The sequence below is a fragment of the Corapipo altera genome, unplaced genomic scaffold (genome assembly GCF_003945725.1).
Source record: "Corapipo altera isolate COAL_440 unplaced genomic scaffold, ASM394572v1 61286, whole genome shotgun sequence".
Taxonomy (NCBI): Eukaryota; Metazoa; Chordata; class Aves; order Passeriformes; family Pipridae; genus Corapipo; species Corapipo altera.
Window position 1 is genome coordinate 2,609,170 of NW_020884907.1, and position 72,089 is coordinate 2,681,258.

The 72,089-nt window shown below is 36.7% G+C and overlaps 1 long non-coding RNA gene across 1 annotated transcript; it reads right to left on the reverse strand.

The window, feature by feature from the left end:
• Positions 1 to 9,919: 9,919 nt before the first annotated feature.
• LOC113951507 lies at positions 9,920 to 26,332 on the reverse strand. The gene is made up of 3 exons (XR_003529174.1): positions 26,292 to 26,332; positions 19,572 to 19,625; positions 9,920 to 10,102 (listed from the first exon to the last, which is right to left on the reverse strand). It is a non-coding gene; the product is annotated as an uncharacterized LOC113951507 (long non-coding RNA).
• Between the last annotated feature and the right edge of the window lie 45,757 nt (positions 26,333 to 72,089).

Genomic DNA, 72,089 nt, shown 5'->3' on the forward strand with positions numbered 1-72,089 from the left:
CACTGAAAGTACAGAGAGCTAATGAAAAAATCAAAAAGCACAAACAAACAAAAACACCCACCCAACCAACAGACAAACAAACCCCCCAAAACACAAAAAGCTAACGAAATTCGTAAAGGTAATCTCTCCTCATCCACAAAGCCAGTCAGCTAATTTTAAAAGGTTATTCTTAGTTAAACACGACTTCCCTGTTGCAAATCCATACTGAGTGAATCCAGTCACTTCCTCATCCTTCCAATGTTTAGAAATAGTTTCCAGGCTTAGTTGCTCCATCAGCTACTGTTATAATGTACACAGAGAAAACTCACCCTGCATCTCGTGAAATTTATGATGAAGCTGCAAATGAGTTTTCAAGGTAATATTTTGAGTCTGTAACTTTGTTACCAGCATATAACATCAAAAGTCTGGTACTGGTATAAATACAAATGATAAAAAAATTTATAAGTCAACATCATGTCCAGATCTGAAAAGAATGTGAACTGAAACATAACACAGAAAAACTGATGTAAAATCAATATTTAATATGTAACCCTGTACAGATATCTTGAAAGTCCTGTTCTCCTTCATGAGACTTACTTAAGCTTAAGCAATTAAATCAAAACATATTTTACACATTCACACATTTTTAAAATTTCCTGTAGATCATATACAATTTCACCACATTACTTCTATGTGGAGCTCAATAATCAGCATTTGTTAAAATAATAATTTCCTGTTTGCTACAGCTGTAGTTGCTTATGAGGATGGTGCAGATAATCACACAAAGGTCTTGGAGTATAGCGGTATATCAGACAAAAGAGTAGTGCTGGCCTACTTTAATGGCACAGTTAGTGTGATGAGTTTCAAAAAGGTGGAGATTTTGCCAAATCTTTAGGATAAATGTACTTTAAGATTAATTTTGAATTCTTCAGTGTGGAGGAACATCAGAGTGATTGGGAGAGATTCAGAGCCTGGAGAGACTTATACAGAGCCTGAAGAAGCTAACAATCCATGGACTTTCATGTTATTCCCCAGTTTTGTACCATGTTTTTGTATTGGTCCCCTTGGTTTGTATTGCCCCGAACATGCCTGTACCTGCCGTTAAGTTTTCCTGCCAAAAGTTGTTTACCACCTTGTCCTCCCCTGTTTTCCAGTTCATCTCTCACTTATTGGCTGATGGGTGCCACAGTGCGGAGTGAGCTCCCATTGGTCCCCTTCCCCTAGATACTCCCAAGTTCCTCCCACCTTTCCCTCATTCCCCAATCCCGTATTCTCTGAGATGTCAATCCCATACTCCGCCCTTGTTTCCAGACCTCCCCTCATCCAAACCCTATTTAAGTCCTTGTTCCCCTCAATAAACTGATCATTGCACTGTCATGGTTTGAGATAGCCCCAAAATCCAATTCCCCAGCTCCATCCCCCCTCCCACATCTCAACCTAATGTGAGATGGGTTTTTTCCAGACAAAACACAACCAGACTCAGAGTGGGGGAAAGGGAATATATTACAATGACTATACAAATAAATACTATAACACATTATACACACAATCACAACTATCTCTACCATGACATACAGTATTTACAATGGATCAGATCTCTTCTCCCCTCCAAATAAAAGTCCAGGAGGGAAAGAAGGACAGATCCCTTCCAGTCCCAAAGCGGGAGTCTCTTCTAAGGCAGCAGGTCCTCCTCATCTCATGCATGCAGCAGCAACTGATAGCTGGATCTCTGCCAGCACTCACGAGGGGGTATCCAAGCCTCCTCGGCCCCGTCGTCAATCAACCAAAGGGGTCTTCCGTGGGCTGCGTTGACCCCAGACAAAGGTCGCTCCACCACGGTCATATCACGAGACGCAGGGGGGTCTTCGTGACCGTCTGGTATCTCCAGGAGATTCAAGCTCCTTGCAGGGCCTCTGTGCCCTGTCTCAGGCTGCGAGCTTCTTTGTAGCTTGCAGCAAGGGAGGGCCCCCAAGGCCAACCTCCCACACCGTCCTGGCTCGTCTCTCAGGACTACTGAGCTTCTCAGCTCCTCTCTGCAGTGCATGTTGCACTTCAAGGCTCTTTCAAGTGAGAGTCCATCATCTTCCTCCTTTCCAGGAGGTCTCAAAGGAGTTTGGGGGGTCTGGTATCAGTTCCTACCCCCAGAACTCCGTAGTTCTGCTGCGGGCTCTCTTTTCCTCAACTCTCCTTCCAGGAGTCTTCTCTGCGGTGCTGCATGTCTCTGTTGCTCTGTCTTATCTCTTCTGGCTCTCTGCCACCGCTTCTCCGGTCAGTGCCAGCTCAGCTGCTGCTTTTCTCCGGCCGCTGCCCAGTTTGGAGAAAACATCTCCCAGTTCACAGCTACAGACACATAGTCCAGTTTAACACTGTTCCAAGTTTCTGTAGCCCCCAGCTGGGGCTGGGGGACCCCAGAGGCCCCAAGGGGCTCCGGGCCCCTTTCCTCAAAGCTCCTACAACATGGCTACTTCTTCTAACCACCAAACTACAACTCATCTCTTCCGGTGCTTGTGATATGTTTACATTTCTACAGGAGCGCTCATTGGACAGAACTTCAAAACTTCCAGGGGTTTCCACCCCTTGGGGGTTACCACTTTTTAGCCTCTGGAGGAAAACAAGGTTCAAACCACTACATGCACCCTGACCTTCTACCAAGTCAGAACCCTCTGTGCAGTGTCGCATCCCTATCCCTTTCTTCTCCAGGCCGTGGCACTTCAGTAATTCACACTTGTCCCTCCAATACCAATCTCCGCTTATGTTCTCAAAAATAAACAAAAAAATCTAATTGTTGTTCCTTGCATACGACAGAATAATTTGCATAATTATCCTTCAGGATGATCATTTATCTGTCATTTGAGAGGTTAGAAGCAAATATAAAAAAGCTTTATTATTATTAAGCAGTGTTGGGTTTTATTCTTACCAAAGGTTTCTTGTATGAATTACTTTGGTAAGAACAGTCAAGTGCGAGAGCAGCGTTCACTATCTAACCTGTGTTATTAATACAGTGGTTTAAAGTGATAAATTTTACTGCATTAATTCAAAAAGTAATGAGTGAAATAAAATCATATTATGTAGTAGTTTTAAACAATACATAAATAACTGAACAACTTAACAGATGTGCCGTGGGTCTGACCAAGTAAAAGTCTCCGTCGCCTTTAAAGTCTTGAAAGCACAGAGATCTAATAAAAAAAAAAAAAACAAAACAAAACCCCCAAAAAGATGCTGAAATTCATAAAATAAATTTATTTCCTTGTGGTCTTTTCCAAGAACTAACCAATTAACCTAAAAGTGGTACTGTTTTCATTGATGAATAACCTGAAAAACAATGATGTCAGAGAGTCTTTGCAGTGTTGTTTGCTTGAGTGTTATCTTTTCAGAGGTTTCTCTGGGTTAATGATCTGTTGTAAAAAAACAAAATATCTGTGCAAAGGACCAACACAGCAACACAATCTTTTCAGGCATTCAAGAATCAGGTATTCTCAACACAAATCACAAACTACTCTTTCATGTTGTTGACCTGTACCAAGTAGGTATTTCATAAGCTAAAGGCCCCCAGGCAGCTAAAGATTTGCTTTTACAGACTGAACAGCTTCAAGCAGTTATCAACCCTGTTGTCCAAAGTCAGCAGGTAGAGCCTTTGGTAAAACAGTATGTCTTTCAAAACATTTTTTATAAAGCATTCCAAGTACAAAATTATTAAAGTAACCCAGTACGTTCAGAGGTTGATTTAAGTTTACCAGCAAAAGCTGCTCTCTTTCTTAACATCATCTGGGCTAAGGAAGCAAAAATTACAGTGCTTCAGGATGAGAAATCTTTTGTTCTTCACTGTGAGCTTTACAAGTGTTTTTGTCTTACCCTCTCTAGTTTCAGTGAAATGTTGAGGCTCAGGTAGGTTGGAATGGATGATACAGCAAGAAGAACAAACCCAATTTTTTGAAAAGGTGTAAGGATACCCTGAGCGATAGAAATAATTATATGACTAGTAACTTCTTTAAAATAGTTTTTGTTCGTTTGACTCGACTGCCAGGAGTTAAATCACTACCTTTTTAATTTTTATTTTGTTTTGGTTAGTTTTTCAACAATCAGTGAAGATGGCAAGACAGTATAGCTCATCACAACCATTCAAAATCTGAATTTCACCAATATAAAGAGAAATATTCTGTGCAGACTAAATCCCAGAATAATACTGGAAAATTCTTGTAGAGTATAGCTCAGCTTAACCACTGATTTTCTGAAAGAAATAATGAACTTCAAGTTATGATGGCCTTCTAAGCTTTTTCTCCAGCACTCTTTTAATTGATAATTACTTTAACAAAATAAATAAGATGTAAGATAAAACATTAAAAAAAAAAATCTAAATAATTTCAGGATAGATTGAAATTAAAAGTTTCCATTTTTACTATAAAAAATGATACATTTAAATTTGCAAGATACTAATCCAAAGTGACCTCTTCAAAGGCTCCCTAACATTAAATTTAGTCAGGGTTTGAACCCACGTTATTTCCAGTTTACCTAAAACAAACACTCATGGCTGGGTTTCGCGAAGGAAGGTTTGGGAAGGCGCTATCCACATTTGTTACAGGTACATTGGTGACTTATGAGGCCAATACGAGATAGACATATCCGATGGCAAAAGGCACAGCAGAAAGACTCCTTAGATGGTATATTCTGCAAAACACGGTTCTTTCTGCGTTACCTTTTCTCCTTGAGAGTGATCCTGTGTGCGTTCTCAAAGAAAACAGCAGTGTTATAGATGGTGTGTCTCCAGACCTCCCGATTTGAAGCCAGAGTAGACCAGTTATGGTGATCAATATGGCCAAGGCTGAGATATTGTTTCAGGGAGTCCTTGTATCTTCTCTTTGGGGCTCCTGTCTTGCGGCAGCCAGTGGCAAGTTCACCATAGAGCAAGATCTTAGGGAGGTGGTGGTCCTTCACACGTCCTGGAGACGTGCCCTGCCCAGTGCAGCTGTGTTCTCATCAACATGACCTCAATACTTGTGACTGCTGCTTGTTCTAGAACAGATGTATTGGTTACATAATCTGACCAGTGGATGTTTAGGATTGTACGGAGGCAACATTGATGGAAGTGTTCTAGGAGATACAGGTAGTGGCAGTAGATGACTCATGATTTGGAACCATACAAGAGAGTAGACAGTACAATGACTCTGTAAACACTGATCTTGGTACTTTTCTTCAAGTGTTTATTATGCCATACTCTTTTGTGGAGTTTTCCAAAAGCACTGTATGCCTTTGCTAACCTGTTGTCTATCTCTCCGTCAATCTTACCATCCGAGGAGATGAGGCTACCTAGGTAATTAAACTGCTGGACTGATTTGAGCTCTGATTGGCCAATGGTGATGTGGGGATGATGGGGGACTTCCTGAGGTGCAGGTTGATGGAGAACCTCTGTCTTCTTTAAGATGACTTCCAGCCCAAAGAGCTCAGCAGCCTCTGTAAAGCAAGTCTAAAACAAACACAGTGAAGCATAAAATGTATAATGTAGTTATAATGAAGACAAAACAACAGTAGTCTATTTGTGTAATAGAAACAGAATTGAAACTAGATAAAGGAACAAGGAAAAAGCAATACCCTACATCTCATTGTGTGCACGAAGTGCTCCTTTCACCTGCAAAGAGTAGGTTTCAGCTTGTTTTGTTTCTTTTAACATCAGTGATGTATTTTTTCTTCCTTGATAAAAAATCTGCTCAATGCTTGCCTAATGACAAGTCTATAAAATGATATCACAGTTTCCACTTTCCTAGAGATAGTTGATCTCTGCTGAGTTTGCAATGTGCATAAATCCAGTGCACATAGCAAAATCCAGTATATTTCAGATTTTCATAACTTCTTTATTTACCTTGTCTGCCTACACAAAAGTGTTTTTGCTACACAGCACCTGGGAAATTTTCTCACTTTACTAACAGCCCACTAAACTGGACAAATAATATAATGTTAGTTTCCCACTCACTTTGGACTAGAATATGGCATTAACTTCACGACAGAGACTGTATTTTTCAGGTACTCTCACTACTTCAACTATTACCACCTTTGTTATGCACGCTATGTGTAAAGTAAAAAGTAATTTTCATTAAAGTGAAGGAAGAGGAAGGAGTATTGAACTGATGTCAGGTATTGGTATAACTTCCTCTCCTACTTCAAATGAATCATAACTAGGAAGTTCTGGTCCTGCTGTCAGACACAGTCATTGTGATTATATCTGGAAATTGTTGCATGGAGTTTTGAGTATTATTATAACCTAAAATAGTCAACACCAAAATACATTAGCAGAAAATACAATAAAGTCTTTTAGTTTTTGCTGAAGCTGAAAGTTTGTTGCAAATTAATATAATGCAAAAGAGAGAAGGAAGCTTCATAGCTGAGATGACTAAATGATGCTTGAATGATTTGATTCAATGTAAACTACAGTAACCATTTGTTCAATTCTACCAAAATAGCACAATCTTTTTGCTTTGTAACAAGCAAGTTATACCTGTGTAACAAGCAAGTTATACCACACTTTATACCTGTGGTCACTAAATGCATGCAGGACTTGTGCTTTCACAATTGAAAGCATTTCGTCTGATGAAAAAAAATTGCCCCCAAAATAAAATTAAATGGGTGATTTTCTTTTCAATACAGCTGACAATCAAGTAGAAAACTTCCAGACTTCGTTTTGTCTGTGCTTCAGTTTTCCATTTGGTTACTGAAATCCTCACCTGTAATAGAGGAATTGTATCATTACAAATACTCATGACATGACACAGCAGTTTATGAAAAAAAGAATAATTTTATCTTCAGTTAAGGTCAGAACATTATGCTTTAATCTACCCTTTGAAATAAAAGGATGCTGATTTTGGCTGGATAAAAGTAAATTTTCTTCACAGCAGCTCGTAGTGGGCTATGTTTTGGATTTGTACTGAAAATTGAACTTGATCATACAGAGGTGTTTTTGTTATCGCTGAGCAGTGCTTGCACAGCATAAAGGTCTTTTCTGCCTCTCACATTGCCACGTTGGAAAAGGAGCTGGAGGTGTATGGGAAGTTGAGAAGGAAACAGTTTGGAGAGCTGATCCCAGCTGACCCAAGGGACATTCCGTACCACTCATTGTGCTCAGCACATAAAACTGGAGAAAGAAGAAGGAGAAAGTGGGGGGAAGTTTTGAGTGATGGTGTTTGTCTTCTCAAAACAACATTAAACATGATGGAGCCCAGCTGTCCTGGAGAAGGCTGAACACCTCTCTGACCATGGGAAGTGGTGAATGAATTCCTCATCTTATTTCCTTTTTCCTTTACCTGCTAAACTGTCTTTATCTCAAGCCAAGAGTTCTCTCACTTTCACTCTTCTGATTCTGTCCCTCGTTCTATCAGGGGAAGGAGAGTGAGTGGCTGCACTTAAACTACAACAAAGGGAAAAATGAAACATTGGTTAACTGAGAGGTATGCATTGCATGTCTATAGTATAACTCACATAAAAGATCAAAATCTGGAAGTCTGTTTTCTGGTCCAGTGCACTCCACTGTGTGGCCTAAAGTCCTAATGTCATCAACATGATGTCATATCTTCTGAGTTGTTTTGCAACTAATCTTCTAACAGTGTGCACCTTTGCAAGAAGTCAAGGCACTCAGAGATGACAGATAAATGTAGATAGATAGATAGATAGATAGATAGATAGATAGATAGATAGATAGACATATATAAAACACTGTAGGAACAAAACTACATGGTAGGGCAGGGCAACATCACTTCTGTAACAATGTGATTAAAAGACTATACCATCTCTTATTGTCTTGGAGCATAATAAAAGTTAGATAGCAAAGCTATTTTTTGCTTTTCTTAATGAATGACTGAGGCTTAGCCATATTTGAGGATACTTTTGACCACAATACCTATGATTAACGAAGTGGATATGAAGTAGTGTCCATTAGCTCCTTTTTTTTCTCTGTCAGTTTTGGTTTTATCCTAGACTTCAGGATGTTCCCCATTCTACATCCTTTTATGACAATGAGAATTTTGATTTCGACTGTAACGGGGTTGCATCCAAAATTATCAGGTTATTTTAATTATTTCTCAATCAGTGAAACTGAATTTATAGAATCATAGAATCATTAAGATTAGAAAAGACCTCCAAGATCATCAAGTCCAACCTTTGACTGAAACCACCTTGTCATCTAGATCATGGCAATAAGTGCCACGTTCCATCAGTTCTTGAACACTTCCAGGGATGGTGACTCCATCACTTAATTTGGCAACCCATTCTAATGCTTAAGCACCCTTTCAGTAAAGAAATTCTTTCCAATGTTCAACCTGAACTTCCTTTGGTACAGATTGAGGCCATTTCTTCTCATCCTGTCACCTGTTACCTGGGAAAAGAGGCTGACTCCTACTTGGCTACGACCTTTCTTCAGGTAGCTGTAGAGAGCAATAAGGTCTCTCCTGAGTCTCCTTTTCTCCATTCTAAACAATCCCAGTTCCCTCAGCTGCTCCTCAAAAAACCTGTGCTTCAGACCCTTCACCAACCCTATTACCCTTTTCTGGACACACTCCAGCACCTCAATATCTTGTAGTGAGGGGCCCAGAACTCTACCCAGTATTTGAGGTGCAACCTCACCAGTGCCAAGTACAGAGGGGACAATCCTGGTCCTGATGACCACATTATTGCTGAGACAAGCAAGGATGCCATTGGTCTTCTTGGGCACTTGATCATACACTGTCTCATGTTCAGCTGCTGTCAACCAGCACTCTCAGGTCATTTTCCTCTGGACCACGTTTTCAGCTACTCTGCCTCCAGCCTGTAGCTCTGCATAGGGTTGTTGTGACTGAAGTGAAAAACCTGGCACTTTGCTTTATTGAACTTCATACAATTGCCTCATCCCATCAATCCAACCCGTACAAATCAAAGTCTCTGTCCAGATCAAAGGGCTGTCTATTTATAGGCTCTCTTCCCAGTTTCCTTCAAACATGCATCTTTAAATAAGAGACTTATTTATGTGTTGCTGACTCATGCTTTCAAAATGCAGTGAGGTAGTAAAATTTTCTAAAGAAATTATCAAAGTGCAAAATATAGTTAACTTCTGCTAAGTGTATTAGGAATAGGGCTTCAGGGTGGGGAAATAAATTCTTTCCAAGGACTTGAGTCATTAAGCTGAGCATCTTCAATACTTAAGCGTACACTTCTAGTAACAATATTCATTTTACTGGGAAATTCTCAGTAATTTGCAGGTCATCTTTGCACAAAAAGCAGCCACGCTGCAAATTGTAAGTGCTCCTAAATATTGCTCAACTGCAAACAAAGCTCTCACAAGGAAAAAATAGTATAAGAATTTGTCGAATTCTGACTTTTAAATTTTTTTAAATTAATGGAGTTTTTGAAGCTGTCTCCTGCAGGAAAGGCCACACACCCAAATCAGCTCCTATTCTCGGTAACTCCCTCAGTTTATATAGTGGGCATGACAGATGACTAGAATTAATTCTTGGTTTTGTGAAATAATATGGATGCGGTTTATTCATGAGTATGTGCACTAGTCAGGAAAATATATAGGAAAAGGAGACTTCCTTGCTTTCTGGATTACCTGCAGATGTACTGGGCCTGTGGGCAGTTTTTCCTTCCACTTCTTAGGCACTACAATATGTATCTGTCCAAGTCCTTAGGAGATCTTCACAGATAATATCTTAGAGCCACCAATTCTACACTTTAAGTCTGGAAAGGTGTTAGATGCACAAACATCATGATTTACACCGTAAGTCTGGCCACATTTGCCGTCCCAGGTGCACAAATAGTATGGGTTATACTATAAGTCTGGGAACATTCAACAAGATTCCAGATTCACAAATGGTGAAATTTCTTGATTACTGTACAGAATAAGCTTCAGAAAAATGCTGCTGACAAATACACTGATATCAGAAAGCATAAGCAACAGTATTACTGCAGGATAAAGTTTACCTGATAGGTGTTCCTATGGGGAAGAGATGGGTACAGCCCTTTGACTGTCCAAGGATGTAAAAGTGGAGTCTCCTCTGATCCCCGTCCCCTCCTTGGTTATATTCATATTCTTTTCTTTGAGGATGAGGAAAAGATAAAATTTCACTTAATGTCATTCATGATCAGGTGGAGTTTGAGTGACTTAGTCCTATATGTAAAACATGTACAGGTTTTAATTAATTAGCATAGGCAGGCACTTGAAAAGTAAAATGTATTGTCAAGTTAATGATAGTTCAACTTTCAGTTATCATTTGGGTCATTCCTTTGTCTTAGTTCCTCTTACATACATTGTTCTAAAAAGAGCGTGACCATAACAGCTCCATGCTGTTCTGTTCTTTGTTTCGTGACTCTTTTAGGGCAGCACATGAAGCTGACTCAGTGTTCCTACTCCTATGGTGTGTACACATTTTGTCCCTGGTGAACTATTGCCAATATAGGTGCTTCTATGTTGAGCTTTGTCAGTACAACATGGTAAAAAGAAAAAATCAAAATGTGACAACATACCTGTTAAGTATAGATGGTTGAAAGAACGTCTTTGTGAAAACTTCCTGTATGAGATAGTTAAATTACATTTTTCCATTTTTAAGCAAAAAAACCCAAACAAAAACCAAAATGAAACAAAACAAACAACAAAAAAACCCAACCAAACAAAAAACCAATGAAAAATCCAAAAGTAAACCAAATCAAAAAATTGGGTTATATTTATTTTTATTAGTTTCTCTACTAAATCTCTGATGCTCAGGAGAAGCATCCTGAGGCAAAAATGTCATATTCTAAAAATCACTGTTCAATTCAGGAAAATCAAAGCCTATGAGATATAAACATTTACCACAATAAAAATGTAATCCATGTTGCTTGTTTGGCCTGGAAAATCATTTGCATTTTATTCTCTTATTTCTAAATCAGAGAAAACAGCAAACAGCTGACAGTGTGTGAGATATGACTGGAATCATAACAGAAAATACGAGATAATGTATGACAAAAATACAATATGTTTACTTTCTGTCTTTTTTTTACTTTCTAACCTTTTTAGGGGGACAAATTCTGAAATATTAAATACATTTTAGTTCCCTACCTGCTGAAGTTAATTCAGGTAAATAGTAAAATCAGATTGTTGAACCTTAGTTATGTGCTTTTTGGATCTGAAGGAAGTCAGGGAATCTCATTAAAGTAGAACTCTGTCCTTGAGATGTGATATGATAAAAATGACCTAGACTCTTAGATTACTTGCAAACTAAGTCTGATTTGCTGTTACTTTACCAAAGCAGTTTTGTTCTTATTACATTAATGAATGCAACTTTGTAAACTCAATGAGGTCTTGAGTATATGTGGTGTGCAAGATGGAGCCAATGACAGGAATTCAATAATTCAAGACACTTCAAAATCAGAAGGTTAAAGCAATACATTCAGTTGTTCATTTATATTCAACCTGTTTCCTTTTAGGATGGAATCTTCATCAGCTACTCTTTTTATGTAAAAATACCACTGTTATCAAAGGCATTTGTCCTCTCTTCTTATCTAATACTGGATAACACTGAGTGAGGTAATTACAAATTCAATAAAAATTTAAGGGCAATTAGGCTCTTCACAAGAAGCTCAAGTTCTTATGAATCTTAAATAACTGCAAAATCATTGTTAAAGACTAAATTTTTATACCATCATTATTCTTAAAATGGCAAATGTTAGACAAAAACTCCAGAAATACATCTCCGCACAGCACTCAGTCTTCCAGATTCTACAGAACTTCGTGCTGGCAGCATGTCAGTTTCCTACCCAATATTTTGTACTTAGATGCCTGTTAGAAACCATTACCAAGGTTTTGTCTAAAGTAGTTCTTTGGAAAAAATAACCCTCTATAAAAAAATAGCAAATATTAAAATAAATAAACCCTGGAAGAAATTTCCTAATACCATAATCTAAATAACAGACATGGTTCTAATTTCAGTTGTTGAATGCTGAAAATAGTTTTCACTAAAACTCAGAAAAGAAAGAAAACAGCCTCTTTTTCTCTACAAAAAAATCTGCAAGACACTTTGCTTTGGTTTTGTTCATATGTTCTGGGTACAACACTGCTTTTTCAGCCCCACTATAGAGTCAATTTTTAACTTGAACCTGACTCTTGAATTGTCTGATATAAGCTAGGTACTACTCTTCTTCTATAATTTTATGTTTGTTGGAGTTTGCTAGTGTTAAGTCTTACTTATTACTTTTGTATTTTTATTCTTTGCTAATCTCTTTAAAAGACTTTATTTTCCTTTGCATATTAACAATGCTTTTATTAACAATGTCAATGAAGTTTTTGAAAGGAGATGTTACCTGAGACCATATTGGAGAAGAGGTGCAATTTAAAAGTATGTTATAGAAGAGTTACCTATAAAAAAAGATCAAGGGATTCTTGATCAATTTAATATTGGAATAAAGAAATAAAAAAATATTAAAATATGTTAAATAAGGACAAAATATTTCTAATACATGGGGGAGAGCTTGCCTGTAGTTATGATCTGGTTATTAAAATTACTAGAAATGCTTCTGTCCGAATTAAGGTACAAACGTGACCAAATGCCAAAAATCAACAGTATGAGGGTTTTTTAATGGTAAATGTGAGACAAGGAGAGACAGAAAAATAGGAAAAGGGGGAGAGCAGGAAGGGAGGGGTAGAAGAAAGAAAGTGACAGAGAGATTAAAATAGAAAAAGTAGCCCAGCAGTGTCCCATCAGTCTGATTCTTCTGGTCTTGGTGGTGAGGGTTTCCCAAAAACATAGAGTCCAATGGATTAATATATGTTCAGGAGACGCCAGGCACCTCCCCTTCGAGGGGGGAAGGTTTGCAGTCTCTTGTAACAGATTTGTTGCCTCACTTGGATCACATGCAAGCTTCTGGTGGTGGAAGGCCTCGGGAATGAGCTAGGGAGATGCTTTGGGTGTCTTTGATGGTTTATGACCCCTTCTCAACTATCTTTCATGTGATGTCCCATGTGTACGTGGTCTTCCCGGGGTGGCAGGGGTTACTGCTTTGGTTTGGTGTGGAGAGATTTTACCATCACACGCTTGAAATCCTTCTCACTTGTCACCCCTTGTACACACTTTGGGCTGATTCTTAACATAGACACATTCTTCTTTCTGAGCCTTGTTTAGTTCTCCTCAGACTTGAGATGATTAGACAATAGTCTTATCTGAAGTCCTCAGTCACAGTTGAAATTCCAGTCAGGAGGCATTGGGAGGAGACAGGTTCTTCGGTGGCCACAGACGGACTGTGCTTCCTTGCAGTTTGACAAAAAGCCTTTCTATGATTTTGACAATGTTTAAGACTTTATCGACACTTTAGTCCATCACATATGTGTGCCTGCACTCATGCGCATGTATGTGAGCATGCATGTATGTACACGTCTGTGACTTACGGTGAAAGTGTTTTAGTGAGAGGGAAAACCTTTTCTTCAGTTAGAATGGTAATTAAAAATCAATAAGTAATGAAGGAAAATATAACAGAGAACCACAGCTGGGATCAGTGGATGTAAACGAGGGTCGGCTCCATGAAAATAAATAGCTGTATGAATCAAATATCTACATGGAATCAAACCAGAATTAAGGCAATTTCTTTCAACAATAAAATAAACAAAAAAACAAAAAGTGGAAAAAGTTGCTAAAAGTACTCAGGATATTTACTCTTTCACTAAGATTTTCTGGACAGATAGAACTGAATAGTGAACGTTTTTAACTGTTCAACCACCAATCAGTTACAAACCAAAAGTGATATAACTATTCAAAACATTGAATTCGGGTTAACACGCCCCAGGATTGGCAGGGACCACTACATTGAGAGTCCTAAACTGGATCCTCTTGTAGTTCATGTGCAAATATGAAAGAAAGAACTTAGAATCATAAATCATAGAATAATTTGGTTTGGAAAGGACCTTTCAATTTCATCTGGTACAACCCTCTTTCAATGAGTAGGAACACCTTCAACTAGATCAAGATGTCACCAGGGGCACTATCTCTACACACTGTTTTACTCTATCCCTTCCACATTTCAAGCCAATGAAAGGAACAGTAGCAACGGGCCTTTGACCGACAAAGAAAAACCCTTCCAGCCAAATCTACTCATCTTTTTAGGAGTCTGACTTAAAGTCTTCCTAAGTCATGGGGAAATGCAACTACCACTGACTTTTGTCAACACAAACACAAACTTCTGCCTGAGACAAATTTACTTCAACTGTACTTTTGCCACATTGTGTTTTGAATTAATACAAACTTTGCTGGCCAAGGTACACACTGCACCAAAACTTTCAAACTGATTATCTGAGATGATTAGGAGCAGCCAAATTTTGTACAGAAAATTCCATCAAGAATTCCTTTATTATGCAAAATAGAGAAATCTCATCTAATATGTGCGATCTATTTGATAAAGCAATGAAGTTTTAATGTTGAATATTCACAAAATCTGCAGTGTAATTTATTTTATTTTATTTTGCCTACTAGTCCACGTTCTGCCGCGTAAGGCTGAGATTCAAGAACAAAATGCCAACTCTCTAAATACTGCTATGAAAAGCAAGTGATGAAAATGCTACGCTATGCAAGCAGTTTTTCTGTAAGGGCAGGGATATTCTAAGAGTAGCAAAAGAATACATGACCATATTTTTGGAAAGACTAATATAATTGTCACCATAGGATTTAGTCTAAATCTAACACATTCCCCAAGGCTAGCAAAAAAATGAAAATACAAGCTTCCTTCCATTAAAAACCTAACCACTCTTTGAAGAGTTCAGTTAACTGAAGTCTCTCTTTACAAGTGTTACACTGTTGAAACAGTTAAGAATATCTTAGTGCTGTGTTTCATGTTGAAAGGAACACAAACGAGGTACCAGACCAACCTCCTAGATAAACGGGTTTTTTCTCACCTTCTTTTATGTCACTTAGCAGTGAACTATCATTTCAATACTGTATATAATTGAGGTCATATCCCTTTGAAGTTTTATTTGCCTTCATTTTCTCCCTGAATATTTTAATTAATAACGAAAAATTCACACCATAATGAGTAGTCCAGATGACTCATGTTAGGATGGCAAAGAAAGAAGCTGTTCTACAATATATTACTTCACATGACAAAAGATCTTGTAGATGATCTAGAGGAATACAGTCTAACAGACAAAACCCCTGGATAGCTACATCAAGTTCACTGATTACTTTCAATAAAGGCAAAGATATGAACACCAGGAAGGTGGAAGAACTGTTTAAAAAAACTTATCAAAAGAACAAAGTCATATACTACTCTAACTACAAATAGATCAGATAACTGTAAGAAAAACATTTCAAATTGCTAAAATTCATAATGTCCTTGGAACAGAAACATGTAGGAAAGGAATGAAAAGACCTTGAAGGTTTACAGACTGAATTAACTTGTTGGCTGTAACTACTGTTGGGGGTCTCATGATAGACAATGAATGAATTTTATGTTTCAGTAGGTACTTCCTCATGCTTCCTTTTCTTTTTTTTTAATGGTTTCTGAGATATTTGTAATGTAGAGTCGAATCTGTATTTAGTTGCTTGACTGGGCTTGTAAGCAGTACACTATACAAGTAACCTGTCCTCTTAGTGCTATGAGATCACTATTCCAGATAATGAGGCACTGAGAAACAGAATATAGATTGCTATGACTTGAAGAGTGTATGGGAAGGATATGCATCAAAGTAGGACTAATGTGACACTATCATCAGCATGATTTGTTCAAATAGATATTTATTTTGGTTCACTTTTGCAAAAAGACAACTATGAACTAACTGAAATGCGTGGTGACATAAATAGAGAGATGAATTAAAGTTTGTTTTTCTAGACTAAAGTGAATAGATGGCACATACATTACAGAACAGATTTTAGTAAAATAAGGTGACTAAATAGTTCACTGCTAATCTAGTACCTACTATATAGAAAACATAAAATGTCTGGGTTGAGGATCACTAGGAAGCTGGTAATTTTTATATAAAATCTCATTCCCAAGTTACCTGACTGAAATTTGATTGTGCCAAGATGGACAAATATGCCACCAAGTCTGGCCGTGGCAATCTCATGAATAGGTAAGTCTTTCAGACATTTCAGGATGCATCAAAAGTTACACTACAGAGTGCACTGTCAAGTAGTTAAGTCACTAAATCTTTCACAAGCGTGAGTCACTGTTGCTTAGATTTTGTACATTGACTTTTAAAGCCAGACAATGTTACTGATGATGGATGAAGTTTGGCACAGAGAAGATGTAGTTTTTAGCGGAAACATTGCTAGAAAACTGTATAAAATCAATACATATATTCTAAAAGTGATGGTCCCCCACTCAGTTGTGCACTGAACTTTAACTGACAGGAATCAAATGCTGGTCTTCACCAACAGATGATGCACAGCAAGTTTCTCAAGCATGAGATAGCTAATTGCCAATTTATTCTTATTTGTAAGGAAAACATTATATATTTTGAGACAGAGATGCATTTTCCTATTTTAGCCCATTAAGCTTGTTATATACTCACAAACAGAATTTGCTGCGCTCTTTAGACCACAGGTAGTGGTCCAGTTTGGGAGAGTAATAAAAGAGAGACATCAAGAAAACTGACTGAGCTCTGCAGAAGGGCATCATGTTAGTCAGAGCTGGAGCCTTGAGGAGAGGCTGGAGGACTAGGGTAAGTTCAACCTAAAGGTAATTATGGGTAGAAAAAGGCTGACTTCCTATATATATTACATCATGACAGTTGCACAAAAAAAATCAATATTGGGCCTTGCAACTGAAAAGAAATTGACAAAATGTGGTTTTGTGCATGCTCAATCAATGCAAAGCAATAAATTACTGAAGTCTTTTAAAATTTTCCCCTTTTCCAAACAGTTTAATGTTCCATTTCTATAATGATTGGATGATATCAAACTCATTCTTTTGTTCTCTTGTTTTATGAACACACTGATATCTGGCTATTTCTTCTAAGTTTGATTGTCTTATCAATTCACACTAATTTAACTGATTTCAGTTCAATAACTAAGTTGAAAAAAATAAAGGGTGGACAAAATTGTTTGTTGTATTTTGTGAAGCTATTGTCTCTTTAAGTGCACCCTGTAATAGTTTTTGTTTTGATACAAATAAATCTGTTAAGTCACTGAAGTGAAATAAATCTCTGCTATGGAGATGTATTGTTTGAGATTATATTAAATTTTTTACCCTCTCTGTCCCCAACATACCAGGAGATGTAGTAACCATTCTATATAAAAACAGTTAAAATGGTTAAACGTAAGTTGTTTTTAAAGAAAAAAAAGAAAGAAAAAAATAAAGAAAAAAAATTAGCTAATCAGATAATTCTTCTCCTCTGTTTCTTCAAATTTTAGGACAGGAATCCATTATTTTTATGGATCATCTGATGAAAATTCAATTTTTGAAATAAAAACAGGAAATAGGAAAAATATGTCACAAATATCAGCTTAGGAGACTAAGAGAAGTTGGGCCAATAGCTATTGTCATGGGTTAAGATTGACTCCCCCTGAGAGTCGGGGGCTCAGAGGTGATTGGGTGCCAGGGCAGTGTTCCCTGGAGAGCCAATCACGTCTTGTTCGCTTCTGCTCAAAATCATATATCACAACCACTGGAAACGGTTGGCAGTTTTTCTGTTGGTGTCTGCTGCGTGTAGGTGTAGAAGGCCAGGGGGTGGCTGGGCTCCTTCTTTCCCCCATCCAGGGGGGCGAGGGGAGCCCTGCAGCCCCCCAGCTCTGCCTAGGCCAGAGTTAGAGACAGCATTGGACTGAGTGCATGTTTATGAGGGACGTGACTCACAAACAACTGAAATAAAAATAACAGCAGTATTTTCCACAAAATTTCAGAAGAAGATCAGTGGATTTTATATGAAGTGTATCGTTCAAGACTGTCTTCTAGTTCCATTTCCTCTGAAAGAGACCAGATTCAGGCACTCAAGGCTGTGTTAAAATGCGCAACAATGTGCAAAAGAGTTATCAGAAAATTGTTTACGCAGGTGTATTCCTAATCAAAATTAAAATCTTAATGCATATGACTCACTCTTCTTGAAGCCAGTAGGATTATTTCTGTGTTTAAAACCATATATAAATCTTGTACTTTATTAGCCCTAGGCTTTATTTTATAAAGCTTCACTGCCAATTTATGACAAAAACTGAGTTATAACTAGTAACAATAATGAATACCTTAAGAGCTACATTACAAAAAAAAAAAAAAAAGAAAAAAAGAAATACAAATTCTATCATCACTCAGTATTTATTACATGGGACATTTCTTCCATTTGTCTTTCCAATCTTGTCCAAACTGTTATTTTCTCATAAACTTTGACTTAGGTCATTAAACATATTTCTAGTCCCGCTGCGACTTTTCCCTTCATGCACTTTTTCAAAGAAAGCTGAATACATTATTAGGCTGATCTCCTATCAGATGCTGATAAGGCCTGGCCTTCTGTCAACAATAGAAAGAAAATTATTAGAAACTCTCACAGAAAACCTGTGATTCACTGGTTTTATGCCTGAAATCTCACAGGGAAGAAATAGCAAATAGTGGTAAATTTCTGTCCAAGGTTGGATGTTTGCAACTTCAACTCTTTCTAGATAGAAGGAAAATGCCATCTCTTTCCCTAGGCTGAGCAAAATGTTACACTACAGAGAAAGAAATGTTTATTTGTCATAACATTCTTCTTCCTTATCCAGACTGTCTTACCCAGACTGTCGGAGATGAAAGACATAAATTTTGGTTTTGGTTTTGGATAACGAATTGTGTTTTAATGTGAAACACAAAATGTCCTTTGTATATTTCTAAAAACTACCTCTTGCAGACTGACATATTTCTTCTCTCAGTAAAATGTCTCCATTCTTGAAGATGAAAGATACATAAGCTAAAAATATAGATTTGTTTGTATAAACCTTCTTTTAAATAATGACATACAATTATTAAAATAATATCTACCTAAATAGCTTGTACAATAGTCTTTTTAAGATGAAATACTGTCAATAAAATATATGCATGTCTCTCAGGGAGATATTTAGCACCTTGATTTTAGGCACATGGTGTAAAGACTTAAAATATACAGTTGCCTGTCTCAAAGCACTGTCAAGGCTACAGAGGGAACTTGCCATAAGATAAACCACCACAGTGGGAACTTCAGATAAGCACAGAAGGGAGGAATTTGCAACAGGAATGTGCTAATTCCAAGCCTGAGGGAGGTAAGGTCTGGTTAGCACATCCTGGTTAATGCACCTGGACAAAAATTCCCACTGTGGCAAACTGTGGGAAAGGAAGCAACTGCTATTACACATCGAACCCAAACTATGTGAACACCTGAGACCACCTCACGGATACCTGGAACTTGGACTCTATAAAGGTAGTACCACCAGAAGAATGACCTGGGGATCCTCACTACCCAGAAGCCCAGGGTGAAGAAGGACCAAGGGAACGCCACTGGATCCGTGGGTGATGATTATCATCTGCTTGAGCTCTTTCTCCTTTTTTGTCTGTCTCTCTCTGTCTCTGTCTCTGTCTCTCTCTTCCACCCACTCTTTCCTATTTCTTTCTATCTCTCTACCAGACATTTACTGTTACATAAAATCCATGATATTGACTTTGGCATATGGTCTCACTTGCACCTTAATTCAGGCAGAGGTATCTCTCCATAATTGTATCATAACACATGGAAACATCTGTAAAAAATGAGGACAGCTTTTCAGTAGCGTGTGGTAATCATCATAAAGCTGTGCCTAGAACAAAGTTTTAAGTCCAGAGGGTGCATGTGCCAAGAGTCAGAAATATTTGTTATTTCACTTTCACACTGATTTGAAGTTCTGATGTGAAAAAGGTGATGTGAAAATAAAAGACACATCATGCAACTGAGCAGGGGAAAATTGAGACATCTAAGGATTCCCCATTGCGTATGTGTTCCAGCTGTTCCAAGGGTGAGCTAGCACCTTACTACAATGGAGCCGATGGAATGTTGTCATATTGATCATGCTGCCACCACTACTGCTAAACAGGTTTTGGACTAAGTGTTCTTTTAACTTCTACTAATAGCAGTTTCTCCTGGCCAACTAAAATACTTATAAATGGTGAGGAAAAATAGATTTTTTTTTTTTTATCTAAAACAGCAATATAATCCAATTTAATAACCTGAAAACAAACTCTAAAAAAACCCTAAAAATTCAATTTTGAAGGAGCAAAATGATCCTTCAGGTGCTACTTCAGTTGTATATGGTTCATACCAAGCTCAGCTCAAGGTCACTGTGTTAAAGTGGCAAGTTCAAGACCATCAGCACAATACGGGTTGTTTTTATTATATTCATGAGAACCCTTAAGTTTTTCATAGCAGTTAAAATTATAATATCATGCATTAATTCATGAACACCATTGTTCAAAGTTTTCCAAAAGATTGGCAAAGTGTTTTTAAAATAATCTGATGTAACTTTACTAAAGTTGGAAGATGGAAGACCAAACTCAGGAAAACTCACCTTTTTTTTCCTGACATGTTCATGCATGAACATTAATACTGCTGTCCTCAAAGATATTTTGAAATTTATTCCAATTTCTCAACCCACATCTGAGATACCTGTGGAATTCTTGGAGGTAAAAGACTGATTGTCTAATGGAATTCTTTTTTTCTAATCTACAAGTGAAAAATATGAATGTACTTCATTAGCTACTGTTCAATGAATGTCATTATAGTTCAAGAACTTTGGTTCTACATGTGACAAAACAATATTAAATATACATATACATACAAAAAAGGAAGAGATGACACAGGTCCCCAGCACTTGTTAGTGTAGTTCTGACATCACACCACATATATACATGAATTAATTTATATTTTTGGTTACTATAAACTGATATCTAAATGAAGAAATTAATTCTGCTCACAGAAGTAGCACTTTCAGGTAGGAAAAGAAAAATCAGAAATACTCTACAAACAAAGTAGAAAAATGAGAAACTAATCAATTCTTTAAAATATAAGATTCTGTATATAATTTAGCTTATAGAAAGGTGGTCATGGTCTCCTCCACTGACATTGTTCAACATATGTGATGTTTCTTTTATCTATGGAGTTAAAAAATTTAAAAAAACACCAAGTTGAGCAGGTTAATTATGATTAATTTACAAAGGTCCAGTTTCAAGTTTTCAGAAGGGAAAAAACCAGCATAAGTAGGCAACCAATTTCAATATCATCTTGTCTTTTCTGCTACTATTTTCCATCTAGTCAAGAAAGCTCATGTAGGTATGATGCAGTTTCATTGGCATACAGTTGTAGAGAGAAAATTAAATTTTTGTTACAGTAACCTTGATAGCAAGATGAGATCAAACAAAAACATCACAGAATCACAGAATCATAAAATATGTCAAGTTGGAAGGGACCCACAAGGATCATGGAGTTCAACTCCTGGCCCTGCACAGGATCATCCCCAAGAGTCACACCATGTACCTGAGAGTATCATCCAAAACTTCTTGAACTCTGTCAGGCTTGGTGCTGTGACAATTTCCATGGGGAACCTGTTCTCATGCCCAACCACCCTCTGGGTAAAAGAACCTTTTTCTAATACCCAGCCTAAACGTCCCCAGACAAAACTTCAGGCCATTCCCTCAGGTCCTGTCACTGGTCAGCACAGGGAAGAGATCAGTACCTGCCCCTCTTCTTCCCCTCACAAGGGCATTGTAGACTGCAATAAGGTTTCCCCTCACTCTCCTCCAGGCTGAACAGGCCAAGCAACCTGAGATGCTCCTCATATGGCTTCCCCTCAAGGCCCTTCACCATCTTCATAACCCCTCCTTTGAACACCCTCTAGTAGCTTTAGATCCTTCTTATATTGTGGTGCCCAAAACTGCGCACAGTATTCAAAGTGAGACTGCCTCAGTGCAGAGCAAAACGAGACAATCCCCTCCCTCGACCAGCTAGCAATGCTTTACCTGATGCCCCACAGGACACAGTTGGCCCTCCTGGCTGCCAGGGCACTGTTGACTCGTATTCAACTTGCCATTGACCAGGACCTCCAGGTCCCTTTCCATGGCACTGCTTTCCAGCATCTCATTCCCCAGTTCGTACAAATGTCCAGAGTTGCCCCATCCCAGATGCAGTATCTGACATTTCCATTGTTGACCTTCATACAGTTGGTAATTACCCAGCCCTCTCATCTGTCAAGGTCTCTCTACAGGGCCACACTGCCTTCGAGGGAGTCAACAGATCCTCCCGGTTTTGTGTCACTTGCAAACTTGCTTAATATCCCTTCCTTGGTCCTGTATCCAAGTCCTTTATGAAGATGGAACCCTGTGGAACCCCACTAGTGACAGTATGGTTTTTCCCCATTTGCTATTCTCCTCTGTGCTTGACCCGTGAGGCAGTGGCTCACCCACCACATGATGTGTTTATCCAGGTGTGTTCTGACCATTTTGTTCAGAAGGATGCTGTGAGAGACGGTATTGAAAGCTTTACTGAAATCCAAAAAGATTACACCAATTGGCTTCCCTTGATCAGCTGGGTGGGTGTCACATGAAAAGAGGCAGAAAAGATGAATTTTCTGTTCAACCTGTATTTATTTATTTTTTTGCTATCAGCATCCCCTACAAGATCAAAGCCTTTTAATGTCCAGAAGAGTCTGTTAGCATCTCACCTAGTGAACCCCTTCACTTATTAGATTCACCAACATGGACAGGACATTTGATACATTTTCATATAAGGACTACACCAAATAGTAGTAGAAAAACCCCTCAGTAGGTTTTTCCTAGGAGTTATTTCACTGTTGACGAAACTGTCAGCACTTAAAAACAGACTCACTCTAACAGTTCACAAAATAACATGGTTTTTAATAGAAATTTGCGGTTATTTATGGGGTTTGCTTTGTCTGGAACAGTGTCTAACTGCAAACCCCCACACTTAAACTATGTAGCAATAATAACAATAATGATGCAAAGCATAGGTGCACAGTCTAAAGCAAAAGGCAACTTACAAATAAGTAAGACAACTTACAAAGAATAAGTAAAGCAAAAACTTAAGCACCCAACCTAAAGCAAAAGAACTATCAAAGAATAAGTAAAAATTTTTAAGTACTCTGGAGTAAAAGTAAAATTAGTATTTATGTATAAAGCAATTGCTTTATACCTTTTTTATACCTTTTTCTTCAGGAAGCTTGAATGATTATAGTCAATAAACCAATTTTGGGTTGATAGACAGAAGAAATAGGCCCACAGATTGGCTTCCCAAGTTCCTGGCAGCCAGGATGTTCATGAGAAAAGGCCATGTTATTTCCATATCACTTCTTCCTTTATTTTAATCCTTTGATCAGTTTCTGGGAATGTTTCCCCAGGTTTTCCAGGAAACCATCAGAAGCCTTTTTCTTCTTTTGTGTGGCCTTGTCTATCACCTTACAGTGGATGACCCTGTCATAAAAGGAAATCAGGTTTGATAAGCAGGACTTTCCTCTCATGAAACTGTGCTGGCTGTGACCAGTGACTGTGTTGCCTTGCAGATATTTTTCAATACTTCCCAGAATAATCTTCTCCATAACTTTACCAGGCACTGAGGTGAGACTGTCAGGCCTGTAATTTCAGGGTCCTCTTTCTTACCCCTCTTGAAAATTGGTACAACAGTCACCTGCTTCCAGTCAGCTGTCTACCACATGATTCAAAAGACTAAAATAACTAGCATTTGGTAGTTTTCATTCCCTTTTAAACTAGAACAGTTAATATTTTCTTTCCTTTTCAGGAAAATGGCCAAAAAGCCATTAAACTCAAACACCAGTGAGACTCAAATGCATGAAGCCACTTCAGACCAGAAAAAGAGCAATTCAAAGCAAAATAAAAGCGGGACCTTTCTAGAAATATCTGAGAGGAAAACAGAGAGGCACAGTTCTGGAGAGATTAATCATCTGTTGCTCAGACAGCTATACGCTTTAGCTGAATGCATTATTGTAAATTCCATCCCTGTCTGACTATCCGAAATATACATTGTCTGCAAAAATGCCAAATGATGTGAGCTGAAATATCCCCACAAAAAATTATTGTTCTGATTAATAAACTGCATTTCTAAAATACAGTTTGATCTAAATCTTAATCTGAAATTTCTGTCAGAAATCTAATCTATCCTCTCACAAAATTCTCTACTGAAACAATACATTTTAAAGTTTTGGCTTATTAGTCCTTTACAGAACAACTTTCTTATGCTAAAAGCAATTGCAATACTGAACTAGCACATGTTCGTTTACATGCCTGTGCTAATAGTGTGAAAAGAAAAATCAAAATAAAGAACCAGACTAAAAGGAGAGGAAACTTTTATAAAAATTAATTTATAGAGAGAGTTCAGCTTTCAGAGTAGAAATAGCAGTAGTAGAAACTGCTTGGTATAAATACCTACTCATGTTATGAAATTATTTCATAGTGAGTCTGTGATGACAAATTGACATTGAAATGAATAAGTATGTTACCTTAACTATCTATTTTAAGAATATTCCTCCAATAGCTAATTTCTGTGCTAGAGGAGATAAAGGTTTTTTTACTACTCATTAACAAATGCTGAGGAAATTTCTGTTTCTCCTCCTCTAGGTCTGATGCTACAACTACGTTCTCCAGTAAATTCTGTTTGAAATAATTGTGACAGTTTATGATCTGATTCTTCTCCTGGAGGGATTAATGAAATGAAAGAGTCAGGCATCATGGAGTTTGGGGAATAAAGGTGATGAATAGGCATTTTTTAACAGAGTGGAGTCACTTATGGTTTTTCAACATCTATTTTATAACCCACAGGGGGAAATTATTCTAGCTTGAGTATTTAAAATTTTTGAAGCACAACTAGTAGGGAAAAGACTGATGTACTATGTAAGAAACTGAAATAACCATGTCCTCTGTCATGCAACAGCTCTCTAAAAGACAGAATGACCCCTGAGAAAACTTATAAATTAGGAGGTGGGTATTATTGGCTAGAGTGCTTTCTGACAACTAAACACTGTCTGTCATGGTCTTTAAAGAGGTTATAAGTATTTTTGTCTGTTGAATTTTTGTAGGTTATCCTAGAAAAGATAATAAGTATAGGATTTTTTCAAAAGATAAAATTTTATATTGAATTTTTTCCAACTAATCTGTAATCAAGACCAGAATCAGTTTTCCACTGAAGACAACTTTTTCAGTATAAAGCATCAGAATAGAAAAAATTCCACAGCATGTTTCATTCTCACTAATTTAGTTTAATATTTTTCAATTATTCCATTAATATCTCAAGTTTCAATTTAAAAAAACCCCTGTAAATATATATGATCTGTTTACAAGATTCTTACAGGCAGAGAGAGAGAGGAAAATACAGTTTCTAATGGCCAACATGAGCTCGAAGTTTAGTTTTAGCAAGTTAGCATAGAGACAAAGGCAACATGCTGGAGAATATGGAAAGTGCTAGAAAGAATTATGGCAAATTGACAGAAATGACTGATATGGTTTGAAGCTGGCTCCCTGCCAAGTCTCCAAACCTTACCACAAGAAGTCCCCCCTCCCTCTCCAAACCTCAGGGAGAAGGGGAAAAAAAACAACGAAGAAAACGGAAACGAGAGAGAGACAGCTAAAGCAATATATATAAATATATTTACACTTATATTACAGTTATATGCAGTTGAAATATATATATACAGTTTCACAGGGAAAAGGGAAAGGGAGGGGGAAGGGAAAAAAGGAACAAAACCAAAATAAAATATATATATCCCAATCAATAGCTCAAGATCTAGCTACTAAAAGAATTAGCAAAGAATATCTTACTACTCTCCTTGGGACAATGGAGAGTCATGATGGAATGATCGCTGGCAACCTCCGTCTCCCAAGGTCGACAAGGCCTTACCAGGCCTCGCTCCCCAACACGGCAGACTCAACAGCAGGGAAACCTGCACCTCCAAAGCCGCCGGAAGGAAAGAGAGTGAAGGCCTTTCCTCCTTTCTTCTTATAGTCTGGTTTACGCAAAAATCATAGGGAATACTGGGTAAATCTGGGCCCTTCCTTGGTTACAGACTGGTCACCAAGGAAGGTCTAGACCAAACTACCACAATGACATAGTTATACATTGACTTGACTAATACAGAAAATATGCAGACAAGCATGTGAGTTTAGGAAGTAGTAAAATATTCTCTGGAATAGTGTGTGCCAAACTTATCTACCATGAGGAACATATGAGGAAGAAAAAAGGCCCAGAGGTGAAAGAGGTGCTCTGGGGTTCTGCCTTTCAATGAAACAGCCTCAGGTCCTGGTCTTGTTGAACTTCTAGAGGAAATTACACAAACAAAATCCAAATTTCCTTCAGGAAGTTTCAGAACTCATAACTTAAATACAAAAAGAGAGCTGAAAAATTACAGTCTTACCTAGACTGTGTCTCAGTATAGCAAGCACTGGAAGCAATTCATGAAATAGCATATGTGACGGACAACACCAAACTTAGGCTTTCTTTAAAGCACAAAGCACAATATAAAGACCCTCCAAATTCTTACAAGATACGTATATATATTTATGATAGGTGACAAGTGCCTGTGCTATCTGCTTCAGAATTTTTTATTTTCCAGGTTGTTGTCTCTTAATTTTTCATATATAGTAACAACTATAGCTACGTATATGCTATGCATTTAAACTGACTCCAGACTTTCTTTTCTATATTTTTGACATGAAATTACTAAGGTTGTTTCTGCATGTTAGAAGGCAAAACTAGTGAGGAAAAAAAAAGAAAAAGGTGAAAAGGACAAGTTTGTAGCCTGGTCTTCTAAACTGTTCCTACAATACTGTGATGTTTGCTTCACGTGTCACAAAAACTTTACCTAGAAAGCAATGCTTGTGCACATAAGAAATGTTGATCTACCAAATCCTGTGCAATATCACTGTAGAACTTCTGATAGAAGTGATCTGCACTGTTTTGCAGCACTGAAGTTCTAGCCCTACACAACTTCTAGCCATTGTATTTAGGAGCTCTTTGGCACAGTCAGCCAGTCTGGTGGACAAGTGGAGGTACGTAAACGTGTGGGCAATTTCAACTTCTGAGCTGCCTCCACTGCACTCATTTAGCGTGTATACATGTCATGGTAACTTTCTTCACTGTTCAGTGTGTCACTATTCCTTCTTTCAAGGGGTTCAAAACACCTTCTCTGTTGCCTTGGAGTAGAAATACAAAAGCAATTTCATTCAAAGCTGTCTTAACTAATAACTTCTGCATTTAATGTATCATAAATTAAATATTTTTCTCTTTGTCCAACAGTAATCTGCAACTCATCTTAAATGTTTACAAAACCTGGGTTGTTTTGTTATTTTTTTTCTTGGCACATTTCTTTCATTATAGCATTTTGCGTTCTCTATTTTTTTTCTTTCCCTGACATTTCTTTTCTGACTTTCACTGCACTTAGTGTTTGGCATTTATCTATGCTTTAAGAGTGTGTGCAACTGTCTGTCAGCCCTTGTGAGGTAAAATTCCCAATAATTTCTGTTCTCACTTTGGATATATATTTTTATTATATTATCCAAGATGGAGTACTAAATCAAAACTACATTCTAGGTCTATATGCAATGTAATACATAAAATCTGTAAAACACACAATGAAACAGCGTATCATACTGCTTTTTTTTCTAAAATGTGTTAAAAATGCTCACTGACAAACACCTTTAGTCAGAAGACTTATGTCTAATCCCAAAGCTTGTGAGACAAGAAATCTTTCTTCCACCAGTTTCAAAGTTATTGAATACAAAATTCTTATGATGACAGTGCCTGAGAATAAAAGGAATGTCAAATGGAAAAAATAAGTAATACAGATGACAGTGTCTATTTATAGGTAATATATGCTGCAAAACAAGACACAACACTTCAAACTGTAAAGCATTGGACTTGTTTCCATGTGCAGCATCTGAGCACTACATTTCCTAGGCTAGTCTGTAGTTTTTACAAAGCAACAAATAATGAAGGATCCCCTTCCAATCACAGTAAACACAAACATTCTGTTTCTCTCTAGCAACCAACACACACACACATACACAGAAAGAAAATCTTATGATTGATGAAATGTTAACCACCTTTGCTTCAGATTTTCTGATGTGTTCATTCTAATTATTCAAAAATATATTAAAAGTGGTATTTTTTATTGAGTACATCAAGCTAAAGTTCATTTCGTGTTACAAAAGAGTAGTGAAAAATTAGTTAACTTCAGCATTACAAACCTATAGCAAAATAAAAACTAGGCAGTAAGACTGGCAACTTCACACATAAAAATACCCTATTGAAACACATAAAACCACTAAACCTTTAACAGAAGGGATACATTACAAGACACAATCTTATCAGAATGACATAAGGCTAATGGACTGACAGAGCACTTGTTTCATGGTGAGCTGGCATTCTTTACATTGACTTTCTCACTTAATATTCTTGTCCCAAATACTTTATTTTCACCCATTATGGTCTAAGCTAACCTATTCCAAACTGTCCATCTTCTTGGTATCTTTTCCTACTAACCTGATTTTAAAATTTCTTAGTACCAATTTAAGGTAGATTTCATTAATTGCCATCTATGAGTAGTATTCATTGAAACTCAACTAGGAAGAGAGAAAAAATAATAGTGCCACAAGTAGTTATTTTATAAAATAGTAAGTTACTTTTACTGCATCATACCCCGAGATTTGTACATGTCAGGGATTTAGTCTATTTGATAGTATTGATGCTGAACTGAAATTTATTTATTTGTAATTCTTTCCCTCCTTATATGACATACATACAAAACTGAGTTTTTCAGGATGAAACAGAAGCAGTGGTACAATTTAAACCTAAATAAACAACTTTTTTCAACAACCATCTCCATACAAACTATATTACTCACATATAGAATTGTTGTGTGATATCATGGTTAAGGAAGAAAAAATATTTTCCCCTTTTCATTATATTTTTATTTGCAAATTAACTACTGAAAATACAAAAGCATATGTTTTTCATCCATGAAGTACAACCCGTGCTTATATCTTTATTTATGGAGCCCACAATGGTCAACAGTTTTTCTTTTAGGTCATCAGTAACAGAGGTTAGGGTAGCATACTGAAGTAATATATAATGTGTGCTAATTAGTGACTTTTGAATTTTTCAAGTCAATAAAAGACTAGATGGAGGAAAACAAGTTCACTCCATCTCCACTCTCGCTCTCTCTTGTCAAATCCTGTTACACTGATGATGGAGGATTTGGTTTTGGACGACTTCTTAAGTGGGAGTTCCACAGACATTCTGTTTTCTATTCTCTTATATTTGTATCCCCTTCCTAAGCGCTGCAGTCCTATTCTGCCTAGCACTTTACTGATGATCTAGAGGAATACAAACAGCCTAGAAAGGGATAGAAACACACAGGTGATGCTAGTTTGTCCAAATCTCTAGTCCAAAGACCCAATGTCAGTAATAGCATTTAGGGTCAGGAGTAGAAGGCAGGGAAGGATGCAGATGACCAGTTATGGAACATGCAGAGCCAGGTGTAAGATTCATAGCATAGTTAAGATACCTGGCATTCTTTGACAAATCAAAGTTTTAGAATCACAGTGCTTTTGACACCTGATGTGATTCATCGTTTCCTTTGTCAATAGGGAAATAGAAGTCTCTTGTAACATCAATCAGACATTTTTACCTTCCCAGGAATGCATCTCAATATGCAAAAACTTCTAGCCAGAATTTCAAAAAATGATGCTGTTATATAATGAGGTAAGGTTTGAAATTACTGTCTAAACATGTTTTCTTGTTCTTCCCCTTGTTTTTACCTTCCAGGAGTAGTATAAACCAGCTCTGAATCAGCTGGAGGTAAAACTCAGACCTTGAATCTCCATCACTTCTACTGCTTCTCTAGGAAAGAGGAGTACAGTACAGAAACATAATCTCAACAAATGAAAGTATCTATTCAGGCATTTAGTAAATTCCTTTTCCACCAGACTTTCCAATGTCTGTAAACATTTCAGTGTTCTATTGAAAGAATGTTTTTCAGACAGAAAAACCCCAGGTATGTTGTTATTACAGTTTCTCTGGAGACATCATCCCTGCAATTGAAAACACTGGTTTGAAACCCTACCATCACAGTCAACAGGGAAATGTATTTTACTTCCCAGCTGTGTTCATTTAAGATCAAGAATGATAGAATGTGACGATGAATAAAATGCAATTAAAACTTCATATTTTGGGGCCTGAAATTCTTTACATTATACAGTATAAAACACAAAAATGTTATTTTTCCAAGATATATTTGAATAACGCTTAAAGTGTTTCTCTTCAATAAACACTGAATATACTGATAGAGGAAACAGTTAATCTTAAATATGCAGAAGCAATCATCTGAGCAGAACCACAAGTTTATACGTAATTTTCTGCTTTAGATCTAATGCTCTTATTTGCATTCAGATTTAACTGTATTTTCTTCATTCTAAGTGCTATTGATTATGCTATTGTATAATATATATGCTATTGTTAATGAAAATATTTGTTTAAAAAAGTTGTTTATTTATGTCTACACTGTGCCACTGTTTCTGTTTATCTTTCAAGTACTCATTTTGCATGTATTTCATATACTGAGGGAAAACATCACAAATAAATAAATAAACTGGAGTGCAGCATCAATAATTTCAAGTGGAATTGCTACAAAAATTACCTGTAAAGCAACTATCATCTTTTCTCACAATTAATAAGACTAAAACAGGAAAAGTATTTTTTTGCATATTAGTTTTTCAGTATTCAGAATTTGGAAATTATCTGGATTGAAATCAAATCTGAATGTTTTATCATTGTTTTCTGAATGATGTCACCATTACAGAATTATAGAAAAATGGTTAATTTTGGATCAAGAACTAAGTTTTTACTTTTGGAAAGACTGATCAAACAGAGAAGGACATTTTTTTTCTATCTAGATGGGTTAGTGTGGCAAATGAAAGAACTTTACCCACGTATCCCCCACTCTACTGAAAAGTGCCTTATCTCCCAGGCTGGAAAGCAGGTTTTTATTCCAGATGTTCCAGAATGAGGAAATTCTGATCAATTGGCTATACTCCATGTCAATTGTTTAGATGAAGTTATTCTTTATTCAGAGGCATCCGTATCAGAGAATCCTTCCTCACAGACTTTTGCTCTCTTTTGAATTCTACCTATATGAAATATCATTTCACCAGTCTACTCATATCTCCTTCTAGCCAATTGTACACCATGAATATAAAAATTTGAGATCTTCATCTTTGATAATCCACAAGTTGTTGCATGTGTCCTCTAGTGAAAGAATTACTTCTTTAGGTTAAATTAGAACTTAAATTTAAATCCTCTCAATTAGCAGATCCCTAATCTCAATGCTGTTGCAGTTTAGCCTTTTCTACTTATTGGGGTTTAAGTGTAATCTCCAAGCATGGTGTGGGGCAGGAAGAGAAGGAATAGGGAAGAATCCATAAGCACCAATAACACTGAAATCTGCTTTCCAACAGAAATTATAAGAGTAGTATCTTATTATGTCCCAGCATATCACAAGAGACATTTTATATGAATTAATACAGAATAGTTCATGATTCATTAAGCTTTTGAGTATATAAGCAAGAGAAAATGCTATTTTCTGATGCCTCAGAAGTCAAGATCACCATTTTCAGCTTTTCCTTTTGTGTTTATAGCACCATTCTATGTGCATGTATCCTTTGAAGTTTTTTTAGTGAAAAATAAACTCATAAGAAGTTAATCTCCTTTGCTGCACATTGGGTTGAAATGGGCCAGTTTTGATCAAAGTTACCTTCAGGACACCAACAGAGTTATTCAAAAATTTTGTTTCTGTAGGAATAAATAAGATGAAGATGTGCTTTCAAACCTCTATGCAGTTTTTATTTGGCTTCTTTTAATAATAGTGGCTTTTCAGTATATCAGAAATGTCTTTTGTTCCCGGGTTTTTCAAATGTGTTTTGTTAAATTTGAACAATTCTAATTTTGATTTCCACTTTTCTTTGGTATAATTGGAGCTTTTGTACCTGTTTTTCCTGTTCAAGATTTTTTTATTACTGCAAAGCAGAAAAGCTTTCTGGTAGATAAAAGTCATTTCTACAAGGAAAATACCCCTAATGCTGCATAAAAAAATTAATCTTCAAAGTTATTCAGGAAATAAAAAATTAATATCAATTTTGGGAAATTAAAATTAAAATCAATTTCTCTAAGTGTTACAATATCAGGATCTAAAACAGAACCTCTACAGGAATAAGACACTACTAACGCAACTTTATTTCAGGTTGTTGCAAAAACTCACTGATTTAACTAAAGTCTCTGTGATGTCCATACGTGGAAGGAATCAGTGCAGATGGTGCCCTTCTATATGTTGGCCTGCAAGTAAGTCAGAATATGGTAGTAGGGTTAAATAAATTTTTAAGTGCATTTTTAGATAGTAGGACAACACAATATAAATTTAAAATATCCTTTATATGAACCATAAATGAATGATGATATTAAAAAATCAGAGCTCCACATTGATGCAAATTTTTCCCAGAAATAAACATCTATACTGAAGTTAAGTCAGTTCATATTTTCTAGAGGATTTTTTGTTGCTTTCTTGGGCCTTTATCGGTTTGGGTCATAGATTTTTTTTTAAGCAACAGTTTAATTTTCCCTTCTACTCCAGGCTGAATTTTTCAGATTGCATCCAGGTCCAAAGCAGGTTTAACACAGAGAAACAACTAGATCTTTGCATGGTAAGTACTGTGACCTAATATTGTCGCTTTTAGCATCTTTAATCTCAACAAATTATTTTTGGAATATGATACTCATTGCTATTTTTCTCATGAAAACCAAAGGTATAGATACAGCAAATGTATTCACATGTTGCAAATTTCCAGAGAAATTCATGTGCAAGTTAAGTATTTTCAACACTTTCTCCAGAAGCATGTCGCAAATGTCAGGAAGACAGGCAGACTTTCTTATTCCAAGGCAAACAGCTGTTAATTTTTTTTTCTCTTATATGGGATTGTAGATGTGTCACTGAATTATAAAAGTGATATAGTAGAAATGTTATAAAATTGGCTATTCAAGTGACCATGTAGGAGGATAATTGTCTGCCTGAAACGAATACATCCCATATAGATTCAGAAAATATATTTCCAAAAAACCATCTCTTTGTTTTATGGCAGAATAAATAAAATTACAGTATTATTGTTTGAGATTTATAAAATTTGTCCATTAGGATATCAACTTCAGTAATTTCAATTAATATAAAATGACTACACAATTTCTTTTACCTTATTGAATATGTTAGCCTGCCTGAACTCCAACATTACAATTATTTTCTTTTAAATGAAATGATGATGATACAGTAATCTTTTGCTGCTTTCTGAGATAATAGAAAATAATTTTTTTTCACTAAAGAAGTATTTTTAATTTCAAGTCTATTAAAAAAAATCTTTGAGAAATGAAAATGGACAATAAAAAATATACAGATTGATTTTACTTATATTGTATTTGATGAGTTACAATTAGGTGGTGTATAAAGAGACACTACTGAGTAGAGTACTAAGTCATCTCAGTTATTCTCACTTAATTTCCCCTTTCTTTTAGATACAACATTTTCCCTTACACACGGAATGTGAGAGAAAGGTGGTAGTAGAATTATTTCTGTGCTGCAGAACAACTCTCCATTTACAAAATCATCTTGATGAGACAGATCTCCTTTAAAGGTAGATGTAGGATGGTGAAGTAGTGAAGCTCTATATGTCTATGTATGCGCTAAAGCATTTATGAAAAGACTTACAGGGACTAAAGCTCCCAGTTTATGGATTACTGAAATCATTTCCTAAAGTATATGCAAATGAGAAAAGCTGGGATCTTTAAGTCCCTGCTACAGTCTCTGAGTTCATGAGAAAAAATAATATATCTGATGTAAAGTTCAAGAATTTCATATTGGGATATAGTTAAACTCATACATGTAGTTTTGTATGTACAGCGACATTTCCCTTTCTGCTGGTCCAGAAGCTATTGAAATGGCAATGGGAGCTCAATACTCATTGAAAATACAACTAATCTGGACAAATGTCAACAGTTAAAATATTTTTCATTGTGTTTTTTGTGCTATCTATCAGAGATATATAACAGGAAAAATGTATTTTTAAGTTAGAAGGTAAAAGTTTCTCAATGTTTTGGAATAGTTTTAATAGCATTCCCAAGACAGTTTTCTCCCTTTCCTGCACAAAATAAAAATTCTTAAGGAAGGAGGGCTCAGTAAAAATCAGAAAGATAACAAAAGATCTGGACATTTGATCTTGTTTTCAGCCCTCATGACACAGATGTTGAGATGGGCATTTGTAAAGGGTAGAATGACTGACAGAACTTAAGCCTAAAGAAAATATCCACATATCAACTTTAACTTCTTCTCTAATGCTTTTTGCAACAGTATTAGCACAAAACAAACAGTTTATTTGCACCAAAAAGAAAAAAATAAATGGAGCTATACAAAATCGGTATACTGTGTGTTTAGCTCTAGGAGTTTATTTCTGTTTAGAGAAGTCTACCTAGCAAACTTCCTCTTACTACTTGACACAGTATCAGGAGTTCCTCAGTTTAATGGTCCTCAGCATATTCTTTCACTAATTCTGCCTTTGGGGAGTAAATTATAATTATGAATGTAGGATTGAGGCACATTTATACGTATTCTCCTATTAAGAAGCAAAAAATGACACATGCCATCATAGTGGAGTTTGTTTTCTTGAAAATTGGACCACCAATATGTTGTGTTTTGACAAGCAGAAACAGTTTTGCAATGGGATAACAATCATGAGCGTCACTGGAATCCAACATTGATAAGCTTTTAATTTCAAGATACCATATTGAGAGGCTACACAACAACAAATTTTCATGAGAGAGAGTTAATTGTATACCATTGAAAATAGATGACTGAAATGAACAAAAAATATGTCAAAGAACTTATCTGTAACCCAGATTAAGTGGTAAAGGGGGAAAATTGTTTTGTAGTGAATGAAATGTGTTCAAACACCAAGTAGAAAAAAACAGAATATAAGCAGTTTAGTCCAATTTATTTCCTCTGTGAAGACATTCTGAACAACATACTTTAGGTGAGTTACAAAAAAAAAATCATATTTATGCAGTATACAATACAATCAAATTTACTTCTTTCTTTTTTCTTAAAAAAAAAAATAAAAAAGCAGTATAGGGTAATTTCAGCTATTCCAGTCAGCTGCATGTATATATCCAGTAGTTTCTGCAGCCACTTCATATAGCTAGAAATTTGTCCTTGCAAACACAGACACATGCATCTACCTCTCAATAGCTATATTTACATGAATTCTAAAAGTTTCTTGAATGTAGCACATGACTTAATAGCCACAAAAGAATACCATTGTCTGTGAACGTCTTGTGTAATAGCCATACTCTAATTTATGTAATGAAGAACTGATTGGTAACCTAAACAAGTTGATCCAAGTAACTGTATTATGTAAGTAACTTCAGAAAAATGGAGGTACCTGGTGTCCTGAGCTGGGATCTGCCCCTGTCTACAACCACAGTTTGCCCTGCTCCTTCACTGGGAAAAGATAGAGATGGACCACTCCCATCCCACCACCTCCAGCGGAACTTTCTGTACTATAAAGTGACCATAGACTACTAACAGCAGAAGTTGTGAAAAAAACCCTGCAGCACACTAGAAAGACATATTAAAGAAAAAGGGTTGCTCCTCTTATTCTTCTGATCTGGAGTGTATGCACCTACCTATTCCTGAAGAAGTACATAGCACAAGGCAGTTTTATACTCTTAAACACTTCAATGTCTTAATGCAACTCTCTAGACTGCCAGTGAGTCTGAAAAGTCACCTGTCAGCACAAGTGGATGTAGAAACCACCCTTTGTGAGAAGGCAGTAGTGTTGGGTCCTCTTCCCTGAGTTACCACTGTGTTCAGGTCTGCTTCAAAACTTTTAGAATGCAATGTTCGTGGTATAAAGGTACTCTGATTCTGGGTAATGAATTTGTTTAATTTTTATTGACTAAAGCCCTGTTCTTGACAGTGATTTAAGAAGCAAATCAAATTACAGCAATCACAATTCAGGTTCTTAAAGTTATTAAATATATTGCTTATTTGTAGGTGAAATCTGGTCATGGACAGAAGGTAACTCAATATATTTATCTATACATGAGAGAGGAAAAATTAAAGTAGTTATGCAGGTAGTAGAATAGGGAAATCAAAGAAATATTCAACTTCACAAACAGTAAATCCCTGAAGTAGACATGAATTAAGGAAGCAAGCAATAAATTCCTATCTGCTAAGCTAGGATCTGTTGGTCAGGGAACTGTTTTATAAATGTCTGTAAATCAACAGTCATATCTATGACAATAAACTAAATAAGTCACTGAACCCTGGAGGAGAGATTAGTAAGAAGACATTCCTCTTAACTTTCCTCAAGATCAAACTTTACATTAAGAAGTATGGAACAGGAGCCCTTCCAATGAGCTTCTATATTATCTGCAACATTTTTTGCATTAATTAAAAACAAATCCATGCTTTTATACACAATATAAAAATTTATATAAAAAACTTAAAAGAACACATCACATTTAAAAAATTATACACATTGAAGTAGAGTACCCCAAAATTTGATCAGAAAGGAAAAAGGCTTTTAGAAGTTCTCTTTTTCCTTGCTATTTTGGTTATTTTTTGACACTTTTAAGTAGTTTCACAGAAAAGATTGAATAACATAAAGAGCTCTGTGAATGCCATCATGTGTAAGTATTTTCAGCCATCTTTAGCCAAGATGGCTGATACATCTTCAACCAAGTAACTCCTTCAGCCATCTCCTAAGAGCCTCATTCATGTTCACAGATTTAGGATGCATGAAGTAATTTTTTCAGAAATTCCAAAGTGAGTTTGGCTCTAAAGTCTCATATTCAAATGTTGCTTTGTACTTATAAACATCTGTCTCACTGAAAATTTTCTTGTATTCGGATGCTAAGTAAACACAAACAAATTACTTGACTGGATCACATCTGTTTCTTCAGCTAGAAGAAACTTTCAGTGGGCCACTATACCCAGCCAATTCAGAACAGACAAAACCTGAAGTTTTGTCTGTATGCATCTTCTGTCTAGATATGCCCCAGATACATTAGGCAAGTGATTTGGAAGCCATTAATCTTGAATATTCAAGAGGTTCCATAAAAGTTCATTTGTTGTTAACAGTGATATTTATTGAGAATAGTTATAAATACATTTCTTTGTGGAGATAGGAGGCACAAAAAAAAGTTTCTTGTTTTAAGAGAAGAGTCAGAAAACAGAATAAATTGGAGGTATTAAAAAATCAGTTTGACAATGTTTAGGTGGGCTAAAATGAACCTTATGAATTCACGTTACTTTTTATTTTTGTTACTGTTACAACCCTTATTGAAATATTTTTCATGAAGTCCGAAGAAGTTCAATTGTTTAAAAAGTTTTCATTTGAATCATGATGCCTTAGGTACTATAATTTTCTAATAAATTATAACTAATACAAATTCTATATTGGACACACTACCAAGACAGAAATTTCTTTATATAAAGACATTATTATAAAGCCATAAAGTTTATCTTCAAGAATATCTCTTACTTTTCTGAACAACCTTTTATTTTAAAGAAGGTAAATACAAGTTTTTCAAGGAATGTGGAGTTTTTCTTCATATCTATTCTGATTCACATGCTTATTTTCTAAAGCAAAACATAAAAATCAGAACGTTGAGCTACTTGTGAATATATTGAGACCGACTCAAAGTAAAGTAGAATAAAATTGGTACTAAAAATGGGGAAAAATTGTCAAATGAGCAAGTGTGTATTTCTGAAGTTGTCCACTGATAATCATAACTGAAAGTGATGTATTTGATTGAAAAGAGATAAATCAGTAAAAGAAAAAAATTATTTTATAACACTATAAAAAGGTACTCAGTCCTTCATTTTATAGTAGTTGTGTGGCTAAGGCACAGCATTTTTTATTTTGTTTTCACTCTTTCTCCCACTTGAGACTTCCAATGGCAGTAAAAATTCCTGAAACGCATGTCCAAACTGTAATTATTTCACACTATCATACCACAGCATGCTCCTGACACCACTGTTGTACCAATGTGCCTGATGTGATCTCTGTCTATGTTTTTGTCATTTACTGTTTCTAGTTAAGAGATGTAAGAAGGAAAAGCATCAGCAGTTGACCTCTAGAGTGTCATAATTCCTTAACTCAGACTAATCTATTTCTAATATATGAGATTATGAACCAATCAGTAGAACTGGTGAATTTAGAATCTGTGATCGTAATATTCCCTTATGTTTTTGTCCTTGATATTCTGGCAAGGGTTAGAAAAAAAATTCATCTGCTGGAGATAACAGATTAAGAGTAAGTGTTTTTAGGGTCTTTGGGGAGTAAAGGCCTCCCAGGCTTTTACACTAGACAGAAGTTCAGCACCTTTTGTCTATTTGGAATATTCCTCACCCAAATTTCTCTGCCACTTTACCTGATTGGTCATATGTGTAACTAACTCTTACAAATGATGAAAAGACGACATTTTCTTGTTCGACAAGAAGTCTTAGAAATGTTCAATCATCAAAATGTGCTGTTTAAAAAAGTCTTAGATTGTTAATCATGTCAGAATTATATAACAGTGTTTGCTTATTGGCATCCCATGGATACCCTGGGTTAAGGATATTTTTCCAATACTGATTTAAAAAAAAAAATGAAAAAAGGTGCTTGAATCATCTTCAATGAAAATTATTGAAAATTAAATTGTTTATACAAACTTGTGAGGAACTTTTTTTTCTATCTTAGTCTCTCATTCTCTCTTTGACAAACCAAATGTCAGAAGTGTCTGGAAAACAACTGCAGTCATTTTGATGTGTTTAATAGCCATATAAATTGAAACGATGAAAAGCTGAAACTAATCACAAAACAAACCAAAGTTTCAAATTAGAAACTGATTTCAAAGCTTTATAATGAATTTTAGTTTTAATTGGGCAAACTATTCTCCATGTATAATTCCACCAAAAAGACACTATCTAAACCATGAACTTCAAAAAGATTTTTAAAAGCAGCTCTTATTTTAAATATTTGAAACATGCCTGGGGTGTTTATTAGAAGGATCATTTGGAGCCTCTTGCAAATTCCCAGTGCCAAGTTTGGCCAGTAGCCTCCAGGAGGTGTTCATTAATTATCAGAACGTTAAGGCACATCTCTTCCCTTTATTGGCAGATTTCTTTTTTTAACCACAAATGAGAAAGGAAATGACAATGGCATCATAGCTATTCTTTTTAAACACAGTTCAAAGCCACTTATTTGCAAAATTGGTATTCTGTTTTGGCCATCCAATTCCAGAGTTCTAGTCATATCTGACCTCTGCATTCTGAGCACCTCCAAGAATAATAACACACAGTATAATATTTATCATCTTTTCAGCTTCATGTACATGGTTCTTCTCTAAGAGCTGATCTAAATGCTGCCTTTGCAACATATTTATGCCAGGAGAATTTGGATTTATTGTTTCTTCACATGATTTAAATAATGTATTTAGCTTATAATGCCTCTTTTCTAAGAATGTGATGAGTGATCTGAAAACATAACCCTCGAAGGCACAATACTCATTTATGAGTACAATATACAATAAGTTCCTTAATAAACTGTCGTTTACTCACCAGAGTTTACACTAGGCATTAAACAGGTCCAGTTTACAGACAGCAAGTGTAACTGCAGGTCATATTATGTTATGAGCTGCCACAACAGCTGCATAAAGAATAACCACAATAAACAAGAGATTAAAAATCCAGATTCCTCCTGCAGAGTTTCAGTGAGGTTCAGTCTAGAGACAAGTAGATCTACGAGATCTGTGGAAGTGCAAGATATGTTTTATGGATAGATAAATTTCCATAGAGCACAGTTTGCAAGTGAAAGGAAGCAGCTAGAAAGTCAGTGGATGCAAAGAGCTTCATACATTGTAATAGTAGTAGCTCATGAAATCTCTTATGATTACATTCAAAATTACATCAGTTTTAACCTTCCCCTGATTACCACTTAATGGTCTTAATCCTCAGCAAAGTTAGACTACTGGAAACTGGTGTTACTCAGCATAAACCCTAGTTTTATTTTAACTTACCTACAGTAAGACACTACAAAGAAGGGGGTTTATAGATTAAATTGCATTTTGTATTGTAGCATAAATCTCACTTAACAATCATTTAAGAAATGCCTAAAAATCATGCTTAAACATATTTAAATTAGAAGAGTTAACAATAAGGTTTAATGGTATAGATACATTTCAAACCAACAGGATACGTGTGTTTTCATGTGGTGAATATTTAGATAAGAAATCATATTGAAATCCAGAAGAAAAATAAGCACTTTTCAAGATTTTTCATAACTTTTAATGTGTCTTGTTTGACATGGTTAGAATTAAAACACTGTTTAAGCCGGATTTCTTTCATTTTTAGAAGCACGGTTCTATTATGTATGACTTGTATACATGCAACAATTCAAGAATTTTTCCATAAGGACCTGGTTCTCCAATTATCCTAAGCTTTAGTCAATCATAAAATGATCAAAAAATATACTCAAGAATATTAGTGGATGACAACTATCTCTCTGTTCAAGTCAAAACTCTTTATCTTCTTTGTAAAAAGAATGTAAAAAGAAAAAGGCCTTTTATATCTCAAAATACAAGCTTACATTTGTTCGCATTTAGAAACATGCTTCAATTACTTTCATCAACCTAAGTATCTATTTTTTTCTATTTAAATCCTTACATATACTATTTTAAAACAACTTCTTCTGTGACTTTACTTGTATAACACATCAGCAACATCTAACTGAGTTGCCAATTCAGAAACTCCACTAAATGTTAACAAACGCAGTAGATAAGGGTAGGGACAAAGAACTAGTTTCTCTGTCTCCAGGCTGCCTACAATTTTGTTGTTGCTGTTGTTACTTAGATGACACTGCCCTTGTTGCCCACACAGAAGTAGCTCTTCAGTGCTTAACATCCTGCTTTGCAGACGCTGACGAGCTCTTTGGGCTGGAAGTCAGCTTAAAGAAGACCGAAATTCTCTATCAACCTGCACCTCAGGAAGTCTTCCATCATCCGCATATCACCATTGATGAATCAGAGCTCAAATCAGTCCAGCAGTTTAATTACCTAGGCAGCCTCATCTCCTCGGATGGTAAGATTGACAGAGAGATAGACAACAGGTTAGCAAAGGCATATAGTGCTTTTGGAAAACTCCATAAAAGAGTTTGGTGAAATAAACACTTGATGAAAAGTACCAAGATCAGTGTTTACAGAGCCATTGTGCTGTCTACTCTTTTACATGGATCTGAATCATGGATCATCTACCACCACCATCTGTGTCTCCTAGAACGCTTCCATCAACGCTGTCTCCGTACAATCCTAAACATCCACTGGTCAGATTATGTGACCAATACATCTGTTCTAGAACAAGTAGCAATCACAGGTATTGAGGTCATGTTCCTGAGAACACAGTTGGGCAGGGCACATCTCAAGGATGAAGGACCACCGCCTCCCTAAGATCTTGCTCTAGGGTGAACTTGCCACTGGCTGCCGCAAGAGAGGAGCCCCAAAGAGAAGATACAAGGACTCCCTGAAACAACATCTCAGCTTTGGCCATATTGATCAACATAACTGATCTAATCTGGCCTCAAATCAGGAGGTCTGGAGACACACCATCTATAACACTGCTACTTCCTTTGAGAACACACACAGGATCACTCTCAAGGAGAAAAGACAACGCAGAAAGAACCGTGTCTTGTAGAATGTACCACCTAAGGAGTCTTTCTGCTGTGCCTTCTGCAATTGGACATGTCTATCTCGTATTGGCCTCATTAGCTACCAGTGTGCTTGTAATAAATGTGGATAGAGCCTTCTTAAATCTTTGTTCGCGAAGCCTAGCCATGATGATGATGATAAAAATAGTCTGCAAAAGAGGCAAAATGAGATCATTTTAAATATATGTGAGCTGTGTCTCATTAACTTGTCCATTAAGGAGAAATGAGAAGAAAGAAAACAATCATTTAAAGAGATTTTTTTATTTGTCTCAATATCCACACCTTTTGCACTTCAAGACATAACAGAGGAGTAAGGACAACAATTCTTAGGCTCTTGTCCAGGAAATCTTCAATCGAGTAAAGAAAAGAGGAGTCTGGAGTTCTAGCAGCCCAAGCTCTTCCTAGCATCACTATCACCTACATGTGAGGAAGAGGTGACTCACTGATGCTTAGCTCCTTTAACAGGATTTGTAGTTTTTGACATTTATTGTGACTAACAACCCTCATCCACACAAGTTCTTGCAGCTGCTAGACAAAAGTACTAAAAGATGCATCTTTTTAATGTTATAGAGATTTTGAAAAAAAATTTGCTAAATATTTTCTATACTTATTCCTATCAAATGCCCTGGGGTTAAAAAGATTCTCAGAAAAAAATTAAAAGCTTTGTCTTTACTCTGGGGGGTTCACTTATATGTTGATAAAAGGACACATCAGAAAGAAATCCAGAAATATTGACCTGGGTAGCAAAACTTTGAATGTCCTATGTAGTAATGTTCTTTATTTTCAGGCTGTATAGTAGATTTTTTGAAAAGTTTAAAAACTAGGATCTTTTTAACTGATATGAATGTTAACTACCATTAAGTTCATAAGAATGTGTTAATTTTTGAAGCTCTTCCTCTCACATTCACTTTTGTATAATTTTTACATGTCAACATTTATAAAGTTTTCCCAATTTGCTCTTCTCTTTTAAAAGGTCCTCATATTATGACTTTGATCCTGTAATCTATACTCTCCAATATCAGATCAGATGTATACAGCACTTGATCCTCTTCAAGCTTGTCCTTTTCATACTCTGAATTTAGAATTAATTCATTCACTCAACCTGCATTTTGTATCCCTGATTTCCTTTCTCAAGACTGTATTTTTCCTAGAAACTAAAATAACTCCTCTTGGGTGTTTTGGAAACACAAAAGAATGAACTTCCACACTAGACATATAATGAAAGCATCATCACTTTTAAGTGAGACATATTAGTCAAACTTATTGGGAAAGCTAAACTCTCTGTCTTGTCTGTATAATGGACAGAACAGTTTAAAAACAGTATCACATAATTCCTCTTATGATGTACTCAGTTTGTGATGATTAGGGACATTTATTCACAGCTTTTTTGGCTGTGGGGTTTTGCTGTTGTTGTTCTTGGCTTTGGGGGGTTTGGATGGTGGTTGTAGTCAAACTTTTTATTAATGCATTTATCTTAAATTAAAAACTTGTACATCTCCTCCAAACCAGCTGTGAGTTAATGTGTGAGCAGCTGAATGCAGTGTTCTGAAGCAGGAAGTGAATAATAATTCTGAAAAATATTGCTGCATCCAATTGCTAATTGTTTTCTGATGACTTTGACAGCTGCAAGATATAAGATAATAGACCCTACACAGTTAGTTATTTTCTAGATTTATTACTCATTCTGTTTGATCAATGAGCTTTTAGTCCTTCTGAGAATTGCCTTTTTCTCTACGAAAGTTCTTGCTCTGAATTCTATTGTTCCAGATATTATATTAAATATACATGGAAATAAATACAACTAATTTATGGTCCTACCTACACTGGAGAAATTTGCAGGCTGGTGACTGATATGTTTCTGTAAATGGAACTGAAGATGCATTCCTATGAGTGCACAGATGTATTCACCAGAAGGTTACTGTTCATGTGCAATGTTCTGGGTCAAATTTTTTCCACTTTTGTTTTGTGAAGATGAATGCCCTGCGTACGCAATAGAGTAGGAAAGCAATTTGCATTTGTGTAATTAACTGGGTTTGATTATCCCTGAGAATTGCATAGGTTTTTGTTTGGCTCTGGTGGAGTCTTAGTGATACTAGTGATTCAATAGACTCAGTATTTAACTAAGTGCAGTTATTGCTTGCATAGAACTCCACAGAACAACTACTAATGAAAGTTTCCAAAATGAATGCTATACAAAAGCATGTATAAAAGGATATTTCCACAAACTATTGAATGAAAAATTCATTGTTTATTTACTATGACTCACCTAGCTACTGAAGATAAAACAGGATATGTTGAAAGCATTTATCATTCAAATGGTGTGTATACAAACTATGGTCAAGGAAAGCAACACAGTGAGCACTATGTGGCAAAAATCTAAGTAGCTCTGCATGTCTCTTCTATCTATGCATGCGTCCAGGAATCTTTGTTTCAGATACCCAGCTTTCTCAAATTCTTCTGTTGTGAGTTACAGATCTCACCAAGATCATCTGGTTTGCCAGTATTGATTATTTCAGCAACTGTAAATTTTCTGTAGCTTACAATATTATTAAAGCAGTTCTCTACTCACAGAGAAACTGACTTTCAACTACTTTCCTTTTTCTGCTTAAAAGGAAATAAACTCAATATTTTGGGCGAACTTTCTTTATTTGCAAATGATTTTGCATACAAAGACAACTTATCCCTCTGGCAGATGGGTGATGGGCAGTCCTTACACTGGAATTTAATTTTAGTACACTAAACATTCATATTAACATCTTTCGCATTTTGAAAGTTTTACTTATCATTGAATATTTTTCACTAAGTAGTTTTAACCCAGTAATAATTGGAATCTCAAGGATACTTGTGCTATTAGCTACACTCTGCAGCGTTTTCTTAGTTACTTGCTACAGATATCTGTCTGCATTTCACAACGTATTTTTTTTTCAAACAGATGAGATTTAAATGACATTTCTAAATAAACCCTGAGGACAAGTAATTTTGTAATTCCAAATTGATAGGCTTGCACAGCTCTCACTCACCAAAAAAAATCATGATGTTAGCATATTATAGACTTGGAGAAAATGCTTCTGTATGCATTACAGGCAATGTATTGATTTTTGGTTTGCCTTTATAAGTAATTCATGAGCTCTGATTTCACTTGATTTTTTTGTATGAGTAATTCATGAAATGAAATTTCTTATTTCTTCTGATGTAAATTTAAAGCTGAAATCATTACAGTCAGTTTGTTAAAAGCTCTAGTGAAATAAAATGCAAGAAAATTATTTCCCCACAAAGAGTGGGAAAACAACTGTTAGACTAAAGCAGTACTCTACCAAATCATACCTGCTCTTTCAAGAGGTAGTTAGTAGCAGATCTCTTGTACAGGTTTATAATGTCATGTTGGTAATGATCAGACCATTTTTGGAAATTATCAAAAATTTTTTTAAAATCCAAAGCTATTTTGATATATCTTGACAATGTAATTACCTATCATAATGTAAAACACAGCCTGAATTTGCATGAGGGATGATACCATGATGCATTAGACAGAACCTAAGATGTTTACAGAGATCCATTTTTAAAAAAATCATATAGTCTGACAACCATATGCTCAACAGGAAAAAACTACTACTAGGTTTCTATTGTAGTTTGTTCTGAAGATGAATATGGGGAACTGGCATGAATTCTCAGGCTGTCCCCGTGGACTATAAGCATATATTATATTTATGGACTGTATTCAACATACACAGTCTAGAAATTGTTGGGTTTCCTTATGTTTTACCTCTGCCCCAGCTGTTTCTTTAGGAACAAAGACAAAAGGAGTTATCCTGTTTTGCTTTTTTTAAAGTTCAGTAAGCTAATTTTTGGCCCACCCCTACTTCTGAGCTTTTCAATGACAGACCTGCTTGTCTTTCCACAGTCTCTGATCGACTGAGGTTTCAAAAGTACAAGTTTAACGTGCAGAATATTTTTCAGACTTGTATTTAGCATCTTTCTTTACTAGACTTTTTGAGACCTCCGACAGAATTTCAATGAGCAGAAACCTGTTGACACTTTTGTGCTTCTAGAATTGAGCCTTTTAATTTTTCTATGTTTAGATCAGTTCCTATCTTACTACAGCAATTCCTGAACAAGCAAAAACCAAAACAGTAGTAATAGAACATGGCTATACATTCAAAGGAAAAATAGATGTAGCTTTTCCTGAAATTCCTAAATAAGGTTATTTTCTGTGGTGTTAATTTTGAATTCTACTTCCACAACTCCTCAGAAAAAAAACACATAATTTTTAAATTTCATCATTAGGAAATCAATAAATGGCTGAACTTCCTTAAGATCTCATGACTTGAGGGAAAATCATCGATAAATAGCGTATATGTACCAGAAACCATCCTCTGCTTCTGATATCATTGGCAGATAAAGCATTCTGTTCTTTCATTATTGATGCTTTGGGAGTTATGAAAAACACCTTCTACTTATAAATTGTTTATGTCCCATAGTTTTTAATAGGGTGATAATAAAGTGTAAACTGGAAAACTAGAAAGAAGAATGGGATGCTCAGAAAAATTTTAGAAACAAAACCAAGGCTCTCCAAACTTCAGTGGGGGGGGCTAAAGTAGCTCTCTTCATTGGCCTTGCTCTTCTTAGCATTTGCCTCAAGCACTTCCACAGATTTACCTTTCTTTAAGAAAAATGTATAGAAATGGCAAGATGCATGTATTGATTACTGAGATTGTATTTTAACATCCTGTTTTAAAAATTATTTAGAACTACTTTGTTTTACTTGCTGGTACACTAGCATATCTCTTGCTAAGTGACCTTAACAAATCTAACCTTTAAATATCTTTTTAGGCAGTTTGTCTAATGGTAGCTCTCACACAGTTCTGTTTGTAATCTTCACTTTCTTGAAAGTTTCTCTTTGCTATTTACAGAAACACTGACAAAAACTATTTTTGGTATAAGCCATAAAGCTCCATTTTTTTCACCTCTTCATACTGATATCATTATTAGCTGTTGTGGTTCTTTTTAATTCTAGGCTTAATATTAGTTGTGTAAAAAACCCCTATAATTTCTTATTACCTACAATACAGGTAGTCACAAAAAGAACTTTTGAGTCTCTTTGGAGACCATCCAACCATATTGATACCGATGGCTACTTTCTGCCTTAGTGTTCTGGACAGTCACTTGTTGATTTCCAAGCCATGATTATCAGAAGTCTGGCATTTCAAATATGTGGAGAATATTCGTTATCTGTTATTACTGTGTATTTTTTTCTCAGTCTTCATTTGTGATAAATATATTTAGCACAGCAGCAGTTTGAGAAAGCTGTGGTGAGTGGTATGCTATAAGTGGTGAAGGTTACAGCACCACCAAGTTTTATTACACCCCAATACCTGTTGAACTTTCCAATAATGCAGGATGAGAGGAAACATTTCAGTTGAGTAAATGGAAAGCTCTAAAAATTACTAACATCTCAGATAAAGCAGACGGATGAAACATTAAAATGCAATAAACTGAAATAGGACTAAATAAACCTTAAATATTAGAGAAAACTTCTGGTTTAATGCAATATACCCTGCTCTCTTTCACCATATACAGAATATATTGAACTGGAAGTTGAAAAAACTTCAGTGTGTAATGTCATAGAACTGCTTCATGTCAGAAAATAAAATAGAAAGTTCTCCAAAGTTTATCAAACACTTTATCACCTCCAAATGCCCATGCATAAGCCTGACATAACTGACATCAAATGAAAAAAAAAGGAAGATAAAAATTTGATGTTTTGGTTCCTAGAGGTTAAAAAAACCAAACCAAACCTCAAAAGCATCCATAATACTTTTACTGTGTCATGGATACATTAAACCAATCCCTATACACTGAAATATTTTGTTATTTTTCACAGTGGAAATATTAAGGGGTTTATTTGTAATGTTTGTCAAGATGATTTGGAGGTATAACTGCATAGATCCTGCTATATTAAGCTATTAAATGGGATTAAAAATCCTTCACATAATAAATGTTATTATTTTCACCTTCTGATAGGCAGACCTTTTCAGCTTGTTAAACATCTTTCATTCTTTTGCATTACTAGAGAGGGATGAATGTCCAAAACAGAAAATTATAACTTTTCACTGATTTTCATATTTCACTTATTTTGAAATAATATATTTCCTCAGCTTGTTCTTTCTTTGTCCACACAAAGAGATTTTTCACCTTATTACTGCACAGTAATTTCATTAATGTTAATAAAATTAATTCTTTTTTCTTTGTGTCTCTATTAGTAAGTCTTCTGTATCAAGTGTTGTAAGAAACTAGACCACATTCCATGCATTAATCAATAACAAGTTCTCACTTGTAAGATTAAAATATACGTATAAAAAAGCACACAACAGAAGTGCATGCATTTCGTTCATTTGCCATTACATTACTTTTCAACACTAAGTTGATATGATTTCAAAATTCTCATTGATCTATTAAAAAAATTGTATGCTGTCATATATCTTTTCTGATAGTTTTATTATCTACTTTAAGCAAAGTACTTAGCCTTTCACATGGAGTGAACTCATAGCAAAAGACACTAATCAGTCAAGTTCCAAGCATGATTATCTTGTGCTGCACTAGGATATACTACTTTTCCTTCAATGTTAGCTTTATTTTGCTATTTCAGAATTCTGGAATTGAATATTAAATGCATCTTCAATTATCATGAGCAAGCAGTTATAAGCTGAAACCAGTGGATGTTTGCAGAGGCTGAGATGAGGGCATATTTTGATATGATGACATCTCAATGGTATGTTGTGGTTTAAGCCCAGACAGCAAATGAGCCCCATGCAGCTGCTCACTCATGCTCTAAGTGGGATGGGGGAGAGAACTGAAAAAGTAGAAAACCAGATTATAAAGATATTAACAGGAAGCCTATGGTTCTCTGCTGTTATTCCTAAAATCACACAGGGAGAAATACTGCAAGAGGTAGGCTTCTGTCCAAGTTTGGGTGTTTGCAAACTTCAACATGTCCTAGATCACAAGAAAAGTGACATCCTTTTCCCCAAGTTCAGCAAAATGTTACACTACAGAGAAAGAAACATTTATTTGTCATAACACTGCTCTTCCTTACCCAGACTGTTATAGTTTTACCCCAGTCAGCCACTAAGCCCCACATAGCCACTCACTCATACCCTCCAGAGGAACAAGGTAGCGAATCAGGAGAGTAAAAGCTAGAAAACTCATGGGTTGAGATGAAGACCGTTTAATAGGGAAAGCAAAAGCCATGCACAGTGCAAAACAAAACAAAGAATTAATTCTTTACTTCCCATGGGCATGGTTCAGTCATCTCTGGGAAAGTCAGACTTCGTCATGCATAAGGCTGATCTGGGAAGGCAAATGCATTCTCTCCAAAACTCGCCTCCTTCCTTCTTCTTCCTTCCTCTTTATATGCTGAACAGCATATGGCCTGGAATATAGTCTGGGTTAGTTGGGGTCAGTTGTCCCAGTTGTGTCCCCTCCCAGGTCCCTGTGTACCCCCATCCTGCTTACTGGTAGGCTGGGCTGAGAAGCAGAAAATGCCTTGACTCTGTGTAAGCACTGCTCAACAACAGCGAAAACATCCTTGAATTATTAAAAGTGTTTCCAGAACAAATCCAAAACACAGCACTATAGGAGCTACTGTGAAAAAAATTAACTCTATTCCAGCCAGAAGCAGAACAGTATATCAAAACCAGAGGGAATAGAAAGTGCAATAACATTATGCAAAACAATTATAAGGTTAATGGCAAAATAAGAGAATTCATGTAATAATTAAAACTTCACATAAGTTAGCTTATATTTCCTTTTCTAAGTATATGTAAGAGCTGATTTTTAAGCCTGCTTAACACAGAATTTAAGATGAACATATGAGAACACAGCAGGATTCAAAATAAACCCATGTGCTTATGTCTCTAAAACAGAATTTAAAGGCTAATTTTAGGCACCCAAGAGATCCTAACAAATTATAGAAAAATTGCCTACATGGTCCCTGTGTTTGTGACTCATTCACTTGGCATATGTGACCACAAGCACAGAAAAGCACTCGGAGTGACAGAAGTGAAAATCTTGTGTATCTGCTACTTTGCTGGCAAAGAAGACTTGGCAGCAATACACAGTAGAGGGAATCCTCAGGACTCACACAATGCCTAACTGGAGGCATTCCTGGAGGTTGTGGGTACCTCATTTTTTTCTGAAATTACCTGGAAGCCCTTGAAATAGAACAGCTCTCTACCAAGTAGCTAAAGCCCAAATTTCACAAACTGCACATATTTTCATCTTTCATGTTACCTATTTTCATTTAACACTATTTCCTGTCTGTGTAGACACCATTCCTATTCTCCTTAAGTGATATTGATTGTCTAAGGATGGGGAAAAGTTTGTATTGTGTCCATTGTTATAGAGGGAACTCTCTTAATTACTGCCAGTAAAATCTTTCCTTGATGCAGCACTTGCATTTTTGCCCATGCAGTGCAGACATGAAAAATGGTTTGCCTTGGTAAATTTCCCACTCAACTTCCTTGCAGTTCCATATGACTTTTATAATGACACTTTTTATCTACAGCAAATCCTGACTTCTCTATTTGTCCTTAATTAGAGCTCCTCTCCGACTTTCTCCATTACTGGGTGTTTTTTGGTGTCTTACTTACAAAATAAGTTGTCAGGTGCCAAATGATAGTGAAAGCACATATTTAGGAAGAGGAAACTGTTGGAGAACAGCAGCTATCTTCTCTATTTCATTGTAGAAGTCATTGTAGAAATGCTAAAACACTGCAAAATTCAACCATAAAGCAAAATTATTGTCATGTTGGTATGCCATGGTGTTGTTTGAACTACATATTACAATGAAGATCAAAAAATGCAACAGGTTGAAGAGCCCGTTAAGCCCATTGAAGGAAAAGTATTGAAAAATTATTTTCTTCAGTTTCTATGACAGTAAAAATCAAGTCTAAATTACCTATAATTAGATGAAGGAAGGTAAAACCACTGGAAAGGGCACCATCAGTATTTCTTAATCCATGTTACTATGGAGATGTGCAATGAGAAATGAGATCACAAATTCTGGCATTCACTAGCCTCCTATTTCAAAATACCAAATTTACAGGTTTTTGGTTTTTCTTTTTTTTTCTCTTTAATGATGAGCTTTTCCTACTTTATTACAAACTCATTGACGATAGAATCATGTACTTTTTTACTTAATATGACAAATATGCTGCTTGATTGGAGAAATTCACTGCGTAATAATATTCATTTTGTCACTGACATTTTTTGTGCAATCTCACTAAAATTCAGTCCACACTTTGTGATTAGGTCTGCATTTGTTAAACTTTTCATTCTTTGACTCAATGTCTTGGTTTGAGACAATTTGGAGGGGCAGAAACCTCAGTTGGAAGTCTCTTTCCTCCAATTAAATACCCCTGGTTCTCTCCAATATAGAGGGAGAGAGAGAGGGAGAGACCAAACATGCCTGGATGTAAGTGAAAAAGTAACTCTTTATCAAGAAGAATGCTAAACAATACTGATAAAAGTGAGTTAAGCTAACCAGAAAGATTCCCAAGCTTCCACCCACCAGACCAAAATGAGATGGCAGCTGGTGTCTTCCTCCCCATTAAAACCTGGCAGGAGTGGTTTGGAGGGTCAGTGCTGCAGTGAGGCTGCAGTGCTGGCACAGGAAATTGGAGCAGGGCTGCGACTGGAAGGACCCACAAGACACTCGCTGGGTCCAGTGATGAGACCTGGTCACTGTAACTCTGATGATAGTTGTACTCCTGATCCACTGAGGTGGTGGTGGTGGTGGTGGTAGGGGCCTGGCTGGTACAAGTCCCATGGAGTGAGGGAAGAAGACCCTTTACCAGCTGGGAGAAGTCCAAGTGTGGTCTTTTATTGGGCTCAGGGTAGATGGGAACACTTCTGGGGCCTCCCCTGGGGTGGGGAATTGTTCACTGGATGATTAATACTGAATCACAGGACATTTCAAGAGTCTTTGACACCTTCTAAGCACAAGTGGATCCATGATGGCCATCAGCAGAGATGAATATCTTCAGGCCATGTGAGTGAGTTGTCCTGATGTCTCCCCAGGGTAGTTATCACAGATGAGTCATTTGTGTAAGGACAAAGAAACAGCACCCAGCTCGTAGCCTGAGGTGGCACACCCTCTGAGTGGACTTCTGAGTCATCAGCCTTCTAGTCTTTTCATACTGGTGGATACATCCTTCTCCTAGGAGAGTACCACCCTTATCTTAAGTCCCACCCTACAGTCTTAATTAGTAAGTATATCTGGGGAAAAGAGAAAAGGCGAACACCAGTCTTTGTGTAACCCCGGACACTCAGTAAACCTTCTACTGATATGCAGCATTCACAGTTGCAATGCAAAATTTTGTGATATGGACTAACTTGATCATCTATGTTTGATGTACTTAGTATACATTTATTTAAAAATACACTGTACTCATATAGTAAGGGTTAACCATTTGCCATTCCAGTTTTCTACAAACATGATTATGTGGAGGAGTTTAATAGCAGTTCTTTCCTTAAGAACTTTCTTATTAAACTTAAGACTTCACTCTTACAGCTGCAAGGAAGTTTTATCAGATATCCCTATTTCAAGAACCACTATTTATTTCACCCACTGGTTGCATAACTAATGGGAGGAATGGATCAATATTTATACAAAAACATTAAGCAAAGTCAACTGAATGCAAGTTCCAACCACAAATTTAGCCTGAAGTAACCTTTTCTTCTAAGAAAAACTAGTCGAAACAAAAGGTAAATGTTTTCATACTGTATTGACACTGACCCCTTCACCTGCAACAAACATATGAAAAGTACTCTTAAAATATTAATCCTTACTCATGGGTGTTAGCCTTCTGCATTTAAAATGTTTATATTATATTGTATGGTTGGAGAGCTTAGAAAACAATGGCAAAAAAATCTCTGGCATGGCCTTTAAATTTCAAGGTAAAGCTGCAGCATAATTTGCAACCTCATATACTGAGAAAGGCTACAGCACCGGGAGACCTTTATTGAAGGGATCTGCTGGTTTGTTCAGAGTTGCTGGGTTTGTCACAGAAGGACAAATTTCCAATCATGTAGCAGAAGTAGAAGTGCACACAGAAATTCTAAGAGATGAAAATGAAGACAGAAAATAAATTGCGGAGGAGAAAATAAGTTAAGTATGGTATTGGATCTTTCACTGAGGTCAAAATTTTGTTACTGAAAAACTTGGTTATAAAAAGCCAAAGACTGGAAATCAACTACATAAATTGCCAATTATGACATTAATCATCACCCACAGTTTTTGCACTCCATGAAGTGAACTGGGAAGCATGTTCAAAACAGAAAATCGTTGTTAATATACAGCTTATTATGGCTCAAAAATAAGGAACTTATTAATTGTTAAGTGCATTATACCAAACACAACAGCAAGTAGTGAGGCCAGAGAAAATAATTAAAGTATGGTATCTATGAACAAGAAATATGAGCTGCCACAGAATCTGTAAAAATATACACTATACATTATGCATTGGTATAAAGATGATAAGAGGATTGCTGCAATAGAAGCCTAGTAATTAATATAACATAGCTATCTTAGTAATGAGGTAGATTACTGGACTGTAATTAAGTCCAGCAAATTAAGTAGCACTGTTTTCCAGGTTTCCATCTTTAAGCCAAAGTGAAACATTGAAACTACAATAAAAGCTTTGCATTTTACTACTAATCCACCAGTGTCACTTTCAATGGGGCTAAAAATTAGAGACTTGCCCCTGAGGCAACATGACGAGGTTGAAATAGTTCCTCTTCACTGTAAGACTGAAAAGGGAATTATCCACTTGCTGATTAATTGCTTTCAAGACAATAACTAATTTTGTACAAAAATTAGAAAAAAAAGAAAAAAAGGGGGATGTGGGGGATTTGTAAAAGCATATAAATTAAATCAAAGACTTTAAAAATTGCTTTAACATAACAAAACTGTATCATGTCACTACCTTATCAAAATATTATTTTATCTACAAATTATCAAGAGATAAGAGTAATATTTTTAATTGTTATTTGCATCTCCAATATACTACATAATGAAGAAAAATATACCAAAAACCATCAAGGGGTGTTTTAATTATAAGGACTCCAAAATCTCTTCCAAAATTTTCAGAATTGTTCAAATATTAAATGTTGAGGCACAATTTGGAACCTTTGGAAAATTAAGGGCAGAGAATAAGACACACAGACACAGAGAAGAAGGAGGAGCAACTGAAACAGATTAGCACTGAAGCCAAACAAAAGAATCACTAACAAAACCCATCTCAAGGCCCACACAAAATCAGAAGCACAGCAACTGGTTATATCACTGTGACATCACCTATATGCTCTTGGCAAACAGTCCACTCAGATGGACCAATGAGTTTTTGTGCAGTTATATTTCAGTTGAGAACTTTTAACGCTGAATTGCATCCTACTTTTACAATGGTGTGCTAAAAAAAGGTCTATGAGGAGCAAGTCTAATGCACTTAACATCTACATCCAACTGAGGGAAAAACTGACAAAAGGTAGGCATGGCTGTCACCCATGAACACTTTGGTAAGTGGATATCAGAGGCAAAACTTTGCCCCTACATAATCTTGCACCAGAGAAGTTCTCAGCAGGATTATTCTTTCCTAGTATCTTCTTAGTGCCTCAATGAGAAGCAATTATGTAAGAGAACAGCATCATCCCAAAGGTGTTCAGGCTGGGCAAATACACTTATATAATTAAGTGCTTCCACATTTGCAGTCAGAAGTGATGCAAAACATACAAAACTCTTTTAAGCCTACTCTTTTAAAAAGTTGATGAAAAAATGGTGTGTTTAAACCACATCAAAAGTCTCCATGATGGTAGAGGGACAGAATCGTTTAAAAGATAATCACATCAAGAGCTGCTGTCACCTTGCCATGGTAACAGTTAATTTCTATTGACATCTAATCATTGAGTCAGTGTATGAGTAATAACACAGCTTATCAGGAGTCAAAGACTTTATATTATGAAGAAAGCAAGCATTTACAAATATCTAGTCTTGAAATCATCCATATTGTAATGTTCAAATAAGCCAAACAGTATTACTGGGCAAAGGCGTAAGCTTACAAAAACTACTTTTCCTTAATAATTACATCAGACTACAGCCAAAATCTATAAGTTCATCAAAATATTTTAGGGGATCAAGATGTTCTGTTATTTTCAGAAATTGGATATAGACAGGGAAATAAAATCTTTTAAATGGTGGAACAAACTGCGTCTGTATGACTTACAAGAGTGTGCTGTATTAATTAACTTTTTTTTTGCATGTTAAAATTATATTGGGAGATGAAATATTGAACAAATATTGAAACGCTTTTTTCCCCACAAGATACTCTGCACAAAAGAAAAGACATATTAGCTATATATATGCAATACAGTATATTGATTCCTATTCATACCACTTTGTCATGTAAAGGGACCTCTCTATACATATCTGTTTTGTAGAGAACATACTTATGAAATGGAAATGAAACATGAATTATGCAAACACAGAGTAAAGGCACATAAAAAATTCCACTGATACATGAACCGAGTTTAAAGCACTATAAATATATTAACCCTCCACATTTTAGTACACTTTACACTTTGGATCTATCTGAGCATATATTTTTGCAAGAAAAACTATGACCTAATACTATATCCCTGTTAGTCAATCCAAAGTAATTGAGAAAAAAATTCAGACCATTTTTGTCTCTTTCAAAATACGTTTTACATCAGCACACTTGTTTAAATTGTAGTGGGGAACATGAAGAGTAACATCTGTCAATATTTTAGGGCCCATATTGGCAGTTTTACACACAGGCTTAATGGGGAATTTTGATAAATTATACTCATCTATAAAAGTTTTCCATACTGTCCTGAAAGGAGAAAAACTCAAAAAGAATGGTTTTTCCTCCTTCAAAGTAAAAGGGAGAGGGTAAAAAAACCACCACAACAACAAACAAACAAAACAAACACACCACCACAGAAAAGCAAAACCTATTAGATTTGGCTCAGAAAGACTGTGTGTGAATTATCCCCATGAACTTCTTGCAATACATTTTTAACCTGGATCATTATGAAAACAGGCTTATGCAATTAGTGTCTTTCTACGTGCCTGTATAAATAGACTTCACCTTTGGTTTCCCTGTTAAATTCAACCAAATTAAGCACTGCAGGAAAGCTCAACATACAATTGCATTACTACAAGATTGATTCAAAATTTATGGGTGCATAGACAGAAATCCTGTTAATTGGCTGGTGTAGTTCCCAAGCTACTCTCAGTTATATTTCAAAAGTTATGGCACTCAGAAGAAAATTCCCAGTGAGGGAAATACCATTCTGTTTTTAAAAAGATTTGAAAAAGATGACCCTGAGAGCTACTGACCAGTTAGCCTCAGCTCTGTCTGGTGCAATCATGGAGGAGATCTTCCTGAAAGTTAGGCTGAAGCGTATGGAATACAGGGAGGAAATTAAAGACTACCAACAAGACTTCAACAAGGACAAATTGCCTCTGCCTGACACAGTGACCTTCTACAATTAAGTGACTGCATCAGTCGAGAAAAAGAACAGTTACAGATGTCACTTACGAAGAAAGGCTGAGAGAATTGTTTTTTCAACCTGGAAAAAATAAGGCTTTGGGGTGACCTAATTGGAGCCTTCCAGTATCTGAAGGAAGCCTACAAGAAAGATGGAGAGGGACTTTTTACAAGAGTGTGTTGTGACAGGACAAGGGGAGAATGGATTTAAACTAAACCAGAGTAGCTCTAGATTAGATTTTAGGAGGAAGTTCTTTGCTCTAAGAGTTGTGAGGCACTTGAACAAGTTGTCCAGAAAAGTTGTGGAAGTGTTCAAGGTCAGATTGAATGGCACTCTGAGCAACCTGATCTAGTGAAATTGTCCGTGCCTGTGGTAGGGGAGTTGGAAGATAATCTTTGGGGTCCCTTCCAACCCAAACCATTCTATGTTTCTGTGACCAAGTGCACCATCAGCAAGTTTGCCGATTACATCAAACTGAGTGATTCCTTTCAGTTGACACACTGGAGGGAAGGGATGCCATCTAGAGGGATCTGGACAGGCTTGTGGAGTAAGCCCATGTGAACCTCATGAAGTTCAACAAAGCCAAGTGCAAGGTTCTGCATATGGGTCTGGGCAACCCCCTTGTATCAGTACAGACTGAGGGAGGAATGGACTGAGACCAGCCCTCCAGAGAAGGATTTTGAGATACTGGTGAATGAAGAATTGGACATTAACCAGCAATGTGTGTTTGCAACCCAGAAACGCAATTGTATTGGGGCTGCATCAAAAGAAGCATGACCAGCAGGGAAACAAGGTACTTCTCCCTCTCTACTCTGTTCTCCTCTCATGAGTCTCCACCTAAAGTACTGTGTTCAAATCTGGGACAACCAGCTCAGGAAAGAAATGGAACTGTTAGAGCAGGTCCAGAGGAGGGCCACAAAAATGTTCACAGGGTTGGAACATCTCTCCAGTGAAGAATGATTGAGAGTGTTGGGGTTGTTCAGCCTGGAAAAAAAAAATGACGTGTTATTCCAGTTCTTAAAAGTGGATTAGGAGATAGACTGAATCACTTAAAGGATTCCTTTATTTTATTTATAATCTTTTATATATTACTATATATTATTTTAGATTAAGCAAAATCAGCATGATTGCTAATAAGGTCACATATTTATCAAAGTTTCAAATCCTTATAGGAGGGGAGCAGAAGTTTCAATAAAAATGGAATGTAAAGGCTCTGGAGGGGGCAAATTTATTCTGGATGAAGATTCAAGTGATTATAGATTATAAAATTATGGTTCAAGCTATCTTTCTCCATATAGCCAAAATTCACCAGTCTCCTAACAATAATCCTATGCAAAACCAATTCCTTTGAGTCATAACACTACAGCTGAAAGATCACTCTAAACTGCTATACCAGTAAATGGCTATTTCTTTGGCTAGTAACAGCATAAGCAGTCCTCATGGTGACCTTTAGACATCCCTTTAGATTAAAACAGAAAACTTGTCCTAAAACTAAGATGAATCTAAAATCTGCCTTAGATTTATCCTGAAGACCAGATACAACAGGTCTGTATACTGTTAGATGCAAGAAGTTCGTCAAGTAAGAAAGGTTCTCTGGCCAATCATCATTTTCTTTCAGGTTTTTTCTTCTCCCTAATCACTGGGACCTTTAGCCATTGATCCAAGATGTACTCTATCTTCTGTGGTTCAAGTCTGAGACCTGCCAGAGCCACCTCCATGTCCAGAAGAGTTTTTTTTCAAGATCTGTCAGTACCAATACTCAGATTTGTACATCTTCTGACAAAGAGCAAGCCCTGATAGCCATTAGCCATTGAACAGTAAACACCATTCAACACACTCCATTTATTTCTGTTAGACTAGTGTACTCCTTGCTTACCATGTTTCATGGTTAAAGGACTCGTGCAACTGTCCATACAGACACAGGCTCAACCCACCAGTCAGCATTTACATTAAAATTTTCAAAAAGAGGAATATGAAGGTCAAAATCCTGTTAAACTCCACTGTGATGCACAGAAATTGGTGTCACTATCATTCTGCAATACAGCTGCAATACCACATGCTGAGATGCTCTACTATATCAGAAGTATATGTTCTAATTCATACATGTCCTAATTTTTAATTACTGTTATAGTTATATAAATCCTTGAGATTTTGTTCTCTCATTTAAATTTTAAATTATCCATTGTGTCTTAATTATTTTGGAAATTATGACTAAATTAGTTAAACTAGCTTTGAGGCAAATTGTTTTACTTTCCCCTTCCATATACCATTTTTTCTATTTATTTCGAGAAATATTATCTCCATTCACAGAATTAAGGACCTTGAACACAGAGATTAAATATTGATTCTAGCATCTTTGGGGGGAAATAAAAGGGAAAATGTGAAGAAAGGTAATTTTTCTACAGTCATTATAAAAACCTGAATTCAGCCAATAGGTATAATGTAATCTCTGTGTGCATTTAAATGCACGTTTCTGCTCCAGTAGTTATGATTTTATTAAAGGAAACAGTCTCTTGAATCAAAAATTGCTAGTGCTATTGAAATACCTAACTTGCATTGATATCAACAGTCATTAAGCTTCTAAATATCTTTGGGAATCTCTGCTCCTAGTCATTGAAAGAGACATGCTTCTGTTGCTTGGAAATATTCCCCCTAAAGTAAAAGCAGTTTATCAAGCCATTAGAGTCATGTGGTCTTCTATGAATTCTGCTAAAAAGATAATCAAAAGGGTAAGTAACACTTTCATACCTTTTTTTTTGGTGCATTTGAAAATGTTTTATATCCACAAAATTAATTTAGTCTTTTTAGTACAGATCTTCTATAAGGAAGAACAATTAGGAGAAAATAGGTGCTGGAATTGCTTCTTTGTGCATCTCTGCAAAGCTTAAGCACAGGAGAGGTATGGAGATAGTGCTTTGTAGTAGTGTTTCTTAAGTGGGCATGAGTTCTTTGAAGAGATTGATCTAGCTATGCAGTCTTTTAATTCTAAATCCATAGACATTTCTGTCATTTTAACAACATTTAAGCTTACTTCATTTTAATCCCTTGACTATGGATAAGCTTGTTTTTCCCTTCCAGGACAAGATCTAATCTCCACCGTTTTAGAACTACTTGAGATGTTAAAGGTGAGATCTGGCTCCCTCTGCAGGATTCTTTTTCCAAGACCTCTTTTGAAGCCATCAAATTGTGCAGAGCTATCATCAATAAAGACTTCAAATTAATTTGTCATTAAGCCTACAAAGTATTTCCCATTTGAAGAAACCATTTTCAGCTGCTTATTACTCGTCCAAGTCAGTACTCCTGCCTGTACTACAAAGATTTTCACAGAAATTATCTATCTCAGGTGAATTTCAAAGAAAGTTTTAATGAAAGCTGTTTGACTATTCACAAGTACATAAAAGCCTATACACCTTACAAGATTAAAAAAGTGGAATTAATGGACAAGCTACTATGCTTTGTCCAAATTTCAAGTAGCAGAATTTCCATCCTTCAGAAGTGGTCTTCTGCAACTATACAGAAGCTGTAATTGCATTTACTATTTCTGCTTTTTAGCTAGTATACAGTAACATTACTTTAGTTTTGGAATCCTTGAAACATTGCCTCATTAATGAATTCATGACAAATATGAATTAATGATAAATACAGCAATTGCTTGGAAAGAAAGTCATGGTTTTTCATAGGATTTTTGGCTTAAAAAGTTCTTGCAAATGAATGTTCCTTCAGGGAATCTTTGAGACAAATTATTTAACTGAAATTCCATTGCCTCACAATAATTTCAATATCTAATTTTATTATGAAATTATTGTGACAATTTAGTATTATACTGGTTTTTAACAAACCAAAATAGACTAAATACTGTCCTTAGAAGCAAGTTGCATGCTACTCCTGGGTTGCATGCACAAGTGATGGTAATAACATCTCTGATTTCAAATTATTTACCCCTACCAGCACATGTAAAATAAAACAAAGTTTGCAAAATTTGTATGAAGGAAAGAAAGGAACACTCCTCTCCCCAAGCCCCTTGAACTAGTTGCACTCCACCAAGAGTAAAATTATATTTAAAAATTCCTTTGATGGTACTTATCATCAAAGATGAAATTTCCATCCTCCAACCTGTGGTATTTAGGGGTGACAAACACACATTCCACTTCTCAGATTAACTCTGAAGAACGCTATACTTCCACAACATTAGCCATATGAGTTTATGAACCTATTTTAAAAGACAGAAGCTTGAATAATTTTACAATGAATACACAACAAAAACACTAATGTTAATTTGATTTTGTTTAGTGATTGAGAGATATTTTTTTAACAGAAGTTGGAAAGAAGTAACCTGTTTCAATTACTAATCTTTGACAAAAACACTCAAAAACCCAGACTGTTAACACCTGGCATATTGAAAACAGTGAATAATTCAGCTTTTTCCTTTTGTAAAACATTAAGTTGCAGGTATCATCTGACATAAAAGGCTCTTTTTACATATTACCAATAAATAAAAATAACGTTAAATGAACATCTCTCTTTTTATGATTTTGACTTTCTCAAAATTGTTCCATAGGATAGGTTTCTTCTTTATGGAAAGATAGTGAATCATTTCTTCTGTAAGGAGAAGAACAGATAGTGCTGTTTCTTATATAGTGAAGTGTGTTGTCATCTATCTCTACGGATTGGTTGCTTACAATTTTCTTTTAATAAGACTGTATATATTTACTTAGAAATACCTTTAAATGTTATAGATACAACTAAAATTTCAAATAAGTAGGCTTCATATTTTCTCACAAAAAGCAACAACTGTGCTTATTTAGTTTCGTAACACTAATAAGTCTAGTTTCTGCACCCATGTTATGGTTTCTATACCCTCATGTTGCAGAACAAGAGGTACTTTGACCATAACTTAGAAATATACAAAAATAACAAATGAAAAAAATGGAAGAATAAATAAGCAGAGTAAAGCAGAATAAAGCCAAGTCAATCAAACTAAACCAACCAAACCCTACAATTAAAAAACTTATTGATTTATCATTTTGGGCTGTCTCTGCAGAAAAATAGATAATAATGAACTCACATGCACATGTAATTGTTACTTGTTTAGTACTAAAAAATACAGAAGCTGTAGAGAAAAGTATTAGCTACTTTAAAAGTCAGGATATCTTGGTCTTTTGAATTATTTTATCTACAAATATAAGTGTCTTCTTTGTTCACAAAATCACAGAACATGCCAAATTGGAAGGAACTCACAAGGATTATTGAGTCCAACTCTTAATCATGCACAGGATCATCCACAAGAATCACACCATGTGCCTGAAAGTATTGTCCAAACACTTCTTGAACTCTGTCAGGCTTGGTGGTGTGACCACTTCCCTGGGGAACCTTTTCCACTGCCCAACCACCCTCTGGGTGAAGAACTTCTTTCTAATATCCCACCTAAACCTCCCCTGACACAACTTCAGGCCATTCCTGTCACTGGTCACCACAGAGAAGAGATCAGTGCCTGCCCCTCCATCTCCCCTCATGAGGAAGTTCTAAACTGCAATGAGGTTTCCCCTCAGTCTCCTCTTCTCTGGGCTGAACAAACCAAGTGACCTCAACCGCTTCTCACACAGCTTCCCCTCAAAGCGCTTTACCATCTTCATAGCCCCTCCTTTGCGACTTCTCTAATAGCTTAGCATCTTATATTTTACCACACAAAACTGCACACAATATTCAAGGTGAGGCAGCCCCAGTGTAGAGCAGAGTGAGACAATCCCTTCCCTCAACCAGCTGGCGATGCTTTGCCTGATGCTCCACAGGACACCGTTGGCCCTCCTGGCTGCCAGGGCACTGCTGACTCAGATTCAACTTGCCATTGACCAGGACCTCCAGGTCCCTTTCCATGGCACTGCTTTCCAGCATCTCATTCCCCAGTTCGTACAAATGTCCAGAGTTGCCCCATCCCAGATGCAGTAACAGGTCACCAGTATGATTTTTCCCTTTCACTATTACCCTCTGTGCTTGACCTGTGAGGCAGTGGTTCACCCACCATATGATGTGTTTATCCAGCTATGTGCTGGACATTTTTTCCAGAAGGATCCTGTGAGAGACAGTATTGAAAGCTTTACTGAAATCCAAAAAGATTACACCAACTGGCTTCCCTTGATCAGCTGGGTGAGTGACTTTGTCATAAAAGGAAATCAGGTTTGATTTCCTCACTTTCCTCATGTGAAGTCATGCTGGCTGTAACCGATGTAACCTGTGTTGGCTTGCAGGTGTTCTTTAATACTTCCCAGAATAATCTTCTCCATAACTTTACCAGACACTGAAGTGAGACTGACAGGCCTGTAGTTCCAGGGTCATCCCTTCTTGCCTTTCTTGAAAATTGGGACAACATTCACCAGCTTCCAGTTAGCTGAGACCTCTCCAGATCCCCAAGACTCCTTGTTGTGGTTTGACCCGCCCCTCCCCTCCCTTGGGGGTGCTGAAAGTGGTTGGTCCCAGGTGAGTTTCTGATGAGGGGCAATCGGAGATATTTTTTGCCCCTGTGAAATTAGGATATTACAACAACCAGAAAGGAAGTTGCAGGCAGAGAGAGAGAGAGAGAATGGAAGCCATGAGGTGAGAGGAGAGAGGCCTGCAGGCCCCTTGGGGGGCCCAGGCCCTCTTTCTCACCCCCGGCCAGGCTGTGGGGGAGCCCAGAACAGTATTATAACTGGACCGAGTGCCTGTGGCCAAAGGCTAGGGGTTTTTTTTCACCCACTGGCCAGGAGAAGTGGTGGCGTGGACTTGAGAGGCCAGTCAGGAGGTTGGAGCTAGCCTCCCCCCCGGTAGGCAGGCACGGCATTGGAGCCAAAACAGAGACAGGTCGAGGTGTGGCCTGGAGCTGGAGAAGCAGCTGCGATCGTGCAGAGCTGGAAGAATTCCAGGCAGAGAAGAGAGACTGAAGCAGTCTCGCTGCCACCTTCCCCCCTCATCATGGCGGGGGGAGGAGGTGACCCTGAGCTGAGACTGAAGCAAAAACGGAGACAGATCAGGGGGCTTGGAGGTGCTCTATGCGAGGTTTGGGCAAGAGCAGCCAAAAACTGAAGGAAGAATGCGGGGGGGAAGGAATGCATCCTCGGAACACATGGAAGCAGAGCTGAAGCTGCAGCTTAAACAGAGAGAAGCCAAACCATGCAGGCCTTTTCTGGGTAAGGACTTTTGGTGAAAACTCTTTGGGGTATAAAGACTGAGCAAAACCCAGAAACTCTGCAACCTGGAGAGAAAGAGTGGACATCCTACTCTCTAGGAGGAACCTGCACAAACCAGTGGGAAAGGACTCCAAAGCTGACTCCCTATACCTTGTGATGAAGACCTGGTGCAGCAGGTCTTCCCTTGCAGTCCAGGAGGAGATCTCAGAAGAGGCCAAGGGCTGGTGGGAGTACAAAAGACCCCTTCCCTGATACCCTAATGAGAGAGACTTTAGCTGTCGCCCTGAAGGTTTTTCTTCTGAACTGATATGGGAGGGCCCTTAGGGGTGGTAAGAATTGTATTAATACTGTGCATTTATTTGCTTTTTAGTTTCTGTAGTTTTTATTCTGTTAGTAACAAATTTTGATACAGTTCCCCATGCTGAGTTGTACCTGTCTGAAATCTTCTCTTTCACTTTGAGGCAAATTGTGGGAGCTTGGAAATTGGATTTTTTGGGGTGAAACCCCCACACTCCTCAAAAATCATTGAGAGAGGTTTCACAATGACATCAGCCAGCTCTTTGAAGATTGTGGGATGAATCACATCAGGCCCCATAGATTTGTAGGGGTCCAGCTGGAGCAGAAGATCCCCCCCAATTTCAGGGTCGACTGGGAGTTGATCATTTTCAGCCATGGTCCTCCAGCTCAGGGCACTTGAGACCCCCTTGATTCCTTATCCATATTGAAGATAGAAGCAAAGAAATCATTAAACACCTCTTTGTCTCTGTCCCTGTTTGTGAGGCGACCACCCTCATCCTGTAACGGAATGATGATATTTCTATACTGTCTATTGTCATCAATATATTTGAAAAACCTTTTTTTTATTGTTCCCCACATTTTTGTCCAGCTTGAACTCCAGTTAAGCTTTACTCAACATCTACATTCTTCTAGGGCTACTGAATGGCTTATAAATAACCAACTTGCTGTTTATTTTATAGATGAGATAGTGGCTTATAAGCAAGCAAGGCTGCAAGTCTATACTGCCCAAATTATGTTTTACAGTTTAGGGTAGAGTGCTGTCCTCTGCAGTAGTTTGTCGGCTGCCGAACTGAAGCTGCTGGGCATGGGCCATGTGCCAGTGTAGTTACCAGAAAGCAACTAAACGGTGAGGAAGACAGTTGAGGACTAAAACTCCCTAAATCTATTGTAAAATGAAAAATTATGCCATTTGGTAATCTTAACCTTGTCCTGCTGATCAGAGGATTTTAAAGATGCCCATAGAAAACCTATGAAAAGATTCAGGACATATGACCTTAGAGTGTGATCCTTCTAGCTCATAACCAAGGTCTACATGACTAGGGCTGCACAAACCCTATTCACAATCTTTTTCAGCATGATGCTCCAAAGGGCCACAGCAGACCTTGGTGATCAGGATGGTATCAACATTCGATACCGTACTGATGGAAGCCTTTTCAACCTAAGGCAACTGAAGGTCCACACTAAGACCTTAAATCATCTTGTCCAGGAGCTGCTTTATGCTGATGACGACGACCTTGTTGCCCACACAGAAGCAGCTCCGCAGTGTTTAACATTCTGCTTTGCAGACGCTGCTGAGCTCTTTGGGCTGGAAGTCATCTTAAACAAAACAGAAGTTTTTCATCAACCTGCACCTCAGGAAGTCTTCCGTCATCCCCATATCACCATTGACGAATCAGAGCTCAAATCATTCCAGCAGTTTAATTACCTAGGTAGCATCATCTCCTTAGACAGTAAGATTGATGGAGAGATAGACAACAGGTTAGCAAAGGCATACAGTGCTTTTGGAAAGCTTCATAAAAAACTTTGGTGAAATAAACACCTGAAGAAAAGTACAAAGATCAGTGTTTACAGAGCCATTGTGCTGTCTACTCTTTTATATGGATCTGAATCATGGGTCATCTATTGCCACCACCTGTGACTCTTAGAATGCCTCCATCAACACTGTCGCCGTACAATCCTAAACATCCACTGGTCAGATTATGTGACCAATACATCTGTTCTAGAACAAGCAGCAGTCACAAGTATTGAGGTCATGTTGCTGAGAACACAGCTGCACTGGGCAGGGCACGTCTCCAGGATGAAGGACCACCACCTCCCTAAGATCTTGCTCTATGGTGAACTTACCACTGGCTGCCGCAAGAGAGGAGCCCCGAAAAAAAGATACAAGGACTCCCTGAAATGACATCTCAGCCTTGGCCATATTGATCACCATAACTGGTCTACTCTGGCTTCAAATCGGGAGGTCTGGAGACACACCATCTATAATGCTGCTGATGCCTTTGAGAACGCACACAGGATCACTCTCAAGGAGAAAAGACAATGTAGAAAGAATCGTGTCTTGCAGAATATACCACCTAAGGAGTCTTTCTGCTGTGCCTTTTGCAACCGGACTTGTCTATCTCGTATTGGCCTTTTTAGCCACCAACGCACTTGAGCAAATGGGTAGAGTCCTTCCCAAACCTTCGTTTGCGAAGTCTAGCCATGATGATGAGATGAAGGTCTACATGCCTTCCTCCTCCAGGTCAGTTTATGGCACCTGGGGAGAGAGAATGTTATTGGAAACTATAACTGTAAATTTATATTACACTGCAATATTGAGCTATTACATTTTGGGATAGCAATGATACTTGTTTCAGTATCCTTCTAAACAATGTATCTGGCATGATCCCACTCTAATATGATTTCAGTTGTCATTCTCTTTTGTTACCTCATTCCTGGCAAATAATATCCGCAGTATAAAAATGCAACTTTTATGGTAAGAAACTTGTATTTTGATAATACAAGTGTTTCAGATACACAGAGACTTGTTGAAGTAATTTAAAATGTTTTTATTTTTGTTTGGATCTGTTTGTTTCTGCTGTAATTCTTAATTAATGCTGTTGTTACCTCTTTTGACCTGTATACTTTTAAAACTGTTCTGGAGGCAGGCAGAAAAGTCATGCATCCAAGATGGCTTGGCAGTTTTATAAACAGGTAATTGGGAATCAATGTGCTTTAAGCTGTGGGCAGAAAGTTAATAAGCAATCTAGTCTAGAGGGGCAAAGGATTATTTGTTAATAGTATAAAAAGGTCAGTGCTACAGTAATTAAATTAAACCTGTAAGGCATTCCAAGCCATTCTTCTGAATTGTAATATACCAGAAAGAAATAAGGTGCTTGACAATTATATTCTATTGAATTTACCATGAATCATGTCCTATATAAATGAACATGCTTAAATAGTTTTCTATTTTAACACCTCATCTTAAATCTGCAATATTTGACATTACATTATACAGTGCTGTAAAGGCCCAGCTCAGAAGTGAAGAGTATGTGGCTCTGCACAGAGTCAGGCTCAGGACAGCCCATATTTCTCTAGCACACACTGCATGTACCTCACAGATGAAGTCTTGCAGCAACTGCACCTGTGAAGTCTTCCACTAGAAGATCTGAAAAGCAAATGAGGATCGTCATTCCTTTGGGTGGAACCAGTGATCACCAGCAGTTATACCTGGTAGATTTTCAGGACTATTTCTGCTGGAATCAAACTGTGTGTGTTCTGTTGTAAAAACCAGCAAATTCAATATGAAATACTGCTTAAGCACTTGAAAGTGCTGTGTTCCTTGGATTTTCTGTTAACTACTAATCTACATATTACCTAATGAGCTGCAACATGGATTATTATTGAGTGCACAATTTCCTCTTTCTTTGTGCCTTTAATGTAAAGCTTCAGATTTCTGCAGTTTAGCTGTAGCAGTACTTAACTCTAGCTCTTCTATGTTCTCTGAATCTTAAACGAACACCTCAGGGAACTGATATAATTAACCCTACAGTAAGAACTGTCTGAGATCACTAATTTACTTCTAATTAGTAATATTTTCTTACTTAACTACTTTACTGATGACAACTACTTTATAGTAATGAAGGCTTTAATCAGAAAATAAAATGAGAATGCATTATTTGGCCAGCTAGCCCTTAAAAGATGGAAGATTACTGAAGCATGTATAAAAATATTTTATGTTACATGTCTTGGATTTTTTTCCTGATGGCAATAAGAATAGTTCTTGGCTACCTCATGGCTAGGTATGTTCTCTAGATTACTCCATGTTTCTGAGATTTTGAGAATTTCCCTTCACAATATCTGCAACATATCACAAGTTGGGGGTTTTTGTAGCACACTTGGATTTCATTAGTAGAGAGGAAGGCTGAGAATAAGTCACGTTTAGGCATTGTCAGTTTTCCAAGTTTTTTGCTGTTGAGGTGTCCCCTCAAGTTCCACACTAAAGACCTATCATCTCAGGTGATATGAACAATAAGAGTAAAAATTTTTGCCTCACTTTTAATAAGGATCAATGGAAAGAGGACAGTTGGAGGAAGAAGTGCTACAAAAAAATTAGGTGGTTCAGCTACCAAACCTGAGCTCTAATTTGTTTAATTGGTTTCAATTAAGCAAATGAGATCTCAATTGATTGCATATTATCTGCGAATCTTGCAGTATGTTTGTGTACACATTTCAGAAGTTTCCAGCCAGAAACATTTCCAGAAGTTTCCCCAGAAGGGCCTGGATTTTAAAGGGGAAAGCTAACATCAAAGTGACTGGCCAATACAATGAATAACAAGGTTGGGAGCTTTGGTCTGCTCAGCCTGTAGATTTATGTATCTAGGCAATAAAGAAATCCTAAGGATGTTGTATATCAGGCGTTTATGAGCATACTGTTCAGGGACAGATTCATAATTGCAGAGTAATCTCTTAGAAAACAGATAATGGGTTTCGAATTTCTTAAAGCAGATGATCTTCTGACTGCTGGGTAAGAGTTTTTTCTTTTTTTTTTCCTTCTCTTTCTCCTACTGTGTTTATTTGATATACCTCTTATGATAAAACCTCAATATATTTATCTGATAAAAGACTTGTCTATATTCAAATTCCATGGGCTTCTGACGGATAGGGGTGAAGTGCAGAGAGACTAGTAATTGAAAATACATTAAAATCCTTTCACCTAAAAGTTAAGTAGGATTTAAATCCATGAGAACAAAGAGGAATATAATTTCAGAACATCTTTAAATGTTCCACTTGGAAGCTTTTCCTTTTTTCTTTATACACAATAGCACATAAATTTTTAAAAACCAAAGCACCATGTAAATGTTGGAATCAAGTTGGTTCTATGTTTATTCCAACTCTTGTTAATTTCTCTTTTTATAAGGGTAATGTTTGTGGATATAGGCTTTCACTGCCCCTTCTGTCAGTCCTTGCTGGTGGAACACCATGAAAATGGTGGTATTATATGTTTTCCATTGTTCATAGTACTGTGTGAAAACAGTCCACACGACATAGATGTATGATATCAGAGTAATGTTTCTGATTCAGTATATAGCGTTCTGAAAAACAACAGAACACCAAAAGAGAATTAAAATAGTGAATCTTACTTTCCAAGCAGTTAGAGCTGGAGAAATTGAGAATGCAAAGAAATGTGCCCAGTTTAAACTGTTGAGTACCAGCCTATGAATTACAATTAATTAGTTTGGATGAGGTGTGGTAGACTGTGGAAAAGATGTTTCAGAATGATGACATGTTTACAATATGTGTTTAAAATGTAGTAAGTAGACTGAAATGGGGGATAGTAACAGCATCACCTGAAAATGTATGAGCTTAGGTGTGCATTTAAAAGCACATGTTTTTAAATGCATGTGTGGGAACCTGTTGGATATGATCTGGCAATGTGCACTTGCAGCTCAGAAATCCAATTCTACTGTGCAAAAACCTGAAATGTGGGCAGCAAGTGCAGGGAAGTGATTTTTCCCCCCTACTCTGCTCATGTGGGAGCCTACCTGGAGTACTGCATCCAGTTCTGGTGCCTCCAGCACAAGAAAAACGGACCTGTTGAAGCAGGTCTAGAGGAGGGCCATGAAAATAACTAGAGGGATGAAAGCACCTATGAATAAAGGCAGAGAGAGCTGGGGTTATTCAGCCTGGAGAAGAGAAGGCTCCAGGGAGACATTATTGCAGCTTTGCATTATACAAAATGAATTTATAAGAGAGAAGTTATTTACCAATACCTGCAGTGATAGACAAGGGGTAATGAAAGAGGATGCATTTAGATTGGCCATAGGGAACACTTTTTTTACACCAAGTTGGTGAGACACTGTAACAGGTTGCCCATAGAAGTCATGGATGCCCCTTCATTGGAAATGGTCGAGGTCAGGTTAGATAGAGCTTTGGTTGACTTGATCCAGGAAAAGATGTCTCTGCCATGGCAGGGGGGTTGGACTAGATTATGTTTGAAGGTTCCTTCCAATCTAAACCATTCTATGACTAGGATCCTCATAATTAGGATATTTAAATTTATATTTATAAATTTAAAAAAATATATATGGTTTCCACCAACCTGCAGTGACAGCTCAAGAAGCAAGATAAGCTATTCTGAGTTGAATTATTGGCAGCTAAATCTAGTGTTTCCATTTCAGGGCTACCCAGCTAAATATCTCTCCAGTACTGAAGGACTTTGACAAAGACACCCTAATGGATAGTGTTTTGAGAAGTGTCATAGAATCATAAAATATCTGAAGTTGGAAGGGACACAGGAGGATCATCAAATTGAACTGTTGAACCTAAAAATGTCAGGGAAAAAAAAACACATGTAGGAGGGTGAGAAAATTAACAGTTTTTCTTGACATTCTGTGATTGAGATACAAGTACCAGAATTGTCTTGCTGATACTAAAGTTCTTGGATTATAATCTGATTCTTGAATGTGAGATACTGTGGAAGAAAAGTTTTTCTGCTAGGTTGTATATTTTTAGAAGGCAGTACCAGTTTAGGCAACATCCCCCTCCTGCCCTGGGTCCTGTGTATGTCCATGACATTGTCAAATCTGTACCAAAAAACCTTTCTTCTGTGACCTGAAGGCTCCTTTGTCAAACCAAAGTATTATACAGCTGTTTCAATTTCTAGGATGTTTTGTTACTGCACTTTAAGGTATCACATTGAAATGGATACAAAGAATGCTGTCACTACAGTAAACCAGAATGTGGGAATTCAAAAGTCTCAGGATTTTTACAGATCTGGAAAGTAGACAGCAAAATTACCCAAGTGTTATCTCCAGAGATGAGGATACCAAACATACAAAAATATTGATTATTGATTATTTGGAGCACGTTTTGGTTGGGAAATAATGATAGATACAGGCACTGTGGCTGTGGTTAGGAAGACTTGACTGCTGCATGGCTATGCTGCTTCACTGCTACACCAGTCTCTACACATGTAATCATAGGAAGAAATCAGCAAATTGAACTCATTAGAAATTCATTCTTAACTGGAATGTTTTCTTTGATTATTGTACCAGCACATTGACCATGTGATGTATGTATTTAAACCTGATTATTCACAGTAAAATATCAAAATATTATTGCAGACATTGCTAGAAATCATTATTATATGAACTATTGAACAAAAATTATTCCTTTCTAGCTTTATCAGATTTTATTTCTATTTTAAATGTCTTACAACATATCAGCTATTTACTAGTTAAGAGATACAAGCATCATCTAGAAACATCAGATGTTCTTACATCATAGTTATTTTTACATTTTCTTCAGTAAAATACGTCCTAGGGAGCATGCCAAGTGAAAATGGTTTTTTAAGCCTTTTTAAGGAAGTTTTTGAAAGTTTTGGTTAATGGTTAGTGACTATTTCTAAAGGGTTTTGCTAGAGAGCAGGACCCACCTCTTCTCATAGTTCCTCAACAAATAGCGTTTTTCTCATGTCTCTGAATGCTTGCAGGTATTCTTTCCTTTTTTTTTTTGGTTTTGTTTCTTTTTTCTCATCCTACCACAGCTCTATAGAGGTAGATCATATAATCTGTCATAAACTAGAACCCACATTGTCTTGTGGGTGTCATGGAGCTGAAAATGTGTATTACACAGGGTTAGCCTGACTGTTAAATCACTTTGTCATGTGGTAACATTACACTGGAAATCACATACACGTACATGCACACTGCTGTTTAGAATTCAAATTTACTTAACTCAAATATATTCTTAAAAAAAATGAATTTCCTCTTATTCCTGAGCTAAAGTAGCAACATGTATCTTATGGTAAATAAAACCCAATATCCTCTCCCTATGGAAAGTGAGGAAGAATTTACCATAAATGAGTAGTGCCAATCCTCAAACGTGAAAAGAATGTTGGAGCAAACTCTACCTTTTCTAGTCTGTTTGTTTCATAGAGCTTGATTTACATATTTTGGGTACATTCTTCCAGTGATTGTTACTTGATTATTGAGACTTTTTGTGTCTTTGGGGCTCTTGGTTGGAATTCTTCTGCTATTACCCCAGATTTCTGCTCTCATGAGACCCTATTGCATTAACAGATGCCCCTTGAAATTTCCCAAGCACATTTGTCTTTGTTGACAACACATTATGCACTATCTAATGCCCCAGATTTGTGTTCCTGTTTAATGACAATGAATCATAGTGATAATGATGATCTGCTCTGGTCATCAACTTGTTCAAAATAAGATTAGGGTTTGCCATTACAAAGTGGCATTTCTCTCTTTAATAAGAACAGGGTTTTCTAGTATTGCTTCACATGAATGCAACAAGTGTACATAGACTGCCGTAGAAGGTTTTCATGACTGGAGAACCGGTGAAAAGCAG